General features: G+C 47.8%; 1 protein-coding gene and 1 pseudogene across 1 annotated transcript; both read left to right on the forward strand.

Moving 5' to 3' along the window:
• The first annotated feature begins 6742 nt into the window (after positions 1–6742).
• LOC141164090 (E3 ubiquitin/ISG15 ligase TRIM25-like) lies at positions 6743–8805 on the forward strand (annotated as a pseudogene).
• Positions 8806–54318: 45513 nt separating this feature from the next.
• LOC141164801 (E3 ubiquitin/ISG15 ligase TRIM25-like) lies at positions 54319–56888 on the forward strand. Its single transcript, XM_073650369.1, has one exon. It carries the CDS (start codon positions 54378–54380, stop codon positions 56244–56246), a length of 1869 nt encoding a protein of 622 aa, XP_073506470.1. The 5' UTR covers positions 54319–54377; the 3' UTR covers positions 56247–56888.
• Positions 56889–63359: the final 6471 nt, after the last annotated feature.

Raw genomic sequence — 63359 nt, forward strand, 5'->3', positions numbered from 1 at the left:
TGACTCAATGACGTCACCGAAGGTCCTGCACACAACAGCGTGAGCCGCTCAAGACTCCGGACGGGGCCGAGAATGCATCGGTAGGTGAGTATAAACTTTATTTTTTTATTTTTTACCATTCTGATTCTTTTTTTTAACTATTACTTGGTCACACTATATAAATCCATGCCGGTTGCCTGTTGCATGGATTTATATAGTGTGAACAAGTTGTCAAGCACTTTTCCAAGTGATGCTTAAATCACTTGGAGAAGTGCTTGATAACCCGCATGCAGAAATGCTGCAAAGACGCCTCACAAACTGTTCTACCTGGCGGGAAAACTGCATGTAAAATCCGCATGCGATTTTCCCGCCAGGGAGAAGCGTAAAAAATATGCTTCAGGTCCGCAACGTGGGCACATAGCCTAACACAGACAGTATACACACTGTCATATATATGTATATACATACAACAATGTGTATACTGTATAACAATATATCTATCATATGCCAGTCATATATGATCCTGTATGTGTTAGGGCCTGTGCACACGTTGCTGATTGTCACAGATTTTTCTGCACAGATTTGTCACAAAACCTGAAGGGTTTCTTGATGCCTGCAAAGTGAATGAGAACCCTAAGGTCTCATGCACACATTGCTGATTTTTTTTCCTTGCAGATTTGGTGCAGATTTAAATCTGCAGCGTGTCAATTATGTTCAGCGTTTTTGCTTCAGATTTCACCCCATACTAATAAGTGGGGAAAAATCTGAAATAAAAACGCATGTAAAAAACATATTTTTCCTGCCAAAAGATGGAGAAATGATGCAGAAATTTCTGCAACAAATACCTTTTAATGGCTAATTGAAAAGATGGTAACAAATTGCCAGCTTTCGAGGCTACTCGGGTCTTTTCATGAGGCAGGCCTGATGAAGAGACCCGAGTAGTCTGGAAAGCTTGCAATTTGTTACCATCTTTTCAATTAGCCATTAAAAGGTATCAACCACTGAGGACTCTCAAATCTAAATATTTTTCTATCTACTGGCTAACACAGTACAAGAATATATATTTTCCCTATATGCAACAAAAACTTAACATGTGCACACACCCTTGGGCTATGTTCACGCATCATGTTTTTTTCTGCGTGTTTTTTTTATGCAAATTTTCAGCTGCGTTTTGCAGTACCAGCAAAGTCTATGAGAAACAAGAATTCTCTGTTCACACATCATGTTTTTTTTTTTTGTTCAGGATTTTGTGCCTTGCATGTTTTTTTGGAAAATAGAGCATGTCACTTCTTTACAGCGTTTTTCACCCATAGGAAGTAATGGGTGGTGAAAAAAACGCTGAAAAAATGCATCAAAATTTGTATCAACGTTTTTTCAGTGTTTTTGATGCCAAAATAGAATGGGGTTCTTTTTTTTTCGCAGAACTTTATGTACATGCATAAAAAGAGACAGAAGGGCAGTGAAAAAAAACGCTGAAAAACACATCATAATGCATCAAAAAAGCACCAAAACTGCAAGAAAAATCCTGAACAAAATGCCCTTGAAGATCAGGTTTTGCTGCAGAAAATTGACGCCAAAAATAGTTATACTTTGTGTACAGACATGAGATGTTATACAGTAAACACGAAGTCAGATATACGTATATACATACAACAATGTGTATACTGTATAACATCTGATGTCTGTATAATAGTGTATCATATGCAAGTAATACATCAGGCTACATCCCCACGATCAGGAAGAGCAGCGTATTTTTGCTGCGTCCAAAACGCTGCATTCTAATTACCCTACTTATGTTTAGTTGCATGCGGATACAGTGTATGTAATAATATTCTATGGTAGGATTTCTGCAGCTAGTCTCCGCTACAGAGATTAACATGCTGCTGCTCATAAACCCGCGCTGAGGGTGAGTTTACGCAGCGTTAAATAAAAGCACAGTGGGCATGGGATTTCTATAAATCCATTCATTGTACTTCTAATGTAGAACACAGCGCTTTGGACGCAGCGCAGGTGAGCTGCGTCCAAAGCGCTGCTATTCCTTATCATGGGCACATAGCCTTATAGCCTTATCCTTTATGTGCTATACTTTGTGTACGAACATGCTATATACAGCATAATAAGTGACATATATCATATACTATTACCGGTTTCATGTTGTGGAGTTCAATTATGACTTGCTTGAGTGAGTAGTTTTGCAAAAAAAACAAAAAAAGGGCTCTGCAGAGCGCTGCCTCTCAACTCCTTTTCTGTGTTTTTTTTCTGTTACTCGTTTGGCTGATGTTTAGATTGTAACAAGGACGACCACCTTAAGGTAATGTGCACACATTGCGATTGTGCTCCCTTTTCACCATATTTTTGCTGCAAAAAAACACAGCGTTTTACAGTATCAGCAAAGTGAATGAGATACCTAAAAGCTCATGCAGACGCTGCTTATTTTTTGAAGCAGTTTTGTGGCACCCCAGGGGTCTGGTTTCCACAGTAACAGCAATGTTATGTCTGAGAGCAGGTGGGAGGTCTCTTGGTCAGGGATCCTATGCATGCCACACCTCCTGCCCAGTCCTGGGAGGGGAAGAACTTCCCCTATATAAACCTGGGGCTGAGGCAGGGTTGGAGAGTTCAGAGGGAGAGTTCAGCCAGGAGGGCTGACAGGGAGCTGTGGCTCCGGCTGGGCCCAGCTCCTGGGCCATGCCAGAAGTAGAGACAGAGAAGAGAAGCAGCTATGGGAAGAAACAACAGGAGCTCTGTGGGAGCAGTGTTACAAGGAGTCAGGGGCTGGCAGCTGCAGAGCTCGCCCTGACTGAGAAGATTTCTTACCGGACCCGGAGTCCGAGGCTGTGGGGACTAACTCCTACCCAGCAGCAGAATCCGTCAGGCAGGGGATTTCAGGTCCTCTGGCCAAGAAACCCGAAGGCACGGTCACACGCATGGGACCAGCACCGCCGTCGTGGAGCGGAAGCTACTAGAAGGCCCCGAGTCACCGGCCATACGGGTGAGCACCACACGGTACACTCAGGGACGTGGGCTACTTATACCCGCCTCTAGCAAGGTAGCCAGAAGAGTACAGTTAGTTTGGGAGGCCTACAACTCCGCCTGGCTAGGGGAGATCCCATCTGCTCAAGGACTGACCAGGCCCCAATCGCTAGCCAGTACTCCGGGAGGGTCCATCTTTGTCACCAGTAAAGACCCTGAACTACACCGCATCGTCTCTGAGTGATTCCTGCTACCCCCATCATCCACGTCGGCTGCCCTGAGGCCATACCCCTCCCGTTGGGGGTGATACTATCACGCTGCACAATCCTACCACCGGCCTCAGCGGTCTGCCCTGCAGCGGCAGCTCCTTCGCTGCATTCAACGGGTGGCGTAGTCGTACAACATCTACCGCTAATACAGCGCCACTTAGTCTGACTCCCTGGGCACGGACCGGGTCACCGCCACGAGACTACAACCCTCAACAGATCCGGCTCCGGGTAAGCTCCCGCGTGCGCAACGCTGCGCGACACCGGCCCAGGGGTGCGTCAGTTTCATATCTGCAGCATGTCCATTCTTTCAGTATTTTTCACCCATTCCAACGCATAAAAAACTACATCAAAAACGCGTGTATTTTATGCAACATTTTTCCTGCCAATGGACATGTTTTTGGTGCAGAAAATACTTAATATGTGGTATACTATGCCTGATGAAGAGACCTGAGTTGTCTCGAAAGCTTGCAATTTGTTACCATCTTTTCAGTTAGCCATTAAAAGGTATCAACCACTGAGGACTCTCAAATCTTAATATTTTTCTATCTACTGGCTAACATGGTACAAGAATATATATTTTCCCTATATTAATATATGCATATACCGATAGGTTTTGTGTACAGCATATTTGCAGCAAAAAATTCTGTTGCAAATCCTGATGTGTTGGCAGGGAAAACGCTGCATAACGTACTCTTGTTTTTGCCTCGTTTTTGACATGTATTTTTGTTGTGTATTTTTCCCTCGCTCTTTAGTACGAGTGAAACAAGCTGCAATAATTGACATGCTGTAGATTTGAATCTGTTGCAAATCTGCTAGGCACGGCTAAAGATTTCCCGGGCTTCAATTCCCTTTGAAGCCCGGGAGTACATTTTCATCATCTAGCTGTAAATTTCTCACAAGCCTGTGTCACTGGGATACACTCGCATGTTAATTGGGTCAATAGCACCTTTTTTGCTAGCATTTGCTTACAAGCTACTTCTGCTGCTAATTGGCATGGAGCCACTGGCCAAGTGTCAGCTCTTCTAATTTGACAAATACTAGAGGGGAGGAGGGATGAAGAGGGGTCTGGGATGGGAGAAATTCTTAATATTTCCTTAATATTTTTATGACAATATTGATTATATTGGAGCGAGTCTTCTTGAGTCAAATGTTGGGAGATTGGCTGATCTGTAAACTCTTTCCATGTTGATGTTTGATTGTAAACACTAATAACATTTTTGCGGGGTGTCTAGGATACAATACACACCATATCCCCTAGTAATTAAGTCTTAAACTGTACATTCTTGCCCAATGAAGGGACATGGTGGAGTAAGATTGCCTAAGTCATTAAGAGACGCACTCCACTTACTGAATTAGGCGCTGACGTGCACCGTCCCAAGAAATGTGCTCCAGTCATGGCGAAACTGGCGTGAAAAAAAATCACAAAATATTTGCGCAACTTCTGAATTGTGCAAAAATGTTGCAACATTTGAAGATGTTTTATGCCAGAAAATGTGAATATACCTTATTACGTACAACATATGGGAAAAAAATGTAACATAACTGGTCCTCAGATGTGAGAGGTATGTTGTATATTATGTATTGTTTTTAAAAATAAGTACACCTGCAGGGGGAAAGTCAGACTCATATAAGTTGTCAGCTGCAGACGACAATGTGTATGACTCCTGTATTCAGTGCTGTGCAGGTGCGGCAGGAGAGCGGCCATGTGTATGACTCCTGTATTCAGTGCTGTACAGGTGCGGCAGGAGGGCGGCCATGTGTATGACTGCTGCATTCAGTGCTATGCAGGTGCGGCAGGAGGGCGGCCATGTGTATGACTCCTGTATTCAGTGCTGTGCAGGTGCGGCAGGAGGGCGGCCATGTGTATGACTCCTGTATTCAGTGCTGTACAGGTGCGGCAGGAGGGCGGCCATGTGTATGACTCCTGTATTCAGTGCTATGCAGGTGCGGCAGGAGGGCGGCCATGTGTATGACTCCTGTATTCAGTGCTGTGCAGGTGCGGCAGGAGGGCGGCCATGTGTATGACTGCTGCATTCAGTGCTATGCAGGTGCGGCAGGAGGGCGGCCATGTGTATGACTCCTGTATTCAGTGCTGTGCAGGTGCGGCAGGAGGGCGGATAGTACAATGCACACCTGGAACAGAAACACTAGCAAAGAGGCCAGTGCAGACTGTACTATTAGGATACAGTCAGATGGCCGTATAAATTGGACTGATATCAGAACGCAGTGCATGGACTGGCCGGCGGCTCTCCTGAACCAAACGTGACAGCTGCATAGAAATACAAGAAGTCGTCACGCTTGGGTAGGGAGAGCTGCCGGCCAGTCCATGCACTGCGTTCTGATCTCGGTCTTTCTGACTGCGCCCTTACACCTGTGAGTGATATCTGGCGCTGAGGGTGAAGCATAGGAGAAAAGAATGACACTGTAAAGTGTACAATAGTATATAGTTTTTTATGTGTTAAAAACCACTAAAAAAGGTACATGAAAAAAAAGGTACAAAAAAATTCACTACAGGTGAAAAACACAAGAAAAAACACCATGTTAATGAGATTTTAGAAATATTATTCATTTCGCGGTTACTATAAAATGTAAAAAATGAAAGGCAGAAAAAAATGCTACGAGTGAGCCCTCAGGCCGTGTTCTCGCTTGTAGAAATGCTAAAATGTTTTTTCCAAAGGTATCTGCACCAATGTGCATTAGCAATCTGCTCTGATTTTTTTCCCGTTTTCCAGTACACAATATGGTAGAATGAATGGTTTCATTTAAAAGTACAACTAATCCAGCAAACAAAAGCTCCTCTTACAGCCATATTGATGGAACTATAAAAAACGTTATGGTTCTTCATAGAAGGGGAGGAAAAAATGAAAAGGAAAAACAGAAAATTGACCAGTCATGAATGGTTAAAGGGAATCTGTCACCAGAAATAACGCTGTTAACCTGCAGATATGTGGTTAATCTATAGGTTAATGCGTTATTATTATGCTGCCCGGCGCCGGCATGCAGCCGAATGCAGCAGGGATGAAATTAACTTCATTCTCCGCGCCAGCATTCGGTTTCAGTCATGGAGGCGGGGGAGGCACCGGTTCAGTCACCCGGCAGCTGTAATCGTGCCCCCGGCCCTGACTGACATTGGCTCTGCATTGGTGTTCAGTCGTTATTCAGGGCCGGGGGTGCGGTTACAGCCACGGTTCTGTATTCTCAAAGCCGTGACTGAACCGGCGTCTCCACGACTGAAACCAAATGCTGGCCGGAGAATAAAGTTAAATTTCTCCCCGCTGCATTCAGCTGCGTGCAGGCGCCGGGCAGCATAAAAACTCATTAACCTGCAGATTAACCGCATATCTACAGGTTAACAGCGTTATTTCTGATCACAGGTTCCCTTTAAAGAATTTACTGAGATTCTCGGTGTCGCTAAACCTGTAGATATAACCAGATGGACAAGTTCAGTCTCACCTTTTCTTACTAATATCGATCACACCCACTGGGTATTTATTTGAAAATTCTACTCTCATTTCTTCCTTCTTCTGTCAGCGATGGCGTCTACTGGTCTGAAAACGGAGCAGCAATGTTTCATCTGTGTGACACTGTGTACAGATCCTGTAACCCTGAGATGTGGACACAACTTCTGCCTGGTCTGTATTGATTGTGCGCTGGATACACAAGACGAGTCTGAAGTTTATTCCTGTCCTGAATGTAGAGAAGAGTTTCAGGAACGACCGACACAGAAGAGGAACATAACTCTGTGTAATGTAGTGGAGAAATTCCTGTCTACTCAGCCACCTCAGAAAGAGATCACCGGGATCCCCTGCACTTACTGTGTGGACTCTCCTGTACCTGCTTTTAAATCCTGTCTTCTGTGTGAGGCTTCTCTGTGTGATAATCACCTGAAAGTTCATAGCAAAGGACCAGAACACGTCCTCACTGATCCCAGCACTTCTCTGGAGACCAGGAAATGTTCTGTCCATAAGGAACTTTTGAGGTACTATTGTACTGAGGACGCTGTTTGTATCTGTGTGTCCTGCAGTTTGGTCGGAGAACATCGGGGACACCGGGTGGAGATGCTGGATGAGGCCTCTGAGAAGAAGAAGAAACTGAAAAATGTTCTCCAGAAACTGAACATAAAGAGTTCGGAGTCTGGAGGAGTGAAGGAGAAAAGCTCAAGAAAAAGCATCTGGAGAAGCCGAGAGAGTCACTGCCCTGTTTATAGACATCAGGAGACGGGTGGACGACCTGGAGAAGAGGGTCCTGAGTGAGATCTCCAGTCGGGAAGAGCAGGTGTCACTGTCACTGTCTGATGTGATCCGGAAGCTGGAAATACAGAAGGACGAGCTGTCCAGGAAGATGAGGCACATTGAGGATCCACTGACTGTCTTACAGGAACCGGACACCGGTGATTTGTGTGATCCTGAGGAGGAGGGAGGTGATGAAGACACAGGAGGACGTGATGGAGGTGATGAGGACACAGGAGGACGTGATGGAGGTGATGAGGACACAGGAGGACATGATGGAGGTGATGAGGGCACAGGAGGACATGATGGAGGTGATGAGGACACAGGAGGACATGATGGAGGTGATTAGGGCACAGGAGGACATGATGGAGGTGATGAGGACACAGGAGGACATGATGGAGGTGATGAGGACACAGGGGGACATGATGGAGGTGATGAGGACACAGGGGGACATGATGGAGGTGATGAGGACACAGGGGGACATGATGGAGGTGATGAGGACACAGGAGGATATGATGGAGGTGATGAGGACAGAGGAGGACATGATGGAGGTGATGAGGGCACAGGGGGACAAGATGGAGGTGATGAGGACACAGGAGGACATGATGGAGGTGATCGGGGTGCAGAGCTGATCTCACACCTATCACACACATTATCTGCTATGATAAGAGATATAAATGTGACCTTCTATGGGGAGGGTCCTGCAGACATATTACTGGATGTAAACACGGCTCCTAATAATCTCCTTATATCAGGCAAACTGAAAACTACGACGTCGTCAGAAATCAACCAGAATCGTCCAGGAACAGCAAAGAGATTCCAGTGTAATCAGGTGATGAGCAGGAGGGGATTTACCTCAGGACGACATTACTGGGATGTGGAGATCAGTGGGTCAGGATGGTGGAGGGTGGGGATGTGTTATCCCAGTATAGACAGAAGGGGGCGTCAGTCACACGTTGGAGATAATATCAAGTCCTGGGGTTTACTAGGAAGTCAGGGCTGTAATAATCTGTATTATGTGAAACATGACAGTAAAGTGATCCAGTTACCTCACCAGATCTCCAGTGATAGAGTCAGGATATGTCTGGATTATGAGGCCGGGCAGCTGTCCTTTTATGAGTTGTGTGACCCCATCAGACACTTACACACCTTCACTGCTGCCTTCACCGAGCCCTTTCATGCTGCATTCTGCGTTATATGTATGTGGAGGTTCTATAAAGATATTGGGGGAATCAGCTGTAAGGAGCCGTAAATGTAGAAGAATCTGCCTGGAGAATGGTGACATCATAGGTGATTGGAGAATCACTCAACCAGTAGGCTTCAGTAGTGGGAGACGGGGGTGGGTGGTCTCTTTATAAACCTTAACCTCTTACAAGCTATGAAAACTTTTGGCTTGAATACAACTATTTGTACATTTGTTACTGGTTTGTTTGAGTTGCACGAGGTTTCAGGTTACAATCTTCATTCTGTCATTCATTTGAAGATCTCCTGATATGCAGATTACAACCTGGTTCCAGGTTCACACTTTTCTCTTGTGTTCATTTCCCTCCCAGTAATACAGGCTGGACAGGAGATCTGCAGTCACCAGATCATATGTATCACCACAGCTTCATTCCTGGACTGATTTCTCTTTCTTCTGCACAGACTCACAGCAGTAAATGGTAAAAAAACAGTGCAATGAATATTATTTAACAAGCAAATGAACATTTAAAAATACAATGTGAACCTGTCCATAACATTTAAACCAGCACTCCAACATTTTACCCAATATATTGTAATTTAGTCAATTATAAAAATTATAATGTAGAGACTTTTATTATATATCACTGCTTTAGCAATGCATAGTTAAAGCATATGTAGCACCCTGAGGATTCGGCTGCTACAGGGGTATTGCACCTCAACCCAGAGGTGTGATATTCCACTCCCGGGTAAGGATGGAGTGTGGGACTGAGCCCAGAAAGCTGCATGCACTACACACATCCCATTTCCGAGGAACAGACCAACGGTACTCCCACTTAGAAATGTGCAGGTACGACCGAGTCTGTTCCTGGCTGGAGTGGGAGGGGGGTGGTACATCCCAAGTAGTGTAGGGGCAGATAGGGGGAGCAGCCTGGGTAAAGATAGGAGCTCATTGGGTGCTGGTCACCTGAGCTCACACATAGAGGGAGTATTTAAGGTGGGCACCATCTAAGATCAGGGTCAGTCAGTCTGTGAGGAGTCAGTGAGTCTTTGCAGAGGAGCCAGAGGAAGAGGAGCAGAGCAGCCTCAGGCCCAGAGAGAGTGAGAGAGGAGAGTCAGAAGGACCCAGAGAAAACAAGCAGGAACTCTGAGAACCCATATATAAACCTAGGGTGAAGAGTTGGCAAAAGGGTACCGGATCCCAAACTGGTGGGGGCTCAAGCACACCTCAGCCAGAGACCGGAGGCCGTGGGCAGGATCTGCCACGGCCACCCACCACATCCACCCTGAAGGCAAACCACGTGTAGGGTCAGGGAACCCAAGGCCAAGGGTCTCCCAACAGAAGGCCCGAGGGAGCTGGACCTAGGTGGATCCCTGGTGGGGACGGCCAGAAGAAAGGACAAGAAGGAGGGCTCAGGGACACGCTCCGGACTTGCTTGGGGGTTGGCTGAATCCAGGACCTGGTGGACGCAGCACGGCTCGGGTGGTCACTTGAAGCTGGAGTGACCGGAACATCAGCAGTAAGTAAATATCCTAAACTGCACAACCCGACTCTGTCTTTAATTACCATCTGTGCTGCACCACCACAACCCCCATCCTCTGCACCTGACCCCTGAGGCTATACCCCACCCGTTGGGGGTTATACTATCAAAAGCTGCACCAACACCATCAGCCTCAGCGGACCCTGCTGCAGCGGCGGCCGTAGTGACCGCAATACAACGGGTGGCGTAGTCGACATAAAGAACTTTATAACATCTGTAGGACTGCCACATACTCTGAGCTTGACACCCTGGGCACGGACCGGGTCACAGCCACTCGGAAGACTACAACCCCCATCTGATCCGGCTCCGGGTATTCCCCTAAAGAATATGGCCCAGGGGGCGCGTCAACTTTGGCGTAGTCGGCAGGATTACGTGCCCGCAACACCCGGGTACTGCGTGCCTGAAGAAAAGAACAAGCTTACCTCAAAAAGAAGTCTCCCGCCGGTCCCGGAGGGTCCCCGCCATCGGACTCCATCACAGATCGATTCCCGCCGGTTGTCCGCCATTAACAGCTTTTTCCCGCCATCTGCAGAGTTTCCCGCCACTGGGAGACGATTCCCGCCATTTCCAAAGGTTTCCCGCCTTGGAAGAGCGGACGCCATTATGGGCGTGCCAGAGGATGGCAAGAGGCCGCCTCCCATCGTGGGCCAGGACCGAAAATGGCGCCAAAAGTGGAAACCGCCCCCACCAACAGAGACTGTGATGCTGGAGGTGTCTGTCAGCGTGAAGGAACTGCCCCTGGAGCTGACAATCACCAAGTGGCCCCGGGACCGCCCTCGAAGTGGGAGGACTGAGAAGAAGAGAGCAAAGATGGGTGTCGCCTGGAGCAGTCTGGAGAGAGCGCACCCGGAGACAAGAAGCCTAGAGCTGAGTCCAGAAGAAGCTTACCCGGAGATGGGAGAAGAGCAGAGCAGCACCGGCCCGCTGGCCAGGAGCCTGCTGGAGACAACAGAAGGAGAGCAGAGCAGCACCGACCCGTTGGTCAGGAGCCTGCTAGAAGCGACGACCCCACTAGGCTTAGTGGAGGTCTTGGCACAGCTCCCCCGAGATCGGGAGTGTGCGCAGACTGCGCTGGAGGGCCTCGCACGGAGGATGGCCCGGGTGCAACGAGAGACGTTGGCGAAGTGGAGCCGAGAGATGGCCCAGCAGACAAGAACCCGTCAGCGGAGCACGCCACCCGAGACGAGGAGACAGACCGCCTCTGAGGATGGCGCAGGAGGACTGAAGGCCGGAGACGGCGCCGAGAAGGGAGCCGAACGAAAGGAGGCAGGTAAAGGGGACGTCTCTACCTCAAACCGGGAAACCGCGTACCTGCCCCAGCTCCCCGTCGCAGAGCCCGAAGTACCCCCTGCCGTGCCCGTAACCGCAACGTCACCGCCACAGACTAGGCCTCAACCGGAAGCCGCAGCCGCGACCCCTGTGACGTCACACGCCTCGACCCCGAGCGTGACCAAGCAGGAAGTACCACCAGCCTGGTCGCAAGGCCTAGTACCCCCGGGCGCCGCAATACCAACAGCGCCCCCTTCCTCCGCGGAGCCACCGGCCTGGTCGCAGGGCCAAGTAGCCCAGGGCGCCGCCGTCCTTACGGTGCCCTTCACTTTCCAGGTGCCCCAGGCCTGGCCGCAAGGCCTGGGCAACCCGGGCGCCACCACCACCGCGCCCATAAAACCAAGAGTGCCGCATCTGGGAGAAGATCTGTTTGCCCAACATACGTGCCCGGATGGGCAGCCCTTTATTTGGCCACCGGAGTTTCACCATCCCCGACTCCGGAAAGAGAGACCCCTAGATGAACCCCTGATCCCGGCTCCAAAGCCCGTAAAGAGGATCTCGCCCCCGCTAGCAGAAGCGCAGTTTGAGTGGGACCCCACCGGAGAAGACCTCATGGGGTTCACTCAGGAGACCCAGGCAGCCGCAGCGGAGCGTGCAGAGTGCTGCCGCCAGCAGCTCGAGGTCTTTGAGAGGGAGCGGAGAGAGAGGCGGGTCCGGGAACAACAAGCCCAGATAAGGAGCGCGGAGCAGAAGAGCCGGGCCAGGAGGAGTCCCCGTGCAGCCCATGGTCCCCCTTCCACCGGGACTGTGATCAAGTTTAATATGCAGCACGGGTGGGGCTTCATCCGAGATCACCGCACCCCAGGCGACGTCTTCGTGACCAGGAGAGACGTTGAGTCCCACCTACCGGAGGGACACAGAGGTCGTGACCTGTATATAGGGGACGAGGTCACCTTCACCCGGCACAAGTGTGCCAAAGGACCCTACGCCCTCCATGTGCATCGCCTGACGGAGGAAGAGCTGCGGTGTGAGGAGGAAGAACAAGAGGACCCGGACGGGTCTGAAGCTAAAGGTAACCACAAAGAAAGAGCAGGAGGACGTCGTCGTTGAGTACGGCAGAGTAGAAGCTGTATATAGTTACCCGTAGGGGTACCAAAGAAACTGTTGCTGATAATATAGTCCCCGTTGGGACCAGCAGAGAATTGAACTGTTACCCGTATTTCCCTTAAATCCCACTGACCGAGGACTGAGAGCGGTCATTCCTTCCTAATACCTGGCCGAGGACTGAGAGCGGCCATATCCCTTGTAGATAGTTGCGCGTCCTAAAGCGCCCCCTACTGGTTTTATAGGAAAGCCACGAGTTCCAAAGACTGTCGCACTTTACCCGGTCACACGTTGCACAGTGACCGGAGGAGGAGCTAGAAGCGAGGAAAAGTCTACAAGAATGTTTTATATGAAAAGTTTTATTGATATATATATATATAATGTTTTGTATGATGTTTTATATGTTTATGCAAAAATTGTATGTTTGTGGTGTTTATTCTTTTACAGCCCGAGGACGTGCTGTGATTTACCAGGGGGGAATGTAGCACCCTGAGGATTCGGCTGCTACAGGGGTATTGCACCTCAACCCAGAGGTGTGATATTCCACTCCCGGGTAAGGATGGAGTGTGGGACTGAGCCCAGAAAGCTGCATGCACTACACACATCCCATTTCCGAGGAACAGACCAACGGTACTCCCACTTAGAAATGTGCAGGTACGACCGAGTCTGTTCCTGGCTGGAGTGGGAGGGGGGTGGTACATCCCAAGTAGTGTAGGGGCAGATAGGGGGAGCAGCCTGGGTAAAGATAGGAGCTCATTGGGTGCTGGTCACCTGAGCTCACACATAGAGGGAGTATTTAAGGTGGGCACCATCTAAGATCAGGGTCAGTCAGTCTGTGAGGAGTCAGTGAGTCTTTGCAGAGGAGCCAGAGGAAGAGGAGCAGAGCAGCCTCAGGCCCAGAGAGAGTGAGAGAGGAGAGTCAGAAGGACCCAGAGAAAACAAGCAGGAACTCTGAGAACCCATATATAAACCTAGGGTGAAGAGTTGGCAAAAGGGTACCGGATCCCAAACTGGTGGGGGCTCAAGCACACCTCAGCCAGAGACCGGAGGCCGTGGGCAGGATCTGCCACGGCCACCCACCACATCCACCCTGAAGGCAAACCACGTGTAGGGTCAGGGAACCCAAGGCCAAGGGTCTCCCAACAGAAGGCCCGAGGGAGCTGGACCTAGGTGGATCCCTGGTGGGGACGGCCAGAAGAAAGGACAAGAAGGAGGGCTCAGGGACACGCTCCGGACTTGCTTGGGGGTTGGCTGAATCCAGGACCTGGTGGACGCAGCACGGCTCGGGTGGTCACTTGAAGCTGGAGTGACCGGAACATCAGCAGTAAGTAAATATCCTAAACTGCACAACCCGACTCTGTCTTTAATTACCATCTGTGCTGCACCACCACAACCCCCATCCTCTGCACCTGACCCCCTGAGGCTATACCCCACCCGTTGGGGGTTATACTATCAAAAGCTGCACCAACACCATCAGCCTCAGCGGACCCTGCTGCAGCGGCGGCCGTAGTGACCGCAATACAACGGGTGGCGTAGTCGACATAAAGAACTTTATAACATCTGTAGGACTGCCACATACTCTGAGCTTGACACCCTGGGCACGGACCGGGTCACAGCCACTCGGAAGACTACAACCCCCATCTGATCCGGCTCCGGGTATTCCCCTAAAGAATATGGCCCAGGGGGCGCGTCACATACTTATTGTTAATATACAAAGTAACATAACGTTTCAATCTTGTACCTCTGTTTCTTCTTTCAAATCCATCTGCACCTCTACGCATCCTGCTTCACATAGCTGAATAGCGCTCCTATTCATACATTGCTAAACCTACATTTCCCAGCAGCTCTTGTTTCTCCTCAGTACTGCAGACCCCTCCCTCCTCTGTGTGCTCCTGACTAGCCTTACCTCTCTCGGTTATCCTCAGGATAATTTAAGTGTAGAAAGCATTTTATGCCTCTGCGGACGCTCTGCTCCTGTACAGTGCTCTGCCTGGCTGAATTTAACTTCTGATATCTACATCATTATAACTGCATTAAATATACACATTATGTATATATATTTACTACAGGACTTCGTACCAATGAGAATGTAACGATAAAAAATAGTCCAATTAGTAAAGTTAGCCCCCATGGCAGGCCTCCTGACAGCTCTCTTGAGTGGAGAACCTGCTACACTTCCCTGTGTATGTCATGTAGTGATCTATATTTCCTCCACCCAACAAGTGGTGTGCCTATCTATGGCAAGCTGACCTTTCACTATGAGCTACCATCCAATCTATGCTAAGTGTACACTTTTGCATTTTCATAAGAGTAACAGGAGAAATTGCACTATGCAGTTTGTTGTGCAATTTCTCCTGAGTAAGCAGATACCCCATATGTGGGGGAAAACCACTGTTTGGGTGCCGCGGCAGGGTTCGGAAGGGAAGGAGCGCCATTTGACTTTTTGATTGTAAAATTTGCTTGAATAATTAGCGGATGTGCCCTTGATGTGCCTAAACAGTGGAAACCCCCCACAAGTGACACCATTTTGGAAACTAGACCCCTCAGGGAACTTATCTAGGTGTGTGGTGAGCACCTTGAACCCCCAAGTCCTTTACAGAAGTTTATAACATGGAGCCGTGAAGATAAAAAAATCTAACTTTTTCCACAAAAATGATGTTTTAGCCCCAATTTTTTTATTTTCACAAGGGTAAGAGGAGAAAATGGACCCCAAAAACTTTTGTGCAATTTCTCCTGAGTACGCCAATACCCCATATGTGGGGAAAATACAGTGTTTGGGCGCACGGCAGGGTTCAGAAGGGAAGGAGCACTGTGTGACTTTTTGAACGGAAAATCGGCTGGAATCGAGAGCGGACGCCATGTCGCGTTTGGAGAGCCCCTGATGTGCCTAAATAGTTGAAACCCCCCACAAGTGACCCCATTTTGGAAACTACACCCCTCAAGGATTTTTTCTAGGGGTATAATGAACATTTTGAACCCAGAGCTACGACACAGAATTTGATGACATTAGGTCATCATATTGAATAACTCATTATTCTTGAGTGCAAGTGCTCCCTACTTGAGTTTGCATCGGGTACTCAGGTATGCACCATGTATCGCGGGTGCTCAAGTGAAATGCTCGAGTCCCCGCCCGCATGTTTCACGGTTATTAGACACCCCAAAAAAACATGCGGGGACCGCTCGTGCATGGCAGGCAATCCCCGCGAGGTTTTTTTTGGCCGCGAAGCATATGGGGCGGAGACTCGAGCACCCGCGATACTCAATGCATACCCGATGCAAACTCAAGTAGCGAGCACTTACGTTCAACACTAGTTGCCATATTGTCATTTTCTTTTTTTTTTTACTTTTGAAAAAAAACAAAAACAACCCCAACCCTAACCCTACCCTAGCCCAACCCTGACCCCAACCCTAACATTAGCACAACCCTAAGCCCAACCCCAGCCCTAGCGTTTATTTTTTACGCCGTTCCTAGTGCAGTATAAGTGATTAGACTAATTTATTCTTCGGGTCGGTGCGACTATAGAGATACCAGAATCATATCGTGTTTTTATGATTGACAGCTGTCACACACTAAAAGACACATATTTTGTAAAATCTACTTTTTGCATCGCCATATTTTGAGAGCTATAATTTTTCCATATTTCGGCCGACAGAGTCATTTGATGGCTGTTTTTTTGCGGGATGAGTTGACGTTGTTATTGGTGCCATTTTCAGGCACGTGACATTTTTTGATCGCTTTCTATTCCGATTTTTGGGAGGCAGAATAAACAAAAACCAACAATTCAGGAATTGTTTTTTTTTTTTTTTATTCTACTCCGCGTGTGGTAAAATTGATAAGGCAGCTTTATTCTTCGGGTCAGTACGTTTACAGTGGTACCACATTTATATTGTTTTTCTATGTTTTGGCGCTTTTACACAATAAAAGCTATTTTATAGAAAAAATAATTTTTTTGCATCACTTTATTCTGAGAGCTATAACTTTTTGATTTTTCGGCTGATGGAGCTGTATGGAGGCTTGTTTTTTGCGGGACGAGATGACGTTTTCAGCGGTACCATTTTTATTTATATTCGTTTTTTTGATTGCGTGTTATTCCATTTTTTGTTTGGCAGTATGATGATAAAGCATTGTTTTTTGCTTCGTTTTTTTTTTTTTTTTTACCGTGTTCACTGAAGGGGTTAACTAGTGGGACAGTTTTATAGGTCAGGTCGTTCCGGACGCGGCGATACCAAATATGTGTACTTTTATTGTTTGTTTGCTTTTTTTTCATAATAATATTTATTGATGGGTACATTATATTTTTATTTTTGGTGGATTATTTTTTTTATATTTTTTTAAATATTTTTACATTTTTTTTTTATTTATTTTTTTTTCACTTTCTGACAGTTTTTACACTTTTATACTTTGTCCCACTCTGGGACTTTCACTTTTTTTATTCTCATCACCTGCATAGCATAGGGATGGAGCACCATCCCTGTGCTATGCAGGCAGTCAGCGCTGCACAGTGAGAACATTGTTTGGTCCTGCACTGCGCATGACCAAACAATGTTCCTGCTGCCTGGTGACCCGGATGTTGTCATGACGACATCGGGTCATCATGGCAACACCCGGGAAGCCGCGGCAGACAGCGCTGGAGGCCAGAAGAGGAGGTGAGTATTGCGGGGGTTAATGTGCCGGGAGCGGTGTGGGACCACTCCCTGCACATAGTACCGGGTGTCAGCTGTGACAATCAGCTGACACCCGGCGGCGATCGCGCCCGCACAGCCTGTGTGCGCGCGCGATCGCGATGACGTACTAATACGGGTCAGGCTCTTAAGTCCCAGGGCACAGACGCGTATTAATACGTCATGAGTTGTAAAGGGGTTAATGCCCCTCGGAAGAGACGTGGAGGTCACAGTGGCTTAACAAAATGGTTTCAATGCCCCTTGGAAGAGACGTGGAGGTCACAGTGACTTAACAAGACAGTTTTAATGCCCCTTGGAAAAGTGGTAGAGGTCGCAGTAGCTTAACAAGACGGTTTTAATGCCCCTCGGAAGAGACGTGGGGGTCACAGTAGCTTAATGCACATGATTCTTGTGTTCACGCCAGCACAATGACAATATGATATTGTGGACGCCATTTTGTTTAACAAGACAATTTTAATGCCCCTCGGAAGAGACGTGGAGGTCAGAGTAGCTTAACAAGACGGTTTTAATGCCCCTTGGAAAAGTGGTGGAGGTCACAGTAGCTTAACAAGACTGTTTTAATGCCCCTCGGAAGAGACGTGGAGGTCACAGTAGCTTAACAAGACTGTTTTAATGCCCCTCGGAAGAGACGTGGAGGTCACAGTAGCTTAACAAGACGGTTTCAATGCCCCTCGGAAGAGACGTGGAGGTCACAGTAGCTTAACAAGACGGTTTTAATGCCCCTCGGTAGAGACGTGTAGGTTGCAGTAGCTTAACAAAACGGTTTTAATGCCCCTAGGAAAAGTGGTGGAGGCCACAGTAGCTTAACAAGACGGTTTTAATGCCCCTTGGAAAATTGGTGGAGGTCGCAGTGGCTTAACACGACGGTTTTAATGCCCCTCGGAAGAGACGTGGAGGTCACAGTTGCATAACAAGATGGTTTTAATGCCCCGCGGAAGAGACGTGGAGGTCACAGTAGCTTAACAAGACGGTTTTAATGCCCCTTGGAAAAGTGGTGGAGGTCGCAGTAGCTTAACAAGAAGGTTTTAATGCCGCTCGGAAGAGACGTTGAGATCACAGTAGTTAACAAGACGGTTTTAATGCCCCTCGGAAGAGACGTGGAGGTCACAGTAGCTTAACAAGACGGTTTCAATGCCCCTCGAAAGAGACGTGGAGGTCACAGTAGCTTAACAAGACGGTTTTAATGCTCCTCGGTAGAGACGTGTAGGTTGCAGTAGCTTAACAAGACGGTTTTAATGCCCCTTGGAAAAGTGGTGGAGGTCACAGTAGCTTAACAAGACGGTTTTAATGCCCCTTACAAGAGCCATACAGTACAGCACCTTAAAAACATTATTCCCATTATTGGGGAGTGGGTCTCCCATAGTCTTTGCTTTTGCCTTCAAAGCAAAAGCTGCCAAAAATTAGCACGGAGGAACTTGCAATGCCCCTTACAAGAGCTATGCAGTACTGCATATTACAAACATTATTCCCATTATTGGGGAGTGGGTCTCCCATAGTCTTTGCTTATGCCTTCCAAGCAAAAGCTGCCAAAAATTAGGAGGAAATGCAATGCCCGTTCGAAGACTCGTGGAGGTTAGAGATAATTAAAAACAACATTTTAATGCCCCTTGGAAGAGCTGTGGAGTTCAGAGTGGTTTAACAAGACACTTTTAATGCCCCTTGGAAAAGTGGTGGAGGTCACAGTTGCTTAACAAGACGGTTTTAATGCCCCTTGGAAAAGTGGTGCAGGTCGCAGTAGCTTAACAAGACGGTTTTAATGCCCCTTGGAAAAGTGGTAGAGGTCGCAGTAGCTTAACAAGACGGTTTTAATGCCCCTCGGAAGAGACGTGGGGATCACAGTAGCTTAACAAGACACTTTTAATGCCCCTCGGAAGAGACGTGGAGGTCAGAGTAGCTTAACAAGACGGTTTTAATGCCCCTTGGAAAAGTGGTGGAGGTCACAGTAGCTTAAACAAGACTGTTTTAATTCCCCTTGGAAAAGTGGTGGAGGTCGCAGTAGCTTAACAAGACGGTTTTAATGCCCCACGGAAGAGACGTGGAGGTCACAGTAGCTTAACAAGACTGTTTTAATGCCCCTCGGAAGAGACGTGGAGGTCACAGTAGCTTAACAAGACGGTTTCAATGCCCCTCGGAAGAGACGTGGAGGTCACAGTAGCTTAACAAGACGGTTTTAATGCCCCTCGGTAGAGACGTGTAGGTTGCAGTAGCTTAACAAAACGGTTTTAATGCCCCTAGGAAAAGTGGTGGAGGCCACAGTAGCTTAACAAGACGGTTTTAATGCCCCTTGGAAAATTGGTGGAGGTCGCAGTGGCTTAACACGACGGTTTTAATGCCCCTCGGAAGAGACGTGGAGGTCACAGTTGCATAACAAGATGGTTTTAATGCCCCGCGGAAGAGACGTGGAGGTCACAGTAGCTTAACAAGACGGTTTTAATGCCCCTTGGAAAAGTGGTGGAGGTCGCAGTAGCTTAACAAGAAGGTTTTAATGCCGCTCGGAAGAGACGTTGAGATCACAGTAGTTAACAAGACGGTTTTAATGCCCCTCGGAAGAGACGTGGAGGTCACAGTAGCTTAACAAGACGGTTTCAATGCCCCTCGAAAGAGACGTGGAGGTCACAGTAGCTTAACAAGACGGTTTTAATGCTCCTCGGTAGAGACGTGTAGGTTGCAGTAGCTTAACAAGACGGTTTTAATGCCCCTTGGAAAAGTGGTGGAGGTCACAGTAGCTTAACAAGACGGTTTTAATGCCCCTTACAAGAGCCATACAGTACAGCACCTTAAAAACATTATTCCCATTATTGGGGAGTGGGTCTCCCATAGTCTTTGCTTTTGCCTTCAAAGCAAAAGCTGCCAAAAATTAGCACGGAGGAACTTGCAATGCCCCTTACAAGAGCTATGCAGTACTGCATATTACAAACATTATTCCCATTATTGGGGAGTGGGTCTCCCATAGTCTTTGCTTATGCCTTCCAAGCAAAAGCTGCCAAAAATTAGGAGGAAATGCAATGCCCGTTCGAAGACTCGTGGAGGTTAGAGATAATTAAAAACAACATTTTAATGCCCCTTGGAAGAGCTGTGGAGTTCAGAGTGGTTTAACAAGACACTTTTAATGCCCCTTGGAAAAGTGGTGGAGGTCACAGTTGCTTAACAAGACGGTTTTAATGCCCCTTGGAAAAGTGGTGCAGGTCGCAGTAGCTTAACAAGACGGTTTTAATGCCCCTCGGAAGAGACGTGGGGATCACAGTAGCTTAACAAGACGGTTTTAATGCCCCTTGGAAAAGTGGTGGAGGTCACAGTAGCTTAAACAAGACTGTTTTAATTCCCCTTGGAAAAGTGGTGGAGGTCGCAGTAGCTTAACAAGACGGTTTTAATGCCCCACGGAAGAGACGTGGAGGTCACAGTAGCTTAACAAGACTGTTTTAATGCCCCTCGGAAGAGACGTGGAGGTCACAGTAGCTTAACAAGACTGTTTTAATGCCCCTCGGAAGAGACGTGGAGGTCACAGTAGCTTAACAAGACGGTTTCAATGCCCCTCGGAAGAGACGTGGAGGTCACAGTTGTATAACAAGAAGGTTTTAATGCCCCTCGGAAGAGACGTGGAGGTCACAGTAGCTTAACAAGACGGTTTTAATGCCCCTTGGAAAATTGGTGGAGGTCGCAGTAGCTTAACAAGACGGTTTTAATGCCCCTCGGAAGAGACGTGTGTAGCGTCGGCGTCCCTGCCCTCTGCTAGGCAGGGACGCTGTTCCCCTCACCTCCCTGCTCCGAGCCCGGCGTCCTCCTCCCTCTCTGCTGGCAGCGCGCGCTCCTTCCCGGCCACTGTGCTTAGGGCGCGCGCGCGCGCGCTCCCTCCCTCTTAAAGGGGCCGCGCGCGCCGTCCTAAGGAGTCCCCGGCCAATGGCCGGAGGACTTCACCATATATAAGGCACCTCCTCCAAAATGGAGGTGCCCGAGCAATGTTGTTGCACTGTTCACTACTCTGCTTCAGCCCTCAGGTCCCGTTGCCAGTTACCTGCCTGATTCCTGCCAGAGTCCTGCCAGTTTGCTGTCTGTTTCCTGCCTGATATTCCTGCTACCTGCTTGCCAGCCTGAGGTCCGACGGTCTGACTTCCTACTCCTGTCAGTCTGTCTATGGACCAGCTTGGCCGCTCACCTGGGAGCGCACATCTGCTACCTGCCTGCTAGCCTTCCTGGAGGCTCCGCCGTCACGTGCTGTGACCACCTGCTATTCCAGAGACTCCTGCCCGCTCACCTGGGAGCGCTCCTCCGCTACCTGCCTGCTAGCCTTCCTGGAGGCTCCGCCGTCACGTGCTGTGACCACCTGCTATTCCAGAGACTCCTGCCCGCTCACCTGGGAGCGCTCCTCCGCTACCTGCCTGCTTGCCTACCTGGAGGCTCCGCCGTCACGTGCTGTGACCACCTGCTATTCCAGAGACTCTTGCCCGCTCACCTGGGAGCGCTCATCTGCTACCTGTCTGTTGATCTTCCTGGAGGCTCCGCCGTCACATGCTGTGACCACCCGATTATCCAGAGACTCTCGCCTGCTCACCTGGGAGCTCACGTCCTTCATCTGCCGCCACAGGTCGTATCAATCCTTTAACCAGAGACTGCCCCGGTCACTTGCCGTGACCTCCTGCCCGTTTATCCAGAGACTGCCCCGGTCACTTGCCGTGACCTCCTGCCCGTTCATCCAGAGACTGCCCCGGTCACTTGCCGTGACCTCCTGCCCGTTCATCCAGAGACTGCCCCGGTCACTTGCCGTGACCTCCTGCCCGTTCATCCAGAGACTGCCCCGGTCACTTGCCGTGACCTCCTGCCCGTTCATCCAGAGACTGCCCCGGTCACTTGCCGTGACCTCCTGCCCGTTCATCCAGAGACTGCCCCGGTCACTTGCCGTGACCTCCTGTCCGTTCATTCAGAGACTGTCCCAGTCACCTGCTGTGACTGCCTGCCCGTCTACCCTGGTCGCCACCTGCTCCCTTACAAGGACCGCCCCCTTGTATAGTAGCTCAGAGGTTCCGCCTCCCAGACCCGTTACAGTTTGCTCGGGCCATGGAACCCGGTGGCACCCAAGCTCCCTCGCTCTCAGACCTCTGTCATGAACTGTCCCGTCAGAGGTCCCAACAGGAGTCCATCCTGGGTCACCTGCGGAATGTCAATTCTCGCCTGGACACTCTGACTGCTCCACCAGCAACCACCGCCAGTGCCATGACTCGCAACCCGGCAGCTCCGCTGTCCACCAATACCATGGTATCCTACCCCGGACCCCGGCTTTCTGCACCTCCTCGCTTCGGAGGCGACTCCGCCCAGGCTCGGGGCTTCATAAATCAGTGCACCCTGCACTTTGAACTCCTGTCCCACCAGTTTAACTCCGACCGGGCCAAAATTGCCTTCATCATGTCCCATCTCACCGGGGAGGCCTTGGCCTGGCTAAATCCTCTATGGGAGAGAGGAGACCCCCTGGTGTCCGACTTGCCTGCCTTTCTCATGGCTTTCCGGAAAATCTTCGACGAACCCGGACGGAAGACCTCATCCGCATCATCTCTGCTACGCCTCCGTCAGGGAAGTCTCACCGTGGGCCAATATGCCATACGGTTCCGTACCCTTGCCTCGGAGCTGGCCTGGGATAACGACGCTCTGGTATCCGTCTTCTGGGAGGGTCTGTCCGGCCGTATTAAAGACGAACTTGCCGGTCGGGACATTCCTACCACTCTCGATGACCTAATAACTCTTGCCACCCGGATTGACCTACGGTTCCAGGAGCGTGCCAAAGAGGTCGCCCGTGAGAGGAGGTTTCCACGTCTAGCTCCTACCTTTCAGAAATCCGTCTCTCCCCAGGTACACTCTCCTGAGCCTATGCAGGTCGACCAGACCAAGATGGTCAAAACCCGTCAGGACTTACGCCGTGCCGAAGGGAGCTGCTTCTACTGTGGCAGTAAGGAGCACCGGATCCGTACCTGCCCGGAGAGGTCGGGAAACGCCTGTGTCTAGGTTCGCTCAGAGAGGTCAACCTAGACAAGAATAAATCCTCTCCATCTCTGCTACTGTCAGTCTCTATTATCTGCGGGGAGAATCGTTATTTCGAACTAGCCCAACTTGACTCTGGAGCGGCCGGGAATCTTATCTCACAGTCCCTGGTAGAAAAATACCGCATTCCCACCAAACCTCTGGCTGTACCATTATCTGTCGCTGCTGTGGATGGGGGCCTCTTACCACGTCTCATCCAACTCATCACCGAATCCGTAACTCTGCAGGTAGGAATGCTGCATTCTGAGAGCATCTCTTTTCATGTTCTGCCTGGACTCTCTCACGCCCTCTTACTAGGTCTACCTTGGCTCCAGAGACATGCACCCGTGCTTGACTGGCAGACCGGAGAAGTCCTTCGCTGGGGACAGGACTGTCATAAGACTTGTTTGGTTCCTGTTCATCCCGTCCGTCCTTCTCCTACCCCAACTAATCTACCTGGACTTCCGATTCCCTACTGGTCATTTGCTTATGTCTTTAATAAAAAGGAGGCAGAGACATTACCCCCTCATAGACCATACGACTGTCCTATCGACCTGTTACCCGGTACTACTCCTCCCCGTGGGCGTATTTACCCATTGTCCGCTGCTGAGACCCGGTCGATGTCCGAATATATTGAGGAGAATTTGGCCAGGGGATTCATCCGGAAATCTACCTCCCCGGCCGGAGCAGGCTTCTTCTTCGTAAAAAAGAAGGACGGCTCTCTCCGTCCCTGTATAGACTATAGAGGCCTTAACCAGATCACGGTGAAGAATAAGTACCCCCTTCCGCTCATTCCAGAATTATTTGATCGCCTGAGGGGGGCTAGAGTCTTCACCAAACTGGACCTCCGTGGGGCGTACAACCTGGTCCGTATCCATCAAGGGGATGAATGGAAGACTGCATTCAACACCCGGGACGGCCACTATGAATATCTGGTAATGCCCTTTGGTCTCTGTAACGCTCCTGCCGTCTTTCAAGAGTTGGTCAATGACATCTTCCGGGACCTTCTCTACTCCTGCGTTGTGGTGTACCTGGACGACATCTTGGTCTTCTCTCCGGATCTCCAGACTCACCGGAGGGACGTTCGTCAGGTCCTGCTCAGGCTCAGGCAGAACCACCTCTTCGCTAAATATGAGAAGTGCCTCTTTGAGCAGACCTCGCTTCCGTTTTTGGGCTACATTATTTCTCAGACCGGCCTACGAATGGATCCAGAGAAACTGTCTGCCATCGAGAAATGGCCCCGACCGGAGGGGTTGAAGGCCATTCAGCGGTTCCTGGGCTTCGCCAACTACTACCGCCTCTTCATACCGCACTTCTCTTCCCGGACTGCCCCAATTTCCGCGCTCACCCGTAAGGGTACTAATCCCAAAGAGTGGCCGCCCGAAGCAGAGGAGGCCTTTCTTTCCTTAAAACAGGCCTTCTCTTCCGCCCCGGTGCTGCATCGTCCGGACGGCAACAAGCAGTTCTTTCTGGAGGTTGACGCCTCCTCCTCTGGAGCCGGAGCTGTACTTACTCAAAAATCTTCTTCCGGGAGGATGGTAACTTGCGGCTTCTTCTCCAAACTCTTCTCCTCTTCTGAGCGCAATTATTCCATAGGAGACCGAGAGTTATTGGCCATCAAGCTGGCATTGGAGGAGTGGCGTTACCTACTCGAGGGGGCTCTTCATCCGGTAATAATTTACACTGACCACAAGAACTTGGCTTATCTCCAGCATGCCCAGAGACTTAATCCGCGCCAAGCCCGGTGGTCCTTGTTTTTTGCTCGCTTTGATTTTGTTCTACATTTTCGCCCGGCTGACAAGAACATCAAAGCAGACGCCTTGTCCCGATCCTTTCAGGTATCTGATCTCGAGGAAGAACCTAAACATATCATCGATCCCGCCAGAGTAATGCAGGTGGCTCCCGTGAGTCTAAATCGTCTCCCTCCCGGTAAGACGTTCGTATCGGTACCTGATCGGGAGAAGATCCTACACTGGGGTCATTCGTCTAAACTAGCTGGCCACGCCGGTCAGAAAAAGACCCTCCAGCTTATTTCCCGGCACTACTGGTGGCCTAACCTGCGCAAGGATGTAATAGACTTTGTTTCTGCCTGTGTGTCCTGTGCCCGCAACAAAGTTCCGAGACACCTGCCAGCCGGTCGCATTCTTCCTCTGCCAGTACCTGCTGCCCCCTGGCAGCATATAGCGATGGACTTCATAACTGATCTTCCCGTCTCTGCCGGTTGTACGGTCATTTGGGTGGTCGCTGACCGCTTTTCCAAGATGGCTCACTTCATTCCCCTGCCAGGCCTCCCGTCTGCACCCGAGCTGGCTAAAGACTTTATCCGCCACATCTTCCGTCTTCATGGCCTGCCCCGTCACATCGTGTCGGATCGTGGGGTACAGTTCACTTCTCGTTTCTGGAGAGCCACTTGTAAATTGCTAGACGTCACCCTGGACTTCTCCTCCGCTTACCACCCACAGTCTAATGGTCAAGTGGAGCGGATCAATCAGATCCTGACCTGTTACCTCCGGCACTTCGTTAATGCCCACCATTCTGACTGGGTGGATCTCCTGCCATGGGCCGAATTCTCGTACAACAATCACGAGAGCGAATCTTCCTCCAAATCCCCGTTTTTTGTAGTCTTCGGTCAGCATCCTCGGATCCCGTTTCCCGTCTCCACCTCGGTGGACAATCCGGCTGCGGAATCTCTTGTTAACAAATTTTCCTCCACATGGGAGAGTACCCGGTCCGCACTCCTTCTGTCATCCGAGCGTATGAAAAGACATGCTGACAAAAAACGTCTGGATCCTCCTCAATTCCGTCCAGGGGATAAGGTCTGGCTCTCGTCCAAGTATGTCCGGCTCAAGATTCCTTCCTATAAGTTAGGGCCTCGGTTCATCGGTCCTCTGGAGGTCATCAGTCAGATCAACCCGGTGGCCTATAAATTGAAACTCCCGGCCAACTTGCGGATCCCTAACTCCTTCCATGTATCTCTCCTCAAACCTGTGGTACTTAACCCTTTTTCCAAGTCTACAGGTACGCCTCCTGCTCCGGTTTCCGCTGAAAACGAATTTGAGGTAGAGAACATTCTGGCCACCAAAAGGGTAAGAGGGAAGACCTTTTTTTAGTAGATTGGAAGGGGTTTGGTCCTGAAGAGAGAACGTGGGAGCCCCGGGAGAACATCCATGCCCCTCTCATCCTTGCTAAATTTCTGTCTGGCTTAAAAAAGGGGGGGCCTAAAGGGGGGGGTACTGTAGCATCGGCGTCCCTGCCCTCTGCTAGGCAGGGACGCTGTTCCCCTCACCTCCCTGCTCCGAGCCCGGCGTCCTCCTCCCGCTCTGCTGGCAGCGCGCGCTCCTTCCCGGCCACTGTGCTTAGGGCGCGCGCGCGCGCGCTCCCTCCCTCTTAAAGGGGCCGCGCGCGCCGTCCTAAGGAGTCCCCGGCCAATGGCCGGAGGACTTCACCATATATAAGGCACCTCCTCCAAAATGGAGGTGCCCGAGCAATGTTGTTGCACTGTTCACTACTCTGCTTCAGCCCTCAGGTCCCGTTGCCAGTTACCTGCCTGATTCCTGCCAGAGTCCTGCCAGTTTGCTGTCTGTTTCCTGCCTGATATTCCTGCTACCTGCTTGCCAGCCTGAGGTCCGATGGTCTGCCTTCCTACTCCTGTCAATCTGTCTATGGACCAGCTTGGCCGCTCACCTGGGAGCGCACATCTGCTACCTGCCTGCTAGCCTTCCTGGAGGCTCCGCCGTCACGTGCTGTGACCACCTGCTATTCCAGAGACTCCTTCCCGCTCACCTGGGAGCGCTCCTCCGCTACCTGCCTGCTAGCCTTCCTGGAGGCTCCGCCGTCACGTGCTGTGACCACCTGCTATTCCAGAGACTCCTGCCCGCTCACCTGGGAGCGCTCCTCCGCTACCTGCCTGCTTGCCTACCTGGAGGCTCCGCCGTCACATGCTGTGACCACCCGATTATCCAGAGACTCTCGCCTGCTCACCTGGGAGCTCACGTCCTTCATCTGCCGCCACAGGTCGTATCAATCCTTTATCCAGAGACTGCCCCGGTCACTTGCCGTGACCTCCTGCCCGTTTATCCAGAGACTGCCCCGGTCACTTGCCGTGACCTCCTGCCCGTTCATCCAGAGACTGCCCCAGTCACTTGCCGTGACCTCCTGCCCGTTCATCCAGAGACTGCCCCGGTCACTTGCCGTGACCTCCTGCCCGTTCATCCAGAGACTGCCCCGGTCACTTGCCGTGACCTCCTGCCCGTTCATCCAGAGACTGCCCCGGTCACTTGCCGTGACCTCCTGTCCGTTCATTCAGAGACTGTCCCAGTCACCTGCTGTGACTGCCTGCCCGTCTACCCTGGTCGCCACCCGCTCCCTTACAAGGACCGCCCCCTTGTATAGTAGTTCAGAGGTTCCGCCTCCCAGACCCGTTACAACGTGGAGTTCACAGTTGCATAACAAGATGGTTTTAATGCCCCTTGGAAAAGTGGTAGAGGTCGCAGTAGCTTAACAAGATGTTTTTAATGCCCCTCGGAAGAGACGTGGAGATCACAGTAGCTTAACAAGTCGGTTTTAATGCCCCTCGGAAGAGACGTGGAGGTCACAGTAGCTTAACAAGACGGTTTTAATGCCCCTCGGTAGAGACGTGTAGGTTGCAGTAGCTTAACAAGACAGTTTTAATGCCCCTTGGAAAAGTGGTGGAGGTCACAGTAGGTTAACAAGACGGTTTTAATGCCCCTTGGAAAAGTGGTGGAGGTCGCAGTAGCTTAACAAGACTGTTTTAATGCCCCTCGCAAGAGACGTGGAGGTCACAGTAGCTTAACAAGACGGTTTTAATGCCCCTCGGAAGAGCCATACAGTACAGCATCATAAAAACATTATTCCCATTATTGGGGAGTGGATCTCCCATAGTCTTTGCTTATGCCTTCAAAGCAAAGGCTGCCAAAAATTAGGAGGAAATGCAATGCCCGTTCGAAGAGTCGTGGAGGTTAGAGTTAATTAAAAACAACATTTTAATGCCTCTTGGAAGAGCTGTGGAGTTCAGAGTGGTTTAACAAGACGCTTTTAATGCCCCTTGGAAAAGTGGTGGTGGTCACAGTAGCTTAATAAGACGGTTTTAATGCCCCTTACAAGAGCCATACAGTACAGCACCTTAAAAACATTATTCCCATTATTGGGGAGTGGGTCTCCCATAGTCTTTGCTTATGCCTTCCAAGCAAAAGCTGCCAAAAATTAGGACGGAGGAACTTGCAATGCCCCTTACAAGAGCCATGCAGTACAGCGTATTAAAAACATTATTCCCATTATTGGCGAGTGGGTCTCCCATAGTCTTTGCTTATGCCTTCCAAGCAAAAGCTGCCAAAAATTAGCAGGAAATGCAATGCCCGTTCGAAGACTCGTGGAGGTTAGAGATAATTAAAAACAACATTTCAATGCCCCTTGGAAGAGCTGTGGAGTTCAGAGTGGTTTAACAAGACGCTTTCAATGCCCCTTGGAAAAGTGGTGGAGGTCACAGTAGCTTAACAAGACGGTTTTAATGCCCCTTGGAAAAGTGGTGGAGGTCGCAGTAGCTTAACAAGATGGTTTTAATGCCCCTCGGAAGAGACGTGGAGGTCACATTAGCTTAACAAGACGGTTTTAATGCCCCTCGGAAGAGACGTGGAGGTCACAGTAGCTTAACAAGACAGTTTTAATGCCCCTCGGAAGAGACGTGGAGGTCACAGTAGCTTAACAGGACGGTTTTAATGCCCCTCGGAAGAGACGTGTAGGTCGCAGTAGCTTAACAAGACGGTTTTAATGCCCCTTGGAAAAAGTGGTGGAGGTCACAGTAGCTTAACAATGCGGTTTTAATGTCCCTTGGAAGAGACGTGGAGGTCACAGTAGCTTAACAAGACAGTTTTAATGCTCCTTGGAAATGTGGTCGAGGTCGCAGTAGCTTAACAAGACGGTTTTAATGACCCTCGGAAGAGACGTGGAGGTCACATTAGCTTAACAAGACGGCTTTAATGCCCCTCGGAAGAGACGTGGAGGTCACAGTAGCTTAACAAGATGGTTTTAATGCCCCTCGGAAGAGACGTGGAGGTCACAGTAGCTTAACAGGACGGTTTTAGTGCCCCTCGGAAGAGACGTGTAGGTCGCAGTAGCTTAACAAGACGGTTTTAATGCCCCTTGGAAAAAGTGGTGGAGGTCACAGTAGCTTAACAAGACGGTTTTAATGTCCCTTACAAGAGCCATACAGTAGAGCACCTTAAAAACATTATTCCCATTATTGGGGAGTGGGTCTCCCATAGTCTTTGCATTTGCCTTCCAAGCAAAAACTGCCAAAAAATTGGATGGAGGAACTTGCAATGCCCCTTACAAGAGCCATGCAGTACAGCATATTACAAACATTATTCCCATTATTGGGGAGTGGGTCTCCCATAGTCTTTGCTTATGCCTTCCAAGCAAAAGCTGCCAAAAATTAGGAGGAAATGCAATGCCCGTTCGAAGACTCGTGGAGGTTAGAGTTAACTAAAAACAACATTTCAATGCCCCTTGGAAGAGCTGTGGAGTTCAGAGTAGTTTAACAAGACACTTTTAATGCCACTTGGAAAAGTGGTGGAGGTCACAGTAGCTTAACAAGACGGTTTTAATGCCCCTTGGAAAAGTGGTGGAGGTCGCAGTAGCTTAACAAGATGGTTTTAATGCCCCTCGGAAGAGACGTGTAGGTCACAGTAGCTTAACAAGACTATTTTAATGCCTTTCGGAAGATACGTCGAGGTCACAGTAGCTTAACAAGACGGTTTTAATGCCCCTTGGAAAAGTGGTGGAGGTCGCAGTAGCTTAACAAGATGCTTTTAATGCCCCTCGGAAGAGACGTGGAGGTCACAGTAGCTTAACAAGACTGTTTTAATGCCCCTCGGAAGAGACGTGGAGGTCACAGTAGCTTAACAAGACTGTTTTAATGCCCCTTGGAAAAGTGGTGGAGGTCACAGTAGCTTAACAAGATGGTTTTAATGCCCCTTGGAAAAGTGGTGGAGGTCACAGTAGCTTAACAAGACGGTTTTAATGCCCCTCGGAAGAGACGTGGAGGTCACAGTAGCTTAACAATACGGTTTTAATGCCCCTTGGAAGAGACGTGGAGGTCACAGTAGCTTAACAAGACAGTTTTAATGCCCCTTGGAAATGTGGTGGAGGTCGCAGTAGCTTAACAAGACGGTTTTAATGCCCCTCGGAAGAGACGTGGAGGTCACAGTAGCTTAACAAGACGGTTTTAATGCCCCTCGGAAGAGACGTGGAGGTCACAGTAGCTTAACAAGATGGTTTTAATGCCCCTCGAAAGTGACGTGGAGGTCACAGTAGCTTAACAGGACGGTTTTAATGCCCCTCGGAAGAGACTTGTAGGTCGCAGTAGCTTAACAAGACGGTTTTAATGCCCCTTGGAAAAAGTGGTGGAGGTCACAGTAGCTTAACAAGACGGTTTTAATGTCCCTTACAAGAGCCATACAGTACAGCATCTTAAAAACATTATTCCCATTATTGGGGAGTGGGTCTCCCATAGTCTTTGCTTATGCCTTCCAAGCAAAAACTGCCAAAAATTAGGATGGAAGAACTTGCAATGCCCCTTACAAGAGCCATGCAGTACAGGACATTACAAACATTATTCCCATTATTGGGGAGTGGGTCTCCCATAGTCTTTGCTTATGCCTTCCAAGGAAAAGCTGCCAAAAATTAGGACGGAGGAACTTGCAATGCCCCTTACAAGAGCCATGCAGTGCAGCATATTACAAACATTATTCCCATTATTGGGGAGTGGGTCTCCCATAGTCTTTGCTTATGCCTTCCAAGCAAAAGCTGCCAAAAATTAGGATGGAGGAACTTGCAATGCCCCTTACAAGAGCCATGCAGTACAGCATATTACAAACATTATTCCCATTATTGGGGAGTGGGTCTCCCATAGTCTTTTCTTATGCCTTCCAAGCAAAAGCTGCCAAAAATTAGGAGGAAATGCAATGCCCGTTCGAAGAATCGTGGAGGTTAGAGTTAATTAATAACAACATTTCAATGCCCCTTGGAAGAGCTGTGGAGTTTAGAGTGGTTTAACAAGATGCTTTTAATGCCCCTTGGAAAAGTGGTGCAGGTCACAGTAGCTTAACAAGATGGTTTTAATGCCCCTTGGAAAAGTGGTGGAGGTCACAGTAGCTTAATAAGATGGTTTTAATGCCCCTCGGAAGAGACGTGGAGGTCACAGTAGCTTAACAAGACTAGTGTTGAGCCACCCCCGTAGTGTTCGAGTTCGGTTCGGTTCGTCGAACACCCGTGTGTTCGCCGAACTGTTCGTCGAACTGTTCGTCGAACACCTTCGAACACCGTTAAAACCAATGGCAGGCAAACAAAAACACATAGAAACACATAGAAAACACCTTCAAAGGTGTCCAAAAGCTGACAAACTGCTCAGAAGACACAACTAACACATGGAAAAGTGACAAGTACATATAGTCATGCGAAAAGAAAAGAGGTGGAGGAGTAAAAGGAGGGGGAGACACAGATATAGGCATGTCATGCCCTTCTAAAATCCAAAAAGTGAGAAGCCGAGACGGCCAGTCCGCTCCTGCCCGTGCCACCTCCGTGTCGCCGGGTTTGTGCCAGAGCCGCGGTGAACCCTGACGGCCAGCCCCCCTCTCCCAATACTGGTGCCTGTCCGCTGGTGGGTCGAGAGAGCCCCCCTGTGGTGGAGGCAGCTCTAAGCTTTTTAATTTAAATTGTCCCTCTAATTTGAATGAATACACTTTAAATCCATTTACAAGGATCTATTGGAGGGCAAGTCTCATGCCAGCAGCCGCGTAATTCCAGCTCCAGTAGCGTCCACTAAAGCTGCTGCAGTTAAAAAGCTTTTATAAGGATCGAGCTCGGCTGTCCACCGCAAGGCATCCTAGTGCCAGTCCCAGCCCCTATGCCTTGGGGTGCCTCCTGATGCTCTTCACTGAGTATCCCGTGGTCCCGAAGCATTTCCTTTGAAAAAATTAAGTGTCCAAACTACAGGTGGTGTAGCTTGCTTAACAGCCGGGATAATCCGCTGACTAGCAGACACTGCTACTAGGCACAAAGTATTTCCTGGGCTAGATGCAGTTAAAAATTTGTAAGTAGATACTCTCGTTGGATGCTGAGAAAGCATTCCATAGAGTCTCCTGGCACGCCATATATGATTCTCTTAAAAAGCTTGGGGTAGGGGTCTAGGGGACCCTTTTATAGCCAAAATCACGGCCCTGTATCACAATACGTCACCTAGGCTGAAGATAAATGGAACTGTAGCACCGAGGGCTCGGTTGCTACAGACGTATTGCACCTCACCCAGAGGTGTGATATCTCACTCTCAGATAAGGATGGAGTGTGGATCAGGACCCGACACCTGCATGCATTACACCACATTGCCGTGGGGCAGGGCGACCAATATGCCCCTGAGATGGGCACGACAGTCCCTGTCCCTGGCTGGAGTGGGGGGAGGGAACACTGAGGAAGGGGAACCCTGCAGTGCAGGAGCAGGGAGGAAGCAGTTCCTGGGTGCATTGAGAAGGGAGTATAAAAGGTGGGCACCATCTTAGTTCAGTGCAGAGAAGTCTGAGCAGAAGTGGCAGGGAGCAGGGGCTCTGCATGAGCTCTGCTCCGGAGGCGGGCCTAGTAACAGAGGCCCAGGCCTGCAAGAGGGAGAAGGAAGGAAGAGGAGCGGAGAAGGCTCCAGGAACGAGGAATGAAGGGATCCCAGGGGTGCGGACGGGCGAGTCGCCACCGCACGCCCGAATCCACCTGCGTGGAGGGGTCAGGCCAAAGGGGGAGACCGGTCCCCGAACTAGTGGAGGCAGGAAACGACCCTCAGCTAGAAACCGGAGGCTCTGACATTTTATGTGGCGCAGTCCCTTGCTCCACCCGCTAGGAAGGCACCACATAGGGTCAGGGAAACTGGCGCCAAGTTTACCAAGAGGAGGCCCGAGGCAGCCGGACAGAAGTGTTGGTAAGAAAGGCCAGACAAAGGACACACAAAGGGGGTCCTGTGAAGCGCTCCAAAGTTATCTGGGAGTTGTCTGAGCCCCTCACCTGGTGAGCACAGTACGACGTGGGCAGCCGTTACCTGCAGACGTGGTCTGGATAATAAGAACTGTGAGTAAAGGCCCTGAACTGCATCACTGACTCCGTGTCGTTACTGCTGCTGCCCTGCACCATCACCCCCATCCTCCGCATACACTGCCCTGAGGCTATACTCCTCCCGTGGGGAGTTATGCTACGCTCTGCTGCACCCACAACACCAGCCTCAGCGGTCTGCCCTGCAGCGGCGGTTCACTCTGACCGCAATCCACGGGTGGCGTAGTCGGACATTTAAACATCAAAACCACATAAATAGTTCCGCCACTGGTTTGACCGCCCTGAGCCACGGAACCGGATCGCCGCCACGAAGACTACAACCACCAGCATCCACCAAAAAGGGTCCGGCTCCGGGTGTCCCAAGGCCCAGGGGGTGCGTCAGAACATTTTCATCACCTTTCACAATCACCAATGGGACAAGGCAGGGATGTCCTCTGTCCCCTCTCTTATACATCCTAGTGACGGAGCACCTGCTCTCATCAATTCGCCATAACCCCAATATTAGGTGGATTGAGGTGGGAGGCACCGAGTACAAGTGCTCTCTATTTGCTGATGATGTCCTAGTATATATCACTCAATCACATATATCCATCCCTGCTGTTATGGCTGAAATAGATCACTTTGTTACATGGTAAAATTTTAAAATCAATGCAGCGAAGTCTGAGGCCCTCGATGTCTCCCTCCCTAAATCCATATAGGATTCCATCCAGTCCAACTTTCCCTTTGCCTGGCCCTCACAGGGTATCAAATACTTAGGAATTCCTATTCATAGAGACCTCTCCCATCTATGTTATCTTAATTTTGGGCCCTTTATTGAACAATTCCATACAGACCACGGTTGGCAAGTTAGAACTGTAAGATTCACTACGTGAACCACTGGTGTTTTGTGGAAAAGCACATGTACACTGCGTTCCAAATTATTATGCAAAAAGTGTTTAGGAGTGATAAGGGAAGAATTTGTTTGTTTGTCAGTTAAACTCATTGATGGTGATGTGTGTCAGGGCTCTTTATATCACTGTAAGCAATTGCAGACACCTGTGCTAATTAGTTTGGCAGGTGTGTCCAATGAAAGGCAAGACTACTTAAGAAGGCTCTCTCACATTATTAAGCAGCCTACATTTTCTGCCAAAATGGGAAAGAAAAAGGATGTGTCGGCTGCTGAGAAGCAACAAATTGTGGAGTGTTTAGGTCAAGGCATGACTACAATCAACATTGTGCGATGATCAGGATGAAGTGTCTTGGCAATCAAGAAGTATGTAGCTGATTCACAGTACACACGTGTGCGTGCTGATAAGGGCAAATTGAGGACTCTTTCCTACAGGCAATTACGTCAGGTTGAAAGAGCAGCGGCAAAAAAGCCTTGTCATAGCAGCAGACAAGTTTTTGAAGCTGCTTGTGCCTCCAACGTCCCCCGAACAACAAGATGCAGGGTCCTTCAGAGGTTTGCAGCTGTGCATACGCCATCCTGTCGACCTCCTCTATCCACTTCACACAAGCAGAAACGGCTCCAGTGGGCCAAACATTACATGAAGACTGATTTCAAAACTGTTTTGTTCACGGATGAGTGCCGTGCAGCGCTCGATGGTCCAGATGAATGGAGTGGAGGATGGCTGGTTGATGGACATCCCACGCAAACACGGCTACAGCGCCAACAAGGAGGAGGTGGAGTAATGTTTTGGGCTGGAATCATGGGGAGAGAGATTGTCGGCCCCTTTAGGATCCCTGAAGGCGCTAAAGATGAACTCCATAATGTATGTGGATTTTCTCAAACAGCACTTCCTGCCATGGTTCAAGAAGAAGAACCGTGTATTTCACAGCAAGATCATTTTTCTGCATGATAATGCACCATCTCATGCTGCACATAAAACATCTGCATCTCTGGCTGATATGGGCATAAAAGGGGACAAACTTATGGTGTGACCCCCATGCTCCCCTGACCTCTACCCCATTCAGAACCTTTGGAGCATCATTAAAAGGAGTGTCTATGATGGCGGGAGGCAGTTCACATCTAAGCAACAGCTCTGGGAGGGTATTCTGTCCTCATGCAAAACAATTGAAGCAGAAACCATCCAAAACCTGACAAATTCAATGGACGAGAGAGTTCAGAAGCTCCTTTCGAACAAGGGGTCCTATGTGAAAATGTAACATCACCTAGAATAAAGTTTTGAGTTGAAAACTGTTTGATTTCAGTTTCTAACAACCTGCTAATGCTTATAATTTCAAAAATGACCATTTTTTTGGTCTTTATTAAAATGAAAAGGTTGATCGAAAAGTTTGGGGGATCTAAGAGTGTGGCAACCCAGTAGTCATGATTACTTCGAATTCTGACAATATGAGGGTCATGCTGCAGGTAGTGCAGCAAGAAGGCACTTATGTGTCTTGCGCATCTCGGAGCCCCAAAATTATTTTCCGGGCTAGATGCAGCTAAAAATTATTTTTAATTTTAAATCTGGTGAAGCTTATTATAGATGGCCTAATAGGATCAGTGCTGCACACTGCTACAAAGCCCAAATTATTTTCCAGTCAAGATACAGATAAACATGATTAGTAATTTGAAAGCTTAAAACGGTTGGTAGGGTGATTTTAACCAATCATCAAGCTTTTACTCTCCCCAGGATGACACAGGGGTAGAAAAGTCGTTTCGGATCCATGATTTGTTCATCTTTATGAACGTGAGTCTGTCTACATTATCAGTGGAGAGCCGCGTGCGCTTATCTGTCAGCACACCACCAGCAGCGCTGAACACACGTTCAGACAGAACGCTGGCTGCGGGGCATGACAAGATCTCCAAGGCGTAAGTGGCTAGCTCCGGCCATTTATCCAGATTGGAAGCCCAAAAAGAGCAAGGGTCCAGTGACACAGTCGTGGCTTCAATGTTTACTTGGAGATACTCCTGTACCATCGTCTCTAGGCGTTGACTATGTGTCAGACTTCTTGTCTCCTGTGGCCTTGCAAAGGATGGGCTAAAAAAGTGGTGAAATGATTCCGCAAAATTGATGTTACCAGCAGATACTGTGGTTCTGTTACGGTTTGAGTGCTGAACACTTGACGGTCCCACGGTTGGCAAGTTGGAACTGTGAGATTCACTACGTGCACCACTGGTATTTTGTGGAAAAGCACATGTAAGATTCCGCAACAGTCTCTGCTGATACTCCTGCATGCGTGCATCCCTTTCTATGGCAGGAATAATTTCTGCAAATTTACTTTTGTACCGGGGATCTAACAGTGTGGCAACCCAGTAGTCAGGATTATTTCTAATTCTCACAATTCGAGGGTCATGTTGCAGGTAGTGCAGCAAGAAGGCACTCATGTGTGTTGCGCATCCAGGAGCACCAAGTCCCTGTTGTGTTGGTGGCGAGGTAACAATCATGCTTCCTTCCTCTGTCCTCTCCCCCCAACCTCGCACAACAGAAATGTGATCAAGGTCTCCCTCATCTGATGAGTCTTCCATCAGTTCGTCCTCCACTTCTTCCTGGGCTCCTGCACCTTCCTCACTAGTTTGGCTGCTACCATGCGCCCTGGTAAAATCATCTCCCCCACCCTCACATGCCTGCCGCCTTGGTGCTGCCGACCGTCTGGACCTTGCAGATGTTAGCCCTTCCGCATACAACTCCTCCTCCTCTACTTCCTCCACCTCCTCTTGTGCCACCACCTGACTCCGAATTCTGTTTAACATGTGCTCCAGCATGTAAATCACCGGAATAGTCATGCTGATAATGGCATCGTCAGCACTAAACATCTTCGTCGCCATTTCAAAACTGTGCAGAAGGGTGCATAGGTCCCTGATCTGAGACCACTCCTCCAGCGTGATTTGCCCCACCTCTGAATCTCGTTGGCCCAGGCTATACGTCAGAACGTATTGCACCAGGGCTTGTCGGTGCTGCCACAGTCGCTGCAACATGTGCAGAGTTGAATTCCACCGGGTAGGCACATCGCATTTTAGCCGGTGAAGTGGCAGGCCCAACGACTTCTGTAGAGATGTAAGTCGCTGAGCTGCGGGATGCGAAAGGCGGAAGTGAGCACACAGCGACCGTGCCCTCTGCAGAAGGCCATCTAGTCTGGGATAGTGGGCTAAAAATTGCTGGACAACCAGGTTCAACACGTGAGCCATACAAGGCACGTGTGTGACATTGCCCCGGCGAAGGGCCGCACCCAGGTTTGCAGCATTGTCGCACACGGCCTTCCCTGGTTTCAGGTCCAGTGGAGACAACCATTCATGAAATTGGTTCTCCAGAGCTGACCACAACTCCTCAGCTGTGTGACTCACATTTCCCAGACATTTCAATGTAAAAACCGCCTGATGACGTTGAGCCCTACTGCCAGCATAGTAAGGAGGTGTGCAGGATCCCTTCTGCGCAGTTAGAAAGCTTGTGGCATGACCAGACAGGCTTTGGGTGCAGGTGGAAGACCGAGAGGAGGTTGAGGAGGCAGAAGCAGTGGAGGAACTTTGACATAAAGAGGATTGACGCACAACTCGTGGGGACGGCAAGACTTGGACAGCAGCCCCTTGTCCTGCTGTCACCATAGTTACCCAGTGCCCAGTCAGCGACATGTAACGCCCCTGTCCATGCCTACTCGTCCAAGTGTCTGTGGTGAAATGCACCCTGTCACACACAGAGTTTCTCAAAGAAGCGGTGATGTTGTGTGCGACATGCTGGTGGAGCGCAGGCACACCTTTCTTTGAGAAGTAGTGCCGACTGGGCATCTGGTACTGGGGCACTGCGACGGACATAAGGTCTCGAAAATCCTCTGTGTCCACCAGGCGGAAAGGCAGCATTTCTGTAGCCAAGAGCTTGCAGATGGTGAAATTCAACCTCTTAGCTTTCTCATGGCTAGGAGGAAATGGTCTTTTACTTGTCCACATCTGAGGGACCGAGGGCTGGCTATTGTGCTTAGACGGGGTTGATAAGGGTGTCCCCGGCAAACTGCCGGTCTGTGAGGAAGATGCAGGCGGACATGTTAGGTTGCCTTGATCCAAAGGTGGTGCTATCGATGTCGGACAGCGCTCAAGACCAGCTGGTGTTACCACCTCCAAAGAAAATGATGACCTGCCAATCACGCTGGCTGTTGCGGGTAAAGAGGTGGCAGGTCTGCGCCCCAAAACAGGTGTGACTGCTGTCCCCCCAGTCACAGAGGATGAAGAGGCCGCGGATGCACAAGATATGGCAGACGGTGGTTGGCCCGGCCGGCTAGGCCGCATTGTAGCACACTGAGCTTCCCACTGCAACTTATGCTTCATGTCCATGTGCCGGTTCATGCATGAAGTACTCAAACTATGTATTTTTTGGCCTCTACTTAGCTTTTGCTGACAAATGTTACAGATAACACGAGTTGGGTCATCTTTATCGATCTGAAAAAATGCCCAGGCTATGCAAGGCTTAGCACCCATGCGACCTGAAGAGCCACCACGACTTGTGGTGAGAGGCAGAGTTGTGTTTGAGGATGCAGTTGTTGACGTGCTTCCAGTACTACGTCTCTGTCCAGGAAGGCGCAACCTGACCTCGTCGTCACTAGCATCTTCCTCCACCTCCTCTGCTGACCTCATCTCTTGGCTGACTGTGGGTTGACAGTAAGTGGGATCTCCGACCTCATCATCATCACCCTGTGCGTTATCACACCCGTCGTCCTCAGAGCCAACCTGTTCCTGCCCTGACAAAAAACTAAAGTTGTCGCTCCAATCAGGTATTTGAGTCTTATCATCGTCTTCCTCATTGTCTCCACCAACAGGAGTTACAGTTTGGGAATGAGGGTCTACATTATGGTCAGAACCTTCTGCGTCTGGTCCTGGATCCGACTCATAAAGATTCTGGGCATCAGTGCAGATCATTTCCTCGTCTGGATTCACAGAAGCGCTGGAGTCGACCTCTGATTCCCAGGCTATAGTATGAGTAAACAGCTCTGCAGACTCAACCATCTGTTCTACCTCATACTCAGACGGGCAGCTGGAGATTTGGGAGCTGTGAGGAAGCAAGTGCGATTGGGGTGACACCTTTGAGGACTGGAGTATTTGTGATGTTGAAGTTGATGTGGAGGAGAGCCCGCTTAAAGGAGCACTTGATATCCGTTGAAGCACCTGCTGTTTTTGTGCCTCATCTGGAATTTGTAGCGATTGGCGTGGCCGTAAGAAAGGGATCTTATCACATTGTCCGCTAAAAGAAGTAGACATTTTAGTTTGGCTGGAAGATGGTCTTTCTTCTGCACCTACCCCACGGACACAACCTTTTTTCCCCTTCCCAACACGCCTATTCCCCTTTCCACCAGCAGCAGGCCTTTTTCCACTCATTTTGGTGGTTAACTAATTCACAACTCTGGAGTTGTTTGCACAAAAAAACAATGGATGGTAACCGAGCAGAGCTGAGTGGCCAAACTGTGGTATTAGGCCAAAACTATTGGCTGGGTTAGATGCAGAAAAAAATTATTTTTAATTTGCAACCTGATGGAGGTCAGTATAGATGGACTAATAGACCAAGTCCCACACACCGCTAGAAGCCCAAATATTTTTTCAGAGCTAGATGCAGAAAAAAATTATATTCAATTTGCAACCTGCTGGAGGTCAGTATAGAAGGACTAATAGAACAAGTCCCACACACTGCTAGAAGCCCAAATATTTTTTCAGAGCTAAATGAAGAAAAAAATTATTTTTAATTTGCAACCTGATGGAGGTCAGTATAGATGGACTAATAGACCAAGTCCCACACACTGCTAGAAGCCCAAATATTTTTTCAGAGCTAGATGCAGAAAAAAATTATTTTTAATTTGCAACCTGATGGAGGTCAGTATAGATGGACTAATAGAACAAGTCCCACACACTGCTAGAAGCCCAAATATTTTTTCAGAGCTAGATGCAGAAAAAAATTATTTTTAATTTGCAACCTGATGGAGGTCAGTATAGATGGACTAATAGAACAAGTCCCACACGCTGCTAGAAGCCCAAATATTTTTTCAGAGATAAATGAAGAAAAAAATTATTTTTAATTTGCAACCTGATGGAGGTCAGTATAGATGGACTAATAGACCAAGTCCCACACACTGCTAGAAGCCCAAATATTTTTTCAGAGCTAGATGCAGAAAAAAATTATTTTTAATTTGCAACCTGATGGAGGTCAGTATAGATGGACTAATAGACCAAGTCCCACACACCGCTAGAAGCCCAAATATTTTTTCAGAGCTAGATGCAGAAATTTTTTTTATTCAATTTGCAACCTGATGGAGGTCAGTATAGATGGACTAATAGACCAAGTCCCACACACTGCTAGAAGCCCAAATATTTTTTCAGAGCTAGATGCAGAAAAAAATTATTTTTAATTTGCAACCTGATGGAGGTCAGTATAGATGGACTAATAGACCAAGTCCCACACACTGCTAGAAGCCCAAATATTTTTTCAGAGCTAGATGCAGAAAAAAATTATTTTTAATTTGCAACCTGATGGAGGTCAGTATAGATGGACTAATAGACCAAGTCCCACACACCGCTAGAAGCCCAAATATTTTTTCAGAGCTAGATGCAGAAATTTTTTTTATTCAATTTGCAACCTGATGGAGGTCAGTATAGATGGACTAATAGACCAAGTCCCACACACTGCTAGAAGCCCAAATATTTTTTCAGAGCTAGATGCAGAAAAAAATTATTTTTAATTTGCAACCTGATGGAGGTCAGTATAGATGGACTAATAGACCAAGTCCCACACACTGCTAGAATCCCAAATATTTTTTCAGAGCTAGATGCAGAAAAAAAATATTTTTAATTTGCAACCTGATGGAGGTCAGTATAGATGGACTAATAGAACAAGTCCCACACGCTGCTAGAAGCCCAAATATTTTTTCAGAGATAAATGAAGAAAAAAATTATTTTTAATTTGCAACCTGATGGAGGTCAGTATAGATGGACTAATAGACCAAGTCCCACACACTGCTAGAAGCCCAAATATTTTTTCAGAGCTAGATGCAGAAAAAAATTATTTTTAATTTGCAACCTGATGGAGGTCAGTATAGATGGACTAATAGAATGATGCTATGCCCAAAAGATTTTACTTCACTAGGTGCAGTAAAAAAATTGGTATTCTATACACAGGTGGTATATCTTGCAACACAGATAGGCTACTCCACTGACTAACACACTCTGCAATAGGCCAAAAAGGATTAGCTTTGCTAGATTCAGCCAAATGCTGTGAAAAAAACTTGCACAGCACTGGCACAGACCTGCCTGGCAAAAACTGATAGGAACTGATGTAACCTAGTCCTGAAAAGGACTCCAATTACAATTAGTCTTTACTCCCACAATCTATCTATTTAAGAGCACAGACCTGCTTGATAAAAGTCGTAGGAAATGCTGTAACCTAGTCCTTAAAAGGACTGCAATCACAACTATTCCCTACTCCCAAGCTATCTGTATATTTGTGCGAAAATTGGCTTGAAATTAACAAGGTATAGCGCACACAGCAACAGCGGTGCCGTCTAACACGCAGCTGCAGCAGTGAGAAAATGGTGGCGACGGGGAAAATGGCTTGGTCTTATAGGGCAAGGACATGTGACATACACTGCCAATCACACATGCCCTTGCTTGTGTGAAAAAAAGCACTTCGCTCCGTGTGTGCGCTGCTGATAGGCTGACAGATTGCACCTCCCCACTGCAAATGCGGGAAAGAGAAAAAAAAATGGAGATCTTCATTGTTCCTGCAGAGATCCATCCCCTGCCCCTCCCCCCGCCCCGCTGTACACTCAAACTGCGTATTAACATTAATTTTCATCATTACTGAGAAAAAATCCAGTTATGATTTTGGTGCACGAACAGTTATCGAACATAACCTCGAACAGCCGAATTTTTCTCAAATTGTTCGTGTTCGCCGACCGGCTCGAACACCGCCCAAAACAGCTCGAATTTGAGATTGGCGAACAGTTCGAGTAGAACAACGCTCATCTCTAAACAAGACGGTTTTAATGCCCCTCGGAAGAGACGTGGAGGTCACAGTAGCTTAACAAGATGGTTTTAATGCCCCTTGGAATAGTGGTGGAGGTCGCAGTAGCTTAACAAGACAGTTTTAATGCCCCTCGGAAGAGACGTGGAGGTCACAGTAGCTTAACAAGATGGTTTTAATGCCCCTCGGAAGAGCCATACAGTACAGCATCTTAAAAACATTATTCCCATTATTGGGGAGTGGGTCTCCCATAGTCTTTGCTTATGCCTTCCAATCAAAAGCTGCCAAAAATAAGGACGGAGGAACTTGCAATAATGGCAACACGGACCACGGTCACCCTGGTGGTATAGTGGTGGTGGAGGCTGAGGATAAGGAGAAGAGCATAAAACAGCCGAAATGAGGAAGCGTATACGCATGTGTGGGTGTGAAGCGGTGCATGTGAATACACCTCCCAAAATAACACAATCGATTTGACTTTATGTTACTCTGCTGTCATTTGGTGGTGATGAGAAGTCTGGCCCAATCCAGCCCTTGTTCATTTTGATAAGGGTCAGCTTGTCAGCATTGTTAGTTGACAGGCGAGTGCGCTTATCAGTTATAATTCCCCCAGCGGCACTAAAACACGCTCCGATAACACGCTAGCGGCAGGGGAGGCCAGGACCTCCAAGGCATACAGAGCGAGTTCATTCCAAGTGTCCAGCTTGGATACCCAATAATTAAAAGGCACAGAGGAATCACGGAGAATGCTAGTACGGTCGTCTGGGTACTCCCTCACCATCTTTTGAAACTTTCCACTCTTTGTGAGAGTACCCCGTACCTCAGGGCCTGTAAGCTGGGCGGGTCTCAGAAAACTGTCCTAGAACATTGACAGTGTTCCCCTGCCTCTGCTGGATTTGAGTTGCGTCTCTCTCGCCTGTACGCCTTGGTTGGGCAACGAACTGTGACCTCTGCCACTAGCGTTTTCCGATGGGAATTTTTTTAACAGTTCTGCAGCAAGGGCCTTCTGGTACTGCCCCATTTTTGTAGACCTCTCCACCTCAGGAATAAGAGAGTGAAAGTTCTCCTTGTAGCGGGGGTCTAAAAGTGTCACCAACCAGTAATGACTGTCACCCAACATTTTGACAACGCGAAGGTCAAGGTTAAGGCAGCGTAACATAAAGTCAGCCATGTTTGCCAGACTGGTAACGGGCAAGACTTCCATGTCCTCACCAAGATGACGACTGACCATGCTCTCCTCCTCCTCCTCCCCACTGTCCTCAGGCCACCCACGCTGAACCGACGGTATGACTGTTGAACAGGTAATACCGTCTACAGCGCATGATACCAGCTCCTGTTCTTCCTACTCCTCCTCCTCTCCCTCATTGTCCCCCAATGCACGTTGGGATGAGATGACGCTGGGCTGTGTGTAATCACCCGCTACAGCTTCTTGATCCATCTCATCATACTCTGGCTGCAATGCCTCCTCTTTAATTCTCTGCAGAGAGCGTTGCAAAAGACAGACAAGTGGAATGCTGACGCTAATGATGGCGTCATCGCCACTCACCATCTTGGTGGACTCCTCAAAGTTTGTCAAGATGGTACATATGTCAGACATCCAGGTCCACTCCTGAGGTCTTATGTGTGGAGTCTGACCTGAATATCGACGGCCTTGTTGCGGCTGGTACTCCACAACTGCTCTCTTCTGCTCACAAATCCTTTGCAACATGTGGAGGGTAGAGTTCCGTGTGGGGACATCACACACAAGTCAGTGTGACGGAAGCTGCAAACGCTGCTGCAACACAGCAAGGGTGGCGGAAGCTGTAGCCGACTTGCGAAAATGAGCTGACAGGCGGCATACTTTGACGAGCAGATCTGGCAACTAGGGGTATGATTTAAGAAACCGCTGAACCACGAGGATAAGCACATGAGCCAGGCATGGTACGTGTGTGATCTCGCCTCAGAGCCGCCACCAGGTTATGGCCATTGTCACACACGACCATGCCTGGATGTAGGTTCAGCGGTCTCAGCCACAGATCTGCCTGCTCTTTCACAGCTGTCCACAGCTCACAAGCAGTGTGAGGTTTATCACCTAAGCTTATGAGTTTCAGCACAGCCTGTTGCCGCTTGGCGGAGGCAGTACTGCAGTGCTTCGAGCTTGTAACTGATGTGGTGATATCTGAGATGGAGGCTGAACATGATGAGGAGGAGGAGGAGGATGATGCGCAGGAGCTGTACACTGTGGGGGCAACTCTGACATAGGGCCCGCAATCCTCGGTGTGGGGAGGATGTGTTCTGTCCCAAGGTCCGACTGGGTCCTGGCTTCCACTATGTTTACCCAGTGTGCCGTCAGGGAGATGTACCGTCCGTCCCTGGCCACAAGCACTTGTCCACGTGTCCGTTGTCAGGTGGACTCTCCCAGTAACTGCGTTGTTGAGGGCACGGCAGATGTTTTGGGACACGTGCTTGTGTAGTGCGGGGATGGCACACTGGGCAAAATAGTGTTGGCTGGGGACCGAGTACCGAGGGACGGCCACCGCCATAAGGTTGCTGACGGATTCCGTCTCCACCAGCCTAAAAGGCAGCATTTCCAACGCAAGCAGTCGTGAAATGTGCGAATTTAGGACTGTGGCCTGTGGGGCGTTGGCTGCGAATTTCCGCTTTCGTTCAAAGGTCTGGGATATGGACAATTGAACGCTGCGGTGGGACGTGGACGTTGATGCTGTTTCTTGAGAAACTGCCATAACAAGTGAAGACTGAGAGGAGGGGGCATCATTGCATGCAGTATGGACAGGGGATTGCCTTGCACACACAACAAGGGGTTCTATTGCACGCACAACAGCGGAAGAAGCAGTGGTGAAACCCGCTGACACTGGTTGTGGACCCTGGGGTTCACCCCACAAAGTCGGGTGCTTTGCTGCCATGTGCCTGATCATGCTGGTGGTAGTCAGGCTGGTAGTTTTGTCACCCCTGCTGATGCTGGCATGGCAGGTGGTACAAATGGCCTTTTTGGGGTTATCAGCAGAGTCTTTAAAAAAATTCCAGACTCTGGAAGACCGGTTGTACTGGCAACGTCCCTCGTGTTGGTGTTACGGGGAACTGTTGCCTGCCTTCTGTGTGCGGCCACCACACTGCTTCTTCCTGCCTGTTGGGGTACTCTGCCTCCCTCACCCTGTGTGCTGCTGGCCTCGCTCTGCATGTCCTCCTGCCACGTTGGGTCAGTTACTAGATCATCCACCACCTCCTCCTCTTCCACTTGCGCACCACGATCCTCCTCCTCACTTCCTGGCAATGTCATCGTCCACCTCTTGTGACAAATTGCCAGCGTCGACTTCCTGTGGTCATGGCTGTTCAAATATTTGGGCATCGCTATATGGGATCTCCTCTTCCACCACTTCAAGCGGAGCAGGCGAGGGGCACAAATCTGGAAATGGACCAGTGAACAGCTCTTCAGAGTGTCCAACTGTTGGATCAGTTGCTGTCTGACGACACTCGGCATGGTGGGAGGAAGCAGCATCAGGGTGAGGAGGAGTATGCGGTCGAGACTCACGGCTACTAACATTTGACCGTGTGGAAGACAGACCGGAGCTGGTGGTGGCCAGGTAACTGGAAGTATTATCTGCTATCCAATTAATAACCTGTTCACACGGATCAGTTCGCAATACTGGTGTTGTTCTGTGCTTCCCTAGTAATTCGATCACGAACTGGGAGTGAGAAGATGTGGCTGTTGGTTGTGGCACATTTTCACCTTGGCCACAGCCCCGTCCTCTGCACGCACCATCACCAGAACGTCCAGTTCCACGTCCCTTGCCACGCGCCTTGCCCATTGTAAATGAAGTAAAATAGCTTACACTCGCACTATCAATGGAAAAAGGGTAATAGAAAGTAGATTACAATCGTGGAAGAGGAAACCCACAGTTCTATTTCTCTGGTCTACACCCGACTCACAATCTGAACAATCAGGGAGAAACTATTACTGTTTTTCTTTACGGAAAAAATACCAAAAGCTGGATAATAGAGATTTTTTTACCGTGGAACAGCAAAACCACAGTTATAATTTACTGGTGTATACCAGACTCTTTTAAACAGATATATTGGTGTCTGAACAATCAGGAGACACTATTACTGTTTTTCTTTAAGGCAAAACATGCCAAAAGCAGGATAATACAGAGATTTCACCCTCTCTGTAAAGAGAGCCAAACATGCAGGGCGGAGACCCGAGCTCCTGCCCGAGTAATGATCGGTGCTCGCTGAACATCCCGAGTAGCGTGATGCTCGGGCGAGTACCGAGCAGTGTCGAGCATGCTTGCTCAACACTAGTGCTTACTAATGTGCAACGACAGATGCAGGGCAGGAAGCATCTGTGCTTGTGTCATGGACAGGGGATTGGCAAGCACATAGCACAGGGGAAAAGGCAGTGGTGTCACCCGCAGATACTTATTGTGAACCCAGACATTCGGCCCACCTAGTTAAGTGCTTGGATGACATGTGCCTTATCATGCTGGTGGTGGCCAAAATGATAGTGGTATGTTCCCTACTAAGCTTGGTAGGGTACAGGTTGCAAAAGACCATTTTCTTGTCTTCTGCACTCTCCGTAAAAAAGCGCCACACTGGGAAACACCTAACTCTTGCCCTGGGATCTGGCCGTGTGTTTGTGCTCTGGGGAACAGTTAGAATCATAGAATGGTAGAGTTGGAAGGGACCTCCTGGGTCATCTGGTCCAACCCCCTGCTCAAAGCAGGATTCACTAAATCATCTCAGACAGATGTCTGTCCAGTCTCTGTTTGAAGACGTCCATTGAAGGGGAACTCACCACCTCTCGTGGCAGCCTGTTCCACTCATTAATCACCCTAACTGTCAAAAAGTTTTTTCTAATATCTAATCTGTGTCTCCTCCCATTTAGTTTCATCCCATTGCTTCTAGTCTTTCCTTGTGCAAATGAGAATAAAGATGATCCTTCTACAATGTGACAGCCCTTGACATATTTGTAGACAGCTATTAAGTCTCCTCTCAGTCTTCTTTTTAGCAAGCTAAACATTCCCAAATCCTGCAACCGTTCCTCATAGGACAGGGTTTGCAGACCAGTCACCATTCTGGTCGCTCTTCTCTGAACTTGCTCCAGTTTGTCTATGTCTTTTTTAAAATGTGGTGCCCAAAACTGTACACAGTATTCCAGATGAGGTCTGACCAAAGAGGAGTAAAGACCGATAATGACTTCACGTGATCTAGACTGTATGCTTCTGTTAATACATCCCAGAATTGTATTTGCCTTTTTTGCTGCTGCATCACACTGTTGACTCATGTTCAGTCTATGATCTATTAGTATACCTAAGTCTTTTTCACATGTACTGTTGCTTAGCTCTATTCCTCCCATTCTGTATATGCTTTTTTCATTTTTATTGCCCAGATGTAGTACTTTGCATTTTTCCCTGTTAAAAACCATTCTGTTGGTTGCTGCCCACTGCTCCAGTTTATTTAGGTCTTTTTGAATCCTCTCTCTCTCTTCTCTAGTATTAGCTATCCCTCCTAGCTTTGTGTCATCAGCAAATTTAATCAGCTTACCCTCAATTCCTTCATCTAAATCATTGATAAAGATGTTGAACAATACAGGTCCCAGGACGGAGCCCTGTGGTACCCCACTTGAGACATTCATCCAGCTGGATGTGAAGCCATTTACAACCACCCTTTGAGTCCGATCACTAAGCCAGTTATGAATCCACCTAACAGTTGCCTGGTCCATTGCATACTTGGTCATTTTTTCAATAAGGATGGTGTGAGATACTTTGTCAAATGCTTTGCTGAAGTCAAGATATACTATATCTACAGCATTTCCCTGATCCACCCAGTCAGTGATTCTGTCATAGAAGGAAATTAAGTTAGTCTGACATGACTTGTTAGTTACAAACCCATGCTGACTCTGGTTAATCACTTCATTCTTATCCATGTACTTACATACATGTTGTTTAATAATTTGTTCAAAGATCTTTCCTGGTATAGAAGTCAGACTCACCGGCCTATAGTTCCCTGGGTCCACCTTCTTCCCCTTTTTGAAGATAGGAACAACATTTGCTCTTCTCCAGTCTTCTGGGACTTCTCCTGTTCTCCAAGAATTTTCAAAGATTATGGAGAGTGGTTCTAAAATTTCTTCTACGATCTCCTTCAGTACTCTGGGGTGTAATTCATCTGGACCTGGAGACTTGAACTCATTTATGTTAGCTAAATATTCCCTCACAATCTTTCGGTTTACAGATAACTTGGATTCCTCTATTCCGTTAAAAGGACAGTGAAGATCAGTTGATGTTACATTTTCTTTCTGAGAGAAAACAGATGCAAAATAGGAATTAAAAAGTTCGGCCTTCTCAACATCCTCTCTTACCATTTCTCCATTTTCATCCTGTAAAAATCCTATAGCATCTTTGACTTTTCTTTTACTTTTGACATACCCCCAAAATCCTTTTTTATTGCTTTTGACATCTCTTGCAAGCCTTAATTCATTGTCAGCTTTAGCTAACCTGATACGTGCCCTACAGGATCTGCAGACTGCATTATAATCTTCTTTAGATATGCCTCCCTCTTTCCATTTAATAAACATTTCTTTCTTTCTTTTTAGCATGTGTTTAAGTTCTGTGTTCATCCATCCTGGTTTCCTTAAATGCTTCCCATTCTTCCTACTTTTCGGGATTGTTAACGATTGTGCTTTGAGAATCTCATTTTTAAAAATTTCCCATCCTTCCTGGACATTTTTGTCCTTAAAGACATCCAGCCATTGGATCCCTCCTATTCTCTTTCTGAGTCTCTTAAAATCTGCCTTTCTAAAATCTAACCTTGAAGTTTGAGTCTTCACATGTCTTCCTCCTCTAGTTATCCAAAATTCTATAATAGCATGATCGCTGCCTCCTAGGGTCCCAGCCACCTTTACCTCCTCAACCATTTCCTCCCTGTTTATAAGGATTAGATCCAAAGTAGCAGATCCCCTTGTTTTCTCCCCTACCTTTTGGAAGATAAAGTTGTCAGCAAGAGAGGATAAGAATTTGCTTGACCTGTTAGTTTTACTTGAGAGAGATTCCCAACAAATGTCTGGATAGTTGAAATCTCCCATGACCACTACGTCATATTTTTTGGAGAACTTGGTCATTTGATACATAAAGAGTTCATCCATATCTTCAGCTTGCCCAGGTGGCCTGTAGTAAATGCCTACAATGGTGTCCTTTCCGTTGTTCTCTCCTTGTATTCTTACCCAAACAGTTTCCACAGAACTCCCAGTCTCTGAAGCTTCAATCTCTGTGCAGATATACGCTTTTCTAACATACAATGCAACACCTCCTCCTCGTTTATCAAGTCTGTTTCTTGCAAATAAGTTGTATCCTTTTAGCCTTTTATTCCAATCATGTGTATCGTCCCACCAAGTTTCAGTGATTCCAATGACATCATATTCCTTTTCCTGCATTAGTAGTTCCAATTCTCCTTGTTTGTTGCCCATGCTTTGTGCATTTGTATAAAAACATTTTAGTTTGTGATTGGTTTCTCTTCCTCCCATATTTTTATTATTTAAATTGTTTTGTCTTTGTTCTTCCTTTCCACTTCCAGTAGCAGAGATCTCAATAGTATTTGTCAGCTGTATGGCTTTTTCTGGCCTTTTGCTTCCCTTCCCACATTGTTCTAGTTTAAAGCTCTTCTGATGAGTGTAGCAAGGCGACTTCCAAATACATGTTTTCCAGTCTTCGTAAGGTGCACCCCATCTCTAGCAAGTAGTCCATCGTATAGGTAATTCATTCCGTGATCCAGAAATCCAAATCCTTGTTGACGGCACCATCGACGTAGCCAGTTGTTCACCTGTAGAATCTTATTCCACCTCATTGTTCCATGGCCATCCACTGGGAGGATGGATGAGAAGACCACCTGCGCTCCCAATTCTTTCACTTTCTTGCCTAAGTCTTCAAAGTCACTGCAGATGGTTTCCAGGTCCTTTCTTGCGGTGTCATTTGTCCCCACATGTATTAGCAGGAATGGGTAGTGATCTGTAGGTCTGAAGAGTCTTGATATCCTGTCAGACACATCTTTAATTTTTGCTCCTGGAAGACAGCACATTTCTCTTGAGGTTATGTCTGGTCTGCAGATAGCGGCCTCTGTTCCTCTTAACAGGGAATCCCCCATAACCACCACTCTCCGTTTTTTCTTCACAACATTCTTCTTTCTCCATCCAGGAGGATTCTGAGGGCTTACAAGGTTATTCATTTCTGGCAAAGTCTTATTTTGCTGTATTTCTTCATGGTTCTCCTGCGTGAGAGCCTGGTACTGGTTCCTGAGCAGTATGGGTGCTGACTGCCTCTCGATCCTCCTGCTTCTGTGGGTCACATGCTTCCATTCCTCTGTTTCGTCAGGTGCAGTTCGAATTTCTTCTCTTTCTGAATCATGAAGAGATAATTCTGCTCTGCCTAAGAACTCTTCACCTTCCTTAATGATTTTCAAGGTAGTTAACCTCTCTTCTAGATTTCGCAACTTTTCCTCCAACAGGGACACAAGCTTGCATTTCTGGCATGTGAAGTTTGGCTTTTCCACTGGCAAGTCTGTGAACATGTAGCAGGATATGCAGCTCACCAAATGGCTCCTGGACTCTTCCATGTTCTTATTGTTAATGTTCTGAAAACAGTGAAAAAAGCTTCAAAAAAAGCTTCAAAATGCGCGCGCCGGTAGGCGCGCGGTTTACCGATGTCCTCTTTTCAGCTCCAACAGCCAAAATCCAGTGTTCTTTGAGCTCGCGGAGACTCTTCACTTACCCCAAAATGCAGTGGGAATATGCAAATTATCTCCTCAGGACTCCTCCCCTGGTTTACCGATGTCCTCTTTTCAGCTCCAACAGCCAAAATCCAGTGTTCTTTGAGCTCGCGGAGACTCTTCACTTACCCCAAAATGCAGTGGGAATATGCAAATTATCTCCTCAGGACTCCTCCCCTGGTTTACCGATGTCCTCTTTTCAGCTCCAACAGCCAAAATCCAGTGTTCTTTGAGCTCGCGGAGACTCTTCACTTACCCCAAAATGCAGTGGGAATATGCAAATTATCTCCTCAGGACTCCTCCCCTGGTTTACCGATGTCCTCTTTTCAGCTCCAACAGCCAAAATCCAGTGTTCTTTGAGCTCGCGGAGACTCTTCACTTACCCCAAAATGCAGTGGGAATATGCAAATTATCTCCTCAGGACTCCTCCCCTGGTTTACCGATGTCCTCTTTTCAGCTCCAACAGCCAAAATCCAGTGTTCTTTGAGCTCGCGGAGACTCTTCACTTACCCCAAAATGCAGTGGGAATATGCAAATTATCTCCTCAGGACTCCTCCCCTGGTTTACCGATGTCCTCTTTTCAGCTCCAACAGCCAAAATCCAGTGTTCTTTGAGCTCGCGGAGACTCTTCACTTACCCCAAAATGCAGTGGGAATATGCAAATTATCTCCTCAGGACTCCTCCCCTGGTTTACCGATGTCCTCTTTTCAGCTCCAACAGCCAAAATCCAGTGTTCTTTGAGCTCGCGGAGACTCTTCACTTACCCCAAAATGCAGTGGGAATATGCAAATTATCTCCTCAGGACTCCTCCCCTGGTTTACCGATGTCCTCTTTTCAGCTCCAACAGCCAAAATCCAGTGTTCTTTGAGCTCGCGGAGACTCTTCACTTACCCCAAAATGCAGTGGGAATATGCAAATTATCTCCTCAGGACTCCTCCCCTGGTTTACCGATGTCCTCTTTTCAGCTCCAACAGCCAAAATCCAGTGTTCTTTGAGCTCGCGGAGACTCTTCACTTACCCCAAAATGCAGTGGGAATATGCAAATTATCTCCTCAGGACTCCTCCCCTGGTTTACCGATGTCCTCTTTTCAGCTCCAACAGCCAAAATCCAGTGTTCTTTGAGCTCGCGGAGACTCTTCACTTACCCCAAAATGCAGTGGGAATATGCAAATTATCTCCTCAGGACTCCTCCCCTGGTTTACCGATGTCCTCTTTTCAGCTCCAACAGCCAAAATCCAGTGTTCTTTGAGCTCGCGGAGACTCTTCACTTACCCCAAAATGCAGTGGGAATATGCAAATTATCTCCTCAGGACTCCTCCCCTGGTTTACCGATGTCCTCTTTTCAGCTCCAACAGCCAAAATCCAGTGTTCTTTGAGCTCGCGGAGACTCTTCACTTACCCCAAAATGCAGTGGGAATATGCAAATTATCTCCTCAGGACTCCTCCCCTGGTTTACCGATGTCCTCTTTTCAGCTCCAACAGCCAAAATCCAGTGTTCTTTGAGCTCGCGGAGACTCTTCACTTACCCCAAAATGCAGTGGGAATATGCAAATTATCTCCTCAGGACTCCTCCCCTGGTTTACCGATGTCCTCTTTTCAGCTCCAACAGCCAAAATCCAGTGTTCTTTGAGCTCGCGGAGACTCTTCACTTACCCCAAAATGCAGTGGGAATATGCAAATTATCTCCTCAGGACTCCTCCCCTGGTTTACCGATGTCCTCTTTTCAGCTCCAACAGCCAAAATCCAGTGTTCTTTGAGCTCGCGGAGACTCTTCACTTACCCCAAAATGCAGTGGGAATATGCAAATTATCTCCTCAGGACTCCTCCCCTGGTTTACCGATGTCCTCTTTTCAGCTCCAACAGCCAAAATCCAGTGTTCTTTGAGCTCGCGGAGACTCTTCACTTACCCCAAAATGCAGTGGGAATATGCAAATTATCTCCTCAGGACTCCTCCCCTGGTTTACCGATGTCCTCTTTTCAGCTCCAACAGCCAAAATCCAGTGTTCTTTGAGCTCGCGGAGACTCTTCACTTACCCCAAAATGCAGTGGGAATATGCAAATTATCTCCTCAGGACTCCTCCCCTGGTTTACCGATGTCCTCTTTTCAGCTCCAACAGCCAAAATCCAGTGTTCTTTGAGCTCGCGGAGACTCTTCACTTACCCCAAAATGCAGTGGGAATATGCAAATTATCTCCTCAGGACTCCTCCCCTTTCTGGCCAGAACGCCTTCTCTTTCTGGCCACAACACTGCCTCTTCCTGACTGTTGCGGTGCTGTGGATCCTTCTCCATCTGTGCTGATGTGTTCACTATGCATACCACCTTGCAGGTTGAGTCAGTGAGGAAGTGGAAGACGAGGTGGTGGATTATGAAGTAATCAACCACGATGCAGAAATGCTACGTATTTTTTCTAAGCATTTCTGCATCTCCCTGGCAGTCAAAACGCATGCGGATTGTACATACGTTTTTCCTGCCAGGGACATGTGGATGTTAAGCGTTCTTCACATGCATTTCCGCATGCGGGTTGACAAGTGCTTTCCAAGCAATTTTAGCATCACTTGGAAAGTGCTTGACAACTTGGTCACACTATATAAATCCATGTAAACGGCATGGATTTATATAGTGTGACCTCAAAGAATGTCAAAAAATAAAAAAAATAAATCTATACTTACCTTCCGATGGCCCCCGGAGTCTTGCTTCGCTCCGTCCTGGCTTGCTGCTAGCTTGCGGTACACTACACTGAAGGACCTGCCGTCACATGACTAAATGACATCAGCGCAGGTCCTTCAGTCCACCGCGAGCTGCCGGCAAGCGAAGACAAGGACACCAGGGGCCGTCAGAGGGTAAATATAATATTTATTTTGTATTTTATTCTTTTTTTCACAGGTTCTATGGTACCTGGCTCCGGAGGAGAGTCTCCTTTCCTCCACACCTGGGTACCATTCCCACATTGGAATGCATGGATTCCGCATGTACAGATGCAGTGATGCGGAATCCAAGTGTTCCAATCCAAGTCAATGGCGGCGAAAACGCCGCGCTTCCGCAAAATAATTGGTAGTGCTGTGTATTTTTCCGCAATGATAACCTGCAGTGGAAATTTCCGCAGCATGTGCACAGCATTATTATTGGGGAACATTGCAGACCTTCTACCAAGCGTTTTTTAAGCGTTTCTGCAGTGTTTTTGCCACTGTGGAAACGCTTAAAAAACACATTGTGGGCACACAGCCTTATGGTATTACATGAGATCCTCAGTGGGGTTAAGTTAAACCTGTAGCTACAGTAAGAAGGAGGAGTTCAGCTCTTTCTGATTCTGGATCACACCCACTGGGTGTGTGCAGGAGACATGTGCTTTTCATTTCTTCCTTCTGTCTTCAGCAATGGCGTCTGCTGGTCTAAGAAAGGAACTGGAATGCTCCATCTGTCTGGACATTTATAAAGATCCCGTAACCCTGAGATGTGGACACAACTTCTGCTGGAACTGCATTGATCAGAACCTGAATACACAGGAAGAGTCTGGAGTTTATTCCTGTCCTGAATGTAGAGAAGAGTTTCAGGAGCGGCCGGCACTGGAGAGGAACATAACTCTACGTAATGTAGTGGAGCATTTCCTGTCTACTCAGCCAGATCAGGAGGAGATCACCGGGATCCGCTGCACTTACTGTGTGGACTCTCCTGTACCTGCTGTTAGATCCTGTCTACACTGTGAGGCTTCTCTGTGTGATAATCACCTGAGGGTTCACAGCAAAGGAGCAGAACACGTCCTCACTGATCCCAGCACTTCTCTGGAGACCAGAAAATGTTCTGTCCATAAGAAGATCCTGGAATATTACTGCACCGAGGACGCTGCTTGTATCTGTGTGTCCTGCTGTCTGATTGGAGAACACAAGGGACATAAGTTGGAGTCTCTCGATGAGGCTTCTGAGAAGAAGAAGGAGAAACTGAGGAATGTTCTGCAGAAACTGATCACAAAGAAAGAGAAAGCTCTGGAAGAAGATACAAGTCTGAAAAAGCGCAGGAGAAAAGCTCAAGATAAAGCAACTGGAGAAACCGAGAGAGTCACTGCCCTGTTTATAGACATCAGGAGACGGGTGGACGACCTGGAGAAGAGGGTCCTGAGTGAGATCTCCTGGCGGGGCGAGCAGGAGTCACTGTCTGATGTGATCCAGAAGTTGGAAATAAAGAAGGACGAGCTGTCCAAGAAGATGAGGCACATTGAGGAGCTGTGTAACATGACGGATCCACTGACTGTCTTACAGGAACCGGACACCGGTGACTTGTGTGATCCTGAGGAGGAGGGAGGTGATGAGGACACAGGAGGACATGATGGAGGTGATGAGGACACAGGAGGACATGATGGAGGTGATGAGGCAACAGGAGGACATGATGGAGGTGATGAGGACACAGGAGGACATGATGGAGGTGATGAGGACACAGGAGGACATGATGGAGGTGATGAGGACACAGGGGGACATGATGGAGGTGATGAGGACACAGGAGGACATGATGGAGGTGATGAGGACACAGGAGGACATGATGGAGGTGATGAGGACACAGGGGGACATGATGGAGGTGATCGGGGTGCGGAGCTGATCTCACACCTATCACACACATTATCTGCTATGATAAGAGATATAAATGTGATCTTCTATGTGCAGGATCCTGCAGACATATTACTGGATGTAAACACGGCTGATAATAATCTCCTTATATCAGACGACCTGAAGACTGTGACCTGGACAAGAATAACAGAGAATCGTCCAGAAACAGCAGAGAGATTCCAGTATAATCAGGTGATGAGCAGGAGGGGATTTACCTCAGGACGACATTACTGGGATGTGGAAGCAAGAGAGTCAGATTTATGGAGTGTGGGGATGTGTTACCCCAGTATAGACAGGAGGGGGCGTCAGTCACACATTGGATATAATAACAAGTCCTGGTGTTTATATAGAGGGCTGGTTTATAATAATCATTTTGCAGTGAAACATGACAGTAAAGTGATCCCGTTACCTCACCAGATCTCCAGTGATAGAGTCAGGATATGTCTGGATTATGAGGCCGGGCAGCTGTCCTTTTATGAGCTGTGTGACCCCATCAGACACTTACACACCTTCACTGCCGCCTTCACCGAGCCCCTTCATGCTGCGTTATATGTATATGATGGTTCCATAAAGATATCAGGAGAAGCAGCTGTGAGGAGCCGTAAACGTAGAAGAATCTGCCTGGAGACTGATGACATCATAGATTGAATAATCTGATTGGTGCATCCTTCAGCTAGTAGGAGGCAGCACCAGGATGGGCTACAGCTGAGCTCCTTCTCTTTTCTCCAGGTCTGCATATAAAGTTTAACCCCTTATGGGCTATGACTTTGAAAGCAATTATTTGTACATTTGTTACTGGTTTCTTGAGTTGCTCTAATCTTCAGGCTACAATCTTCATTTCGATGTTAATTTTCTGACCTTCTGTTATGCAGTTTACAAACTGTTCCTCCTTTCAGATTTTACTCTTGGTGTTCTTCTCAGTAATACAGGCTGGATGTGATGTCTGTGTGTCAGCACAGCTTCAGTCCTGGACTGATTTCTCCTTCACAGAATCACAGCCACAAAATAGTAAAAAAAAAAAAGAGTAATGAAGATTATCTTGAAACAAAAAGGAACATTATAAATACAGTGTGAAGGTGTCCATATTATTAAAACCAAAATGTTACCCATATATTGTAACGCAGTCTATTATAACAGTATAATGTAGAGACTTTTGTATATCGCTCTTTTAGCTGATGTACCATATTTAAAGTGTTATTTTCACAATCGCATTATTTTTCGCAAAGCACAGTAAATGCCTACTTATTGTTATATTCTGACTGAACACAGCATAAAGTTTATTTCTTACAACTTGTGTCTTTTTTTTATGTCTGTCCTCCCCTCTGTGAATCTAGTTTTACATAGCTTAATGGGTGGTCCTATTCTTACACTGTCAAAACTACATTTCCCAGCAGCTCCTGCTTCTTCTCAGTGCTGCAGACCCCTCCCTCGTCTGTCTGCTCCTGACCAGCCACCTCCAGGTGGATTATAGGCCTCATATGCAGTGAAAGCAGTGGATTTTAGTTTTCATTAGGTTTGTATATTTAGGGGGCAATGTACCAGGTGGGTAAATAAAGGATATATTCACTTTATACAATGTACAAAATTTTACAGGAGGTGATCGGGGTGCGGAGCTGATCTCACACATATCACACACATTATCTGCTATGATAAGAGATATAAATGTGATCTTCTATGTGCAGGATCCTGCAGACATATTACTGGATGTAAACACGGCTGGTAATAATCTAATATCCCGTCTGTCTGTCCATGAAATCCCTCGTCGCTCATTGGTCCGGCCGCTGTCTGTCCAGAAAATCCCGCGTCGCTCATTGGTCCGGCCGCGGCCAATCAGCGACGCGGGATTTCAGAAAAAATATGGCCGCCGTTAGCGGCTCATCTGCCGCACGGAGGTCAGAGGCGATGCAGCTGGGAGATGAGCGGCGCTAGCAGCAGAACTACCCCGACCGGCGGCGCCGCTGACCTCCATGCGGCTAACGTCGGGAGATCAGCGGCTTGGCCCGCTGATCTCCCGACGGCAAGTGTGAACGGAGGACCGGGGAGCGGCGCCGCCGGTCGGGAAGCTTCTGCTGCTAGCAGCCGCTCATCTCCCAGCTGCTCGCAGCAGAAGTACCAGCACAGGCAGCGCCGCTCCCCGGTCCTCACTAATACGACGCTGATTGGTCGCGACCACCGGCCCGCGACCAATCAGCGATTTTGGCGCCAAATTTAAACCCCGCTCTGCTGATTGGTCGCAGTCGCCGGCCGCGACTAATCAGCAGTATTGGCGCCAAATTTAAACCCCGCTCTGCTGATTAGTCGCCACTGCCGGCCATGACCAATCAGCGATATTGGCGCCAAATTTAAACACCGCTCTGCTGATTGGTCGCGGTCGCGACTAATCAGCGATTTTGGTGCCAAATTTAAACACGCTCTCCAGTCCTCACTAACACGGTTCGCTGATTGGTTGCGGGCGGTGGCCACGACCAATCAGCAGTATTGGCGCCAAATTTAAACCCCGCTTTGCTTATTGGTCGCGGTGGCCGGCCGCGACCAAGCAGCGATATTGGCGCCAAATTTAAACCCCGCTCTGCTGATTGGTATGTCACCCAACTTTCCCATGCTGACTTCCATGCCGTCTTCTCTATACCGTTCTGTTCCTACTTTCTAATGGTACGACACCCAACTTTCCCATGCTGACTTCCATGCCGTCTTCTCTATACCGTTCTGTTCCTACTTTCTAATGGTACGTCACCCAACTTTCCCAGGCTGACTTCCATGCCGTCTTCTCTATACCGTTCTGTTCCTACTTTCTAATGGTACGTCACCCAACTTTCCCATGCTGACTTCCATGCCGTCTTCTCTATACCGTTCTGTTCCTACTTTTAATGGTACGTCACCCAACTTTCCCATGCTGACTTCCATGCCGTCTTCTCTATACCGTTCTGTTCCTACTTTCTCATGGTACGTCACCCAACTTTCCCATGCTGACTTCCATGCCGTCTTCTCTATACCGTTCTGTTCCTACTTTCTAATGGTACGTCACCCAACTTTCCCATGCTGACTTCCATGCCGTCTTCTCTATACCGTTCTGTTCCTACTTTCTAATGGTACGTCACCCAACTTTCCCATGCTGACTTCCATGCCGTCTTCTCTATACCGTTCTGTTCCTACTTTTAATGGTACGTCACCCAACTTTCCCATGCTGACTTCCATGCCGTTTTCTCTATAACTTTCTGTTCCTACTTTCTAATGGTACGTCACCCAACTTTCCCATGCTGACTTCCATGCAGTCTTCTCTATAACGTTCTGTTCCTACTTTCTAATGGTACGTCACCCAACTTTCCCATGCTGACTTCCATGCCGTCTTCTCTATACCGTTCTGTTCCTACTTTCTAATGGTATGTCACCCAACTTACACCATCTACCCCCCACTTCCATTTATGACCTTGTTTACTCAGTCTTTGAGTATCCAGCATCTGGTTAAGCCGTACTCAGCTGATCAAGATGAGCACAGACCACTCCCCTCTGCTTCACAGCTGAATGCACTCTGTTACAAATATATTGTGGGCCTGGAGTCTGTGTCAGACTTTAGTCTGTGTCCATCACCTTAAGTGTCCATTAGCTGAAGTATCTGAAATTTGAATTAATCCTGAATAATATGATGCATGCAGACTGTACCTTACCTGCCATCACCGCACTCGAATCAGCATCTGTTTATCCATTCCTCTTACAGGTACGTCATCCAACTTTCCCAAGCTGACTTCCATGCCGTCTTCTCTATACCGTTCTGTTCCTACTTTGTAATGGTACATCACCCAACTTACACCATCTTCCCCCCACTTTCATTTATGACCTTGTTTACTCAGTCTTTGAGTATCCAGCATCTGGTTCAGCCTTAATCAGCTGATCAAGATGAGCACAGATCACTCCCCTCTGCTTCACAGCTGAATGCACTCTGTTACAAATATATTGTGGGCCTGGAGTCTGTGTCAGACTTTAGTCTGTGTCCATCACCTTAAGTGTCCATTAGCTGAAGTGTCTGAAATTTGAATTAATCCTGAATAATATGGTGCATGCAGACTGTACCTTACCTGCCATCACCACACTCTAATCAGCATCTGTTTATCCATTCCTCTTACAGGTACGTCACCCAACTTTCCCATGCTGACTTCCATGCCGTCTTCTGTATACCGTTCTGTTCCTACTTTGTAATGGTACGTCACCCAACTTTCCCATGCTGACTTCCATGCTGTCTTCTCTATACCGTTCTGTTCCTACTTTCTAATGGTACGTCACCCAACTTACACCATCTTCCCCCCACTTTCATTTATGACCTTGTTTACTCAGTCTTTGAGTATCCAGGATCTGGTTCAGCCTTAATCAGCTGATCAAGATGAGCACAGACCACTCCCCTCTGCTTCACAGCTGAATGCACTCTGTTACAAATATATTGTGGGCCTGGAGTCTGTGTCAGACTTTAGTCTGTGTCCATCACCTTAAGTGTCCATTAGCTGAAGTGTCTGAAATTTGAATTAACCCTGAATAATATGATGCATGCAGACTGTACCTTACCTTCCATCACCGCACTCGAATCAGCATCTGTTTATCCATTCCTCTTACAGGTACGTCATCCAACTTTCCCAAGCTGACTTCCATGCCGTCTTCTCTATACCGTTCTGTTCCTACTTTCTAATGGTACGTCACCCAACTTACACCATCTACCCCCCACTTTCATTTATGACCTTGTTTACTCAGTCTTTGAGTATCCAGCATCTGCTTCAGCCTTAATCAGCTGATCAAGATGAGCACAGACCACTCCCCTCTGCTTCACAGCTGAATGCACTCTGTTACAAATATATTGTGGGCCTGGAGTCTGTGTCAGACTTTAGTCTGTGTCCATCACCTTAAGTGTCCATTAGCTGAAGTGTCTGAAATTTGAATTAATCCTGAATAATATGATGCATGCAGACTGTACCTTACCTGCCATCACCGCACTCTAATCAGCATCTGTTTATCCATTCCTCTTACAGGTACGTCACCCAACTTTCCCATGCTGACTTCCATGCCGTCTTCTCTATACCGTTCTGTTCCTACTTTGTAATGGTACGTCACCCAACTTTCCCATGCTGACTTCCATGCTGTCTTCTCTATACCGTTCTGTTCCTACTTTCTAATGGTGCATCACCCAACTTACACCATCTACCCCCCACTTTCATTTATGACCTTGTTTACTCAGTCTTTGAGTATCCTGCATCTGGTTCAGCCTTAATCAGCTGATCAAGATGAGCACAGACCACTCCCCTCTGCTTCACAGCTGAATGCACTCTGTTACAAATATATTGTGGGCCTGGAGTCTGTGTCAGACTTTAGTCTGTGTCCATCACCTTAAGTGTCCATTAGCTGAAGTGTCTGAAATTTGAATTAATCCTGAATAATATGATTCATGCAGACTGTACCTTACCTGCCATCACCGCACTCTAATCAGCATCTGTTTATCCATTCCTCTTACAGGTACGTCACCCAAGTTTCCCATGCTGACTTCCATGCCGTCTTCTCTATGCCGTTCTGTTCCTACTTTGTAATGGTACGTCACCCAACTTTCCCATGCTGACTTCCATGCCGTCTTCTCTGTACCGTTCTGTTCCTACTTTCTAATGGTACGTCACCCAACTTACACCATCTATCCCCCACTTTCATTTATGACCTTGTTTACTCAGTCTTTGAGTATCCAGCATCTGCTTCAGTCTTAATCAGCTGATCAGGATGAGCACAGACCACTCCCCTCTGCTTCACAGCTGAATGCACTCTGTTACAAATATATTGTGGGCCTGGAGTCTGTGTCACATTTTAGTCTGTGTCCATCACCTTAAGTGTCCATTAGCTCTGAAATTTGAATTAATCCTGAATAATATGATGCATGCAGACTGTACCTTACCTGCCATCACTGCACTCTAATCAGCATCTCTGTTTTTCCATTCCTCTTACAGTTAAGTAGTGTAGCAGTGCTATCTTTCGTCAAACTCAATTTGACAGGTGCCACTCTCCCTATCAAAGTGTATCAAAGTGTGTAGCCACACCCCTCCTCCCCCTCCCCTATCAGGCCCTGTGTTGTATCTTATTCAGCATTTTATATGAATTTGATGTTGCTATCAGATTATTTACTCTTATTTGATAGTGTAGTTCTCATTTTATATGAGTTTTATGTCCCCAATACTGTTTATTTGATAGTGTGGATCTTATTGCTTGGGCATATTATCTATATGGCCAAGTTACAACTACCCCCAAGTATATAAAGTGTGTGTTTTATACGGATGTAAAAAGCAAAGACACAGTAAAAGTATTAAAAGATTTTATTGTTTTAAAAAATAAATACATCTCAAAGACATTTCAATAATATAAAAATCCTTACAGAATAATATAAAAAGTATCACAAGTACAATTAATATACATCATTACAATTCTTACAACATAATATAAAAAGTATTACATCACATGTACCAAAATGCATGTAATAATAATAATATACATCATTACATTTCTTGTAGATTGATATAGAGTGTTACAATTCAGACAGATCATTTATCCAATACATCACTTACATCGTGAGCCACATGGTTTGTAGTAATGGTAGAGACCTTTTTTAGGCAGCAAAGTTCCTTGTGTGATACCTAATGATGGAGAGTGTAAAGATTGAATAGCGCGGGTTGGTGTGGATGGCGTCCGGGGTGTAGATACATCGCTACCTTCACTGATGGAGATTTTTAATCCATCTAAAAGCGGTCTAGTAGCGGGATTGCCCACAACTGTAGATGGAATATTTAGCTCGGCCATTGCCTGCATAAATGAATCCCAACCCCGAGGCAGATTCCTGCTGGTCAGGGCATGGCTCTGTGTTGTACTACGTACCAAATCCAGCAAGTTAGATCCTGGTATTACAGTTCCTTTGAAAATAAATTCGCTTTTATCATTCCAGAATGTAACATTTTTATTCTGCAGTGGCCTGTTTAGTAAAAATTCACCATTCTTTTTATATCGTTGGTTTACACGGCTTACAATTTCAGTGACCTCTTGATTTTTATCAGGGCCTGTATTTGGCAATTGTTGCTGATCAGATTCCAGAGTGCTAACGAGATTTAAAGTTGTTACTTCTTCTGAACTGTGCCTCGCATGTACCAAGTATCGTCGTAGCACGGAACTATACATTTTAATTTTCACATCATCGGGTATGTCACGATGTTGTAAAACTGCGCTAATTTCATCATCAAGACGACGAATAACACTCTCACGTATGTTATCTGTATTAGGGGGTCTTAGTTTGACTAGATCCTGTTTGGAGACTAGATACATTTTCTCTGTATGCTCCATTATTTGCCTGTGAGCAGACTTGTTATTATCGGTATTGCAAATCCTAAAAGAGGCCCTATAAACCCGCCGGTCTGCTTTAGTAGGCGCTTCTTTTTCTTTATGGGCTGCGATCTATCACTCAGGGTTCTTATAGCTTTACGCCACTTCTTTAATATGTTTTTTTTGTCGCTCTTTCAGGGGTATTCGGCCTTTTAAAATGTTTAAAGCAATTTCACCTATGGCTGCAATTAAATCTCTGCTTGCATTGTGCAAAATAGATTTTCTGACATCGGGTGTTGCCTTCACCAGCGTTTTTAGGAGAGCCCAGTTACGACGGAGTCTCTCAGACATCTTTACAACACTATGGCCGCAGTGTAGAATGCCTGATTCCATGTAAAATTCACTTTTTAGAACCATTTTTCTTTTGAACATAGA

This window comes from Phyllobates terribilis, unplaced genomic scaffold (genome assembly GCF_046119375.1).
Source record: "Phyllobates terribilis strain yellow unplaced genomic scaffold, ASM4611937v1 Scaffold_10__3_contigs__length_209671492, whole genome shotgun sequence".
NCBI classification, from domain to species: domain Eukaryota; kingdom Metazoa; phylum Chordata; class Amphibia; order Anura; family Dendrobatidae; genus Phyllobates; species Phyllobates terribilis.

Excerpts from the sequence above, each read along its gene's own strand:
- LOC141164801 (XM_073650369.1), top strand. The coding sequence starts at position 54,378 with ATGGCGTCTGCTGGTCTAAGAAAGGAACTGGAATGCTCCATCTGTCTG.